This window comes from Notamacropus eugenii, chromosome 7 (assembly GCF_028372415.1).
Source record: "Notamacropus eugenii isolate mMacEug1 chromosome 7, mMacEug1.pri_v2, whole genome shotgun sequence".
NCBI classification, from domain to species: domain Eukaryota; kingdom Metazoa; phylum Chordata; class Mammalia; order Diprotodontia; family Macropodidae; genus Notamacropus; species Notamacropus eugenii.
Genome location: NC_092878.1, coordinates 168227117 through 168297972, shown reverse-complemented (window position 1 = coordinate 168297972; position 70856 = coordinate 168227117). Strand labels below are relative to the sequence as shown.

The following is a 70856-nucleotide window of genomic DNA, read 5'->3' as shown; positions in this document are numbered from 1 at the left end:
ATTGGGGTAGAAGCCCAATAACAGAATATCTAGTTCAAAGGATACAGACATTTTAATCTCCCTTTTTAGGTAATCTCAAATTCCTTTCCAAAATAGTTGTACCACGTCATAGCTCCACCAGTAATGTATTAGTGTGCCTATCTTTCACAACATCAACTGTTGCCATTTTGGGGGGGCCATTTTTGGCAATTTGCAGGTTGTAAAGTGAAAACAGGGTTGAATTGTTTGAGAACTGTTTATTCATATCCTTTGACCATTTAACTGTTGAGGATTGGCTATTAGTTTTATGTCTTTCTCTCTCTGTGTGTCTCTGTCTCTGTCTCTCTCTGTCATCTATACCTTGGATAGCAAACTCTTTTAAATTGATTCTTAAGCATCATATAATTTCTGCTATAGAGCAACATCTTCAAGGGACTTAGCCTTTCAAGTTTTTAAAATTCAGGTTACCACACATCCCCCACCACCATCACTACCTTGCGTTTAGATAGTACTTTTAAGATCCGTGAAGAACTTGACAATTATTATTTCATTTGATCCTCACAACAACACTGCTAGGGAGGTATTATTATTGTCCTCATTTTACAGACAAGAAAACTGAGGCAGTCAGGGGTGAAATGACTTGCCCAGGGTCACACAACAAGTATCCGACTTCAAGTCTCTCCTGATCAGACTGAATGTTGTATCCACTGCACCAGCAGCTGCCTGTAACACATCAGAACAGAGAAGCTGTAAAATAGTTACTGACTATAGTGGTTTCCTTGCTGCTTCCATGACTCTGTCTCCTAGTTTTGCCTCTTACTTTTTTAAACGTTCCTTCTGTATCCTTTGCTAGCTGCTTATCATACTTCCTACTTTTCAATGGGAGGATTTTCCAGAACATTCAGCCTTTGGTCATCTGTTCTCTCTCTCTCTCTCTCTCTCTCTCTCTCTCTCTCTCTCTCTCTCTCTCTCTCTCTCTCTCTCTCTGTCTCTTTCTGTCTCTGTCTCTCTCTCTGTCTCTCTCTCTCTCTGTCTTCCCCCCTCTGTCTTTCCTCCCTCTGTCTCTCCCTTTCTGTTTCTCCTCCCTCTTTCTGTGTCTCCCTCCTTTCTGTATCTCTCTCTTTGTCTCTGTTTCTCAATGGTGTTTCTTGGAGAGTCCATTCACCCTAATTATTTCAGCTACTCCCTCTAAGTGGCCATCACTTCTCTATGTCTAGCTCAGTTCTTTTACCTGTGATCTGATCATCCATTTCCAGGGGCCTCTGGGATTTTTATTTGGCTACCTCACCATCATCCCAGATCATCTCCTTCTTCAAACCTAGCTCCACCTTCAAAGCTCCCAGTCTTTGTCCACAGTCTCACAATGACCTCAGGCTGTCAGCTTCAAAAACTTCAAATCATCTTTGATTCATCCCTTTGTTTTATTACCAGAGTCACAGTCAGTTACCAAGTCCCATTGATTTTCGCTTTGAAAGCTCTCTGGGGCCCTTCCCTTCTGGTCCACACCCACTGCCACCACCCTAGTCTCAGTGGCGGCTCAGCCACATCTCCCCACCTCCAGTTTCCTCCTCATCACTGACAAAGCAACCCTTTAGTTATGTCACCTTTCTGCACCCCCTCCCAAAAAAAATCAGTGTCTTATTCTGTTGCTACCAAATCAAATGAAAGCTTCTCTGGCCAGTGTCAGGACAGGTGATAAGTCCACAGGCACTTTTAAAGCTCTTATTGTGCACCAGGAACTATGCTGAGCCCTCAGGATACAAATACAAGAACATTCCCTACTCTCAGGGAGCTCACCACCTAATTAGGGAGACACCATGGAAACAGTGGACAAATAAGATACACACGGGATAAACTGGAGATCATTTCAAAGGAAAGGCACCCAACTTAAGGAGGACTAGGAAAGTCTTCTTGCAGAAGGTGGCATTTTAGCTAAGACTTGGAGGAAGTCAGAAAAACAAGGGCATTGACTCCTGCAACAACATGAAATCTGTATAAAATGCTTCACTTTTATTTCTTGACACAATTGAATTAAATCTGTGAGGTATACAATGTGTCCAGATTGTAAGAAGACCACATTTTAAATGAGTACTCGTGGACCTGCCATTTGTTCTGACATCAAAATTGGTCTCCCTCACTGAAGAGTCCAGCAAAATCCTCCTATGTTGTATCACCTTTATTTTTTTTAAAAAAAATCATTGATTTTGTTGACACGGCATTGCTGTCAGTAGGTTTGCAAGGCAACAAATTTCCCCAACCTCACTTTCAACAGCATGTCTCACCTCTGTATCAAATGAGCATCTTTCACTACATCTGTTGCTTTATCCACTTGCAATGCGATATAGGACTAATTTTGTTTCTCAATTGACTGAGGAGGTCTTTGGACATATCAGCAGTTCTTCCCACCATATTACATGAAAGTGGAAGCATTTACAAGTGCTTTGCATATGATTCATCAAGCATTCTTTCCTCTATATTGATAGCTACAGGTAGCACTGATGTTTTGTCTGTTGAATGAGGCTCTTTTACACGTACTAATTCTGTAAGCAACCTCATAGGTGTAAGCCATTTTTTTGATGTCACAGACATCATTTTGGGGGAAAATTATTTTTGTTATTAAAACCATCTTGTTTTCCTTGGAAAAATTCTCTTGCCTTGCACTCTCTAGATGATGTTTCAATTGAATAGATTCCATGATACCTACAACTAAAGTGTATTCTACAAAGTAAACAAATCCTTCCCCCTCCATCATTAACAGGACTTGGGGATCCAGTTATAAAGTGGACTGTATTGGCTGTATCAGGACTTCATGTGCATTTCTGTATTTCCACTACTTTACGCAGTCTCTAGGCTCTTTACTCCATTTTAAGATCAGTTTTAGTGGTTTCAATGATGTTTGTCTTCTAACTAGTTGTGTATTTATCCATCATGAAGGAATACTGTTTATTTAACTTAAAACACTTATAGATAATAAAACATTTGAGACTATTATATTAAAATTTAATTGTTGAAACCTTAATGGTTACATATACCTTTATACGGTACTTTAAGGTTTGCAGAGGACTTCACGTTATCTCATTGGAGATATATTAAGTTGCAGAGTTTGGAGACATCAGCTTTTTCATTGTATTTGCCTAAATGAATGAATGAAGGTGAGAAATAGTGCACTTACCATGCATTCTTAACTTCCACTCAAAGACTGTTTACCTTTGAGATCTCAGCTCCCCGGTTCTGATGCAGGAAACTCTACCTCCCTCCAGTAGCAACAGTAAGAGATGTACCAGCCTCAGTGTCAGGTACCAACCCAAAGCTGATCTCATTTGCACACATTATTAAATAATTATGACATGCATTGTCATTTGGAGCAAATTTTCCTTGTTAGTTCTGCTTTTGTTGAGTTTGAACTGAACTTTTTTTTCACTGAAAAATGTAGATTTATTGGTGTAAGAGTTGTACTGGAGACAATCTAATGACTCTGGCCATTGTTTCATCAGCCACCCTTAGCACAGAACCTAGCACATAGTAGGTGCTTAATAATGCTTGTTGTTGACTACCCATGGCAAGTTCATTGCCACAGTTTTGAAAACTTGGACCTAAAAGAAGCTGCCTGTTCTCAGTATATTTGTGGCATGTACCTAAATTGGGGTAAAGGCAGTAATCATGGGCTTGAGGTTTCTGGGTGGGCTGAGATGCCTCAGGAAGGGAAAGTAAACAAGTGGCAAAGAATGTTGTCAGCAAAGGACTATCACCTGTACTTCTGGATTTGTTGGCAGGAATTTCAAAGTAAGGTTTGTGGCATGGAAACAACAGCTCACCCCAGATAACTGGTGGTAGAGTAGCCATTAGTAATACATGTGGGAGAAGAGTAATTAATTCCTTTTTCGAACAATAGATTCAATTTCCCACAAGATGAATACACAGTAATGACGGAAAATTATAATTTGGAAGATGAAATTGGCTCTACTTTTGAAAAGTAAATGGAATAGATATTGATGTGCCCAATTTACAGGTGCAACTAATTGAGGCTTAGTGAAATAGAGCAATTTGTCTAGGGTCTCACAGTTAGCAAACATCAGAGACAGTATTCAAACTTGGGCCCTTTGGGCTCCAGGTTCAGCATGTTAGTCCTATATCCCCTGACATATTTCTCTGTAATCATTGTAGGATCATAGGACTTAGTGCACGAAGGATACAGTCCAGATAAAGAATTATCCAGTCTACTCCTCTATGTCTGAGGGGAAGAACATCCCAAGAGAACAGAAGTTACAAAGAGGAAAATTTAGGCTTGAAGTGTGTGGAGCCAGACAGGTTCTATAAACACACCGTCTTCAGCTTCACTCTCACTGGCTCATTTCCTTAGTCAGTATCTTCCCAGATTCCAAGCAGTCTAGCAGGAGTGGATAGCTCAGAGATTATTAATGTTGCAGAAATTCTTTCTCTACTCAGTCTCTCCCTCCCTATTCCCCACCCCTCCACCCCTTTACCCCTCATTAGCCTGAACCCAAACTATAAAGCTACAGGCTTGGGCATAATGAATGACCATATGCTTTAATAACAATTTCAAAGAGCATGGGGGCATTGGAGGACTTATAGGCCTCTATAGCTGGTTCCAGGGATGAGGGAGTTTAATCTCTTCCTCAGCCCTTACATATTCACCCACTGGTCATAGGGGAACCAGGACATGAAGTTGTCAGATGGACAAAAAAGAACAGAATCCTCCTAGACCCAGCTTCAGGGAAATGCTGTGTCCTGGATTCTGGCTGTCTCACCAACCAAGGTAGCTGTTGATTTCCCACCAAGCTCCACTACTGTCCACTCTCCCTGGCACACCTGATCATGTCTCTGCCTACTACATTAGGGGCAGTGCCCAGTCCTCTTTCTCTTCTGACTTGGCCACATCAAAGTTCCTTCCAAAGCCACAAGCTTTGGAAACTTGGGCAATGCTAGATAATGCCTGCTCCTCTAAGTCACTGTGGCAATGTCCCTGGGGCAGAGTAACATTAGTAACATTTCTCAACCACTAGAGCTGTCCAGCTAAGAATGGGCTGCCTCCCCAGACCATAGGGCGCCCCCCTCACTGGAGGTCTGCAAACAAAGGCTGAGTGACCACTTAGTGGAGAGGGGAGAGGGGAGATCCTTTTTTTGGCTAGGGGTTAGACTATGGTCACTCTGAAATCCTGTGGTTTTGTCATCAGAATTGCAGGTGACTCCCAAAGCAGCAGAACCACAAATGGTGACGTGTTCTAGAAGGACTCTAAAGTAGGTCATTCAAGATGAGCATTATTGCAAGAGGAGGTATGGCAGCACCCTGATATGAATGGAATATTTAAAGACCCAGAAGAAGGCTTCCACCTTGTCGGGTGACCTCTATCTGGAATGTGAAGGATGTGGATGAGGATTTGGCTGGATAAGATGACAAGCATTAAATAAGCAAGGGCTTGCCCCTGCACTAGGAATGCCCTCACATGGGAGATCCTGAACCCTTCTCTCGGGGCTCGAGTGATATATTGTGAGCACCCGAGAGAGACGGGAAATTTGAAGACTTGAGAGACAAGTCACCAGAGGTTAGGGAGGGCTTTGTGGAAGAGAGAAAATTAGAGTGTGGCTTGAAAAGTTGTGTAGGAATTCAAAGGATGTGGTGATAGAAGGGAGGTATCTAAGGAAGCACAACTGATCTAGAGATCAGAAAGCATAGAGTGCTCCAGTTCAGCTATGGTATTCAGTGTATAGAGGGGAGTGATGTGAAAGGAGAGGGGACAAGTACCTCAAATAGCAAGAAAATGGGTTTTAAATTTATTCTGCAGGTGATAGGGAGCCACTGAAGATTTCTGAGTGGAAGAGCACTGCAGTGATGAGAAATCATTTGGGCAGCAATGTGCAGGGTAACTTGCAAGAAGGAGAGGGCAGTGATAGGAAGCTCTGTTAGGAGATGGTCTCAATAGGCAACAACCTGAGGGAATAGGGGAGCATATACTGGGGTGGTGGCAGCTGAACAGGTCAGGGACCATGGATGTAGAGATCTTGTATATGTCGACTTATTCTTGAGGTCAACGGCAGCACCTGGTGATCTTTCTCCCGTAGTTTTTTTGTGTATTCTTGCCACGTCTGAACTCTTCTGCTCCTGTTAAGTCTCCACCATTTTTGTCATGTATCATGGTCATTTTTGCATGAAACGTTCCCTTGATATCTCTAATTTTCTTGAACAGATCTCATCTTTCCCATCCTGTTGCTTTTTCTACATTGCTAATGTTAAAAACAAACAAGTCATCTCTCTTTGTTATTCTCTGGAATTCTGCTTTCACTTAGATATATCTTTCCCTTTCCCTTTTCTTCTTTCTTCCGCTTCATTAGACCGCTATTTTGCTTTTTTGCTCTTCTATTTCTTTGGGATTTTTTGTTGTTGTTGCTGCCTCCTACACATTATTATGAACCTCTGTCTGTAGTTCTTTAAGCACTCTATTTCCCAGATCTAATCCCTTAAATCTATTCATCACTTTCACTTCTTATTCACAAAGGAAGTTGTTTAGGTCATACCTATGCCACCTCACAGTTTTTCCTACTTTCTCCAATTGAAGTCTGAGTATTGCAATAAGAAAATCATGCTCTGAGCCACAGTCAGATCCAGTTCTTCTCTCAACTGGCTGTATAGTGCTTCTTCACCTTTGGCTGCAAAGTATATAATCAATCTGATTTCTGTATTGATCATCTGGTGATGGCCATGTATAGAATTGCCTTTTGGGTTGTTGTATAAGAGAGTGTTGGCTATGACCAAGGAATAATCTTGACAAAACTCTGTTAGTCTCTGCCCTGCTTCATTTTATGTTCCAAGGTCAAAGTTACCTGTTATTCCAATTATCTTTTGATTTCCTGCTTTAGCATTCCAATCCCCTACAATGAATGGAACATCTTTTTCGAAGTGTTGTAGGTCTTCATAGAACTGATCGACTTTGGCCTTTTCAGCATCAGTTGTTGGAGCACAGGCTTCTATCACTGTGATGTCGAATAATTTGCCTTGTATTCAAACAGGTATCATTCTGTCATTTTTGAGACTATACCCAATACTGCTTTTTTCACCCTTTTATTGACTATGAGGGCTACTCCATTTCTTCTAAGGGATTCTTGTCCATAATAGTATACATAGTGATCATCTGAATTAAATTCACCCATTTCCATCCATTTAAGTTAACTGACACCCAAGCTGTTGATGTTTAACCTTTCTACCTCCTGTTTGACCACATCTAGCTCACCTTGGTTCATAGATCTTACATTCTAGGTTCTTATGCAACATTGATCTTTACGGCATTGGACCTTTCCTTTCGACACCAGATGCATTTGCAGCTGAGTTTCCTTTGGATTTTGACCCAGGTGCTTCATTAGTACTGGAGCTCCTTGTAGTTGTCCTCCCTCAAGCTGTAATTAAAGTTCTTGAGAGAAATACCAGTGATCTCAGATATGCAGGTGATTCCACTTTGATGGCAGAAAATGAAGAATTAAGAAGCTTCTTGTTGAGAGTGAAAGAAAAGTGTGTCAAAGTTGGCTTGAAACTTAACATAAAAATTTTTAGAAACCTAAGATCCTGGCAACTGATTCCATCACTTCCTGGCAAATAGAGACAGAAGAAATGGAAGTAGTGTCAGATTTTATATTCTTGGGCTCCAAAATTACTGCAGATATTGACTGCAGCTTGAAATTAAAAGATGCTTGCTCCTTGGATGGAAAGCTATGGCAAATCTGGGCAGCACACTAAAAAGCAGACATGTTATCCTTGCCAACAAAAATCCATCTGGTCAAAGCTATGGCTTTTCTAGTAGCAATGTATGGCTCTCAGAGCTGGACTATAAGGAAAACTGAGCAGAGCAGAATCGACAATTTCAAATTGGGGAGCTGGAGAAGACTTTTGAGAGTCCCTAGGACAGCAAGGAAATCACATCAATCAATCAATAGTTAGAGACTTAAATATTAAGATACAAAGTATTTAATTATGTACATGGTTTTTACCTCCTCTGGATATCAGCTCCTGGAGAGCAAGGATTATTTGTTTGTTTCTTTTTTTGTCTTTTTGTCCTCAGCTCCTATCACAGTGCCTGGCACATAATAGGTGTTTAATAAAAGCTTACAGAATTGCTCTGAATTGAGAAACTGACCTCCAAAGTCCCTTCCAGCTCTAAGCTTGGGATTCTGTTATCCTGTGATCTGCTTGTTTTTGCTTTTCGCTTTGGGGACAGTGAACTGTCACCATTTTCCTACACCTCCATGGGAACTCTTATGCCATGGGTTTGATGTATGGAGTCCTTTTCATCTTCAAAGCATGTGGGAAAATTACACCATCTCAACATCCTTATGAGACAGACATGATTGACCCATTTTATAGGTGGGAAAACTGATGCACCAAGAAGATCAGTGAATGAGACACTGTCAGAACGAGGTTCAGACGCAAGGTTTCAGGTTTCTTGTCCTGAGAGGCCACATTTCTCTGTCTTCCTTGGGCTTGTGAAGCTTACTCACATTAGTGCTTTATGGCTCTGTGATGCTGCTACAGAGGACTTCCTCTCTCTAATGAGACAGATCTCACACCTCCTTTCCTTGGGAGACAATGGCACGAGCTTCTGTTCTTCAGTTCCTTCACAAGGGTCTTTCTTTGGGGCTTCACCACGATGGAGAAGAGAGGGTGGGTTCTCAGAGCCTATGCCTGGAAAGCCCAAACTCCAGGTGCCACTCATCTGGGCATGCTTTAAGTGCAAGGGACAGTGATGTTTCTGAGCACTAGTCTAGCTGGAAAGCAGGAGGTTCATTCTAAAAACACTGTCCATCAAGAGATGAACTCAAAGAATCAGAGATTTAGAGTTTCCATTACAGATGGGTAAACTGAGTCATCATAGAGGTTGAATGACTTGCTGAGGGTCACACGACTAGTAAGTATCAGAGGCAGGATCTGAACCCAGGTCTTTCTGACTCCAAGTCCAGCATTCTATCCACTATACCATAGTTGTTCTTGGTCGTTCCCCTTTTGCTGATGTGGCATCAATTCAGCGAGTATGCTCAAGGGTATGCTTATCAGTCATTGGCTTTGGCTTAAGTACACCCTATGGAGCATGAGTGCAGATGGACCCTTTCTAGTGACCCATTTCTCTTGGTCTTGTGGAATTTCTGGCAAGTAGCTCTCTCTCCCTGGGATTTCCTACAGAAATGGCTACTATGAGCATGTGGTATGGGGCACATGTCCTACCCAGGGGAGCCTGGGTCAGGACTTCATTGCCTCTTCTATTGGGGCTCTGTCATTGAGCACAGGTGACTGAACAGTTATCTTGAGATGGACATGTCCAGACTTGGAGGTAACCTGGTGAGTCTGAGAGTTCTGGAGCTTCTGGGTCCCTCAATGGCAGCTACACTATGGGAGGCAACCCTTACATCCCTTATAACATTTCTTGGCGAAAACAAACAGGAAGTGAATCTAACTTGGCTTGCCTAAGAACCAGTGCTGGAGGGCAGCCATGCAGAGTGCAGTCCAAGAGTGAGATCAGCACAGTGCCCACACAGTGTTTCAAGACTTGATGCTTAAAGTCTTAACCTCCCTGGAGAGCGTAACAGTGGTTAAAAGTTACCTTCACATTTAAGTTGTTTACTGGGAATCTTTTGTGACTTACATTTTTCTTTTGTGTGGGAGAAATAAATAGCTGTCCTATGTCTGATTTGCATTGCACCTTTAGGACTTTCTACTTCCCCTTTTGGGAACCATTCTAAACAGGAGCCAAAACTAAGATTTAAATGATTTCCCTGCAGCTCCAAGGGCTGTAAAGAACCAGAGAGTTAGGAAAAGGGTCCAATTCTCTAGATACCAGGGCTGAACCTGATCCATCAACATGAGTCCAGGGTTAGACACAAGGATGTGCTAGCTCTCGTTTAATGCAGCCCCAGAGAGATGACTGTTAAATTTTCAGTAGGAGTATTTACACCTCATAAGTCAGCAAATGCTACAAATCAGGGCTTGGATTTATTGCTTTGTGGATTGTATAGACTTAAGAAGGTGATGGAGAAAATGTCAATACTGGATTAAAGTTTGTCATGTGGACATTTGCTAGTTGTTAAATATTTATCAGCACACTCTGGTTAGAAATCTTGACCTGTACTCAGTCATATGTGTGTTGGATTAGCTTTTAGCCCAGCCCATTGGTCCATAGTGAATTTATGCACAGGTATTTGTCCTTGTGGATGTGGGTGTACGCCCTCAAGGGCCTCATTTCTCCATCTCCTTTGCTCTGGCGATTTAATCAGCAGCATTCTATTACAACAATTAACTCATTTTTTAGCCTCTGGAAATTGTCATGGACCTTAGGTCCCTCCCTTTCCTGTTGTCTCCGCTGCTTCATGGAGCTTACATTAAATGAGCCCCCAGTTTGGAAAATCTTCCACATTTAGGAAGAGATTTGTCTCTTTGCCTTAGTTTAAATATACGTTTATCTCTAGCTTACCGCTGAGTAAGCTTACAGGCACAGGGAGAGGACAAAGCTGGGTCCAGCCAGTGGCTTCAGCCCTAGTCCTCTGCTCTGAGATGTCTGCAGGGCCAATGGTTCTCACAGATCTCTCCATTTTCTGCTCCGGTTTGGTCCTCCTTTGGTTCCTCCCTTCTTTAAGTCCTGGAAATGGTTGGGAAGCATAACCCCAGGGCTGCCACTGCTGAGCTGTCGAGGTCCTCACCTCTCATTGGCCTCTTGCTCTCTAATTCTTTCCCTCTCCTGCTGACTCAGAAAGACTCTACCCTCCTTCTAGTTCTGGTCCCTCCATAGCATCCTGTCTTCATGAGCTGGGAGCAAATACAACTCCCAGTTTTTAGCAACTTAGACTCACCTCACAAGGTCTGGTCCAAGCCTTGCCAGAATGTCTGTTGCAGTGGGATGTTGGGAAGGCAAGAATGGGGTAGGCTGTGCACCTCCTGGGGCTGGGGCATCCACAGGGATGGGTTCATAGCTCCACTGGGGTGTTTTTTCTCTTATTTGATTGTCAGTGTCTCAGTTAAACTCCTCAGGTCTCTTACAAAAAGGAAAAAAGCCCCCTCTCTTTAGTTGCAGGGTTGCATTATCTGAAGGCATATCTTTGCTTTTGCTTACAGAAGCCATATTGGGAGAGTGGGTGGGAACAAAGTCTAACCTCATGGCCAGGTATGTCTGGAATTGACTGGTCATGGTACTTTCCTTGACTTTTCGTCTGCAAAAGTACAGGGGTGCCCAAGCTAATGGAAGGCTCTGGAAAAGTCCTGGGAAGAGAGTCCTGACAGGAGGCTGAGCCTCCTGGGAGGGTGGGAGTGATCTTCAGGGGACTCTCCTGCCAAATCATTTTCTTTTTTTTCTCTTGAATTTTCATTTGACTTTATTTTTTTAGTCTCATAGTATTTTATTTTTTACCCGGTTACATGTCAGGATAATTTTTAGCATTCGTTTTTACAAGACTTTGAGTTCCAATTTTTCTCCCTCCCTCTTCTCTTCTGAAAATGGTAGGTAGCTTGATGTAATTTATATACGTGCTACCATGTAAAAAACGTTTCTGCCGCCACAAAAAGGGCTGCTATAAATATTTTTGCACATGTAGGTCCTTTTCCCTTTTTTTTTTTTTAACGATTTCTTTGGGATACAGATCTAGTAGTGTTAGTGCTGGATCAAAGACTATGCACAGTTTTATAGCCCCTTGGCCATAGTTCCAAATTGCTCTCCAAAATGGTTGGATTAGTTTACAACTCCACCAAGAGTGCATCGGTGTCCCAATTTTCCCATATCTTCTCCAAGTTATCATTTTTTGTCATATTAGTCAATCTGATAGATATGAGGTGGTGATCTCACAGTTATTTTAATTTGCATTTTCTAATAAAAATTATTTAGAACACTTCTTCATATGCCCATAGATCACTTTGATTTCTTTATTTGAAAACTGTCTACTCGTATCATTTGATCATTTATCAACTGGGGAATCTGCCAAATCATTTTCAAACAAATTTCGGGATTGACCACCACTCCCTGTTGAGCCCACTTGGGTAAAGGGTTCATGCGTAGACAGCCAAGCATGAGTCCATTTTAGCTTCTTCCTCCTCTGCCTCCAGGATGCACTTGTTTCAGGAGGTTTACTAAGGGCCGTGTGCCAAGCACAACCAGTATATAATTACTACCTAAATCACACTTAAAATGAGTCCCAAACTCTTCATCAAACACTCTATACATCTGACTAACAATAGAAGGAGCCATAGAGGTTCATTACTGAAAGCCCTTAATGTTCCAGATGAGAAGACTGAAGCATGGATTAGGTGACTTGTTACGGGTCACACAGCAAGTCAGTGGCAGAAAGAGAACCTGAATTCAGACACACTTGCTGTGCTTACTCAAGGAGCTTATAATCTAATTTGAGAGAGAGAGAGAGAGAGAGAGAGAGAGAGAGAGAGAGAGAGAGAGAGAGAGAGAGAGAGAGACAGAGAGACAGAGAGACAGAGAGACAGAGAGACAGAGAGACAGAGAGAGACAGAGTGAGACAGAGAGAGACAGAGAGAGACAGAGAGACAGAGAGAAGAGAGAGAGAGAGAGGAGAGAGAGAGAGAGACAGAGAGAAGGGGAGAGAGAAGGGGAGAGAAGAAAGAGAGAGAGAAGAGGGAGAGAGAAAGAAAGAAAGAGAAGGGGAGCGAGACAGAGACAGAAAGTCATAGACAGAGGAGGGGGGGAGGGACTTCTGTCCTGGGTAGATAAACCAGTGGCTCCTGCTTAGTTGCTTGAAAACCACTTAGGGGTTCATGATGATGGTCCAAGGGGTTCAAGCTAAAACTTCTTTATGGCACTTTGTGCAGTAAATTAGTATAAAGAATATTTTTATTAGAATATTAAATCACCCTGGGAGTTCCCAACACTTGCTCTATTGTTGTCGAAAATGTTTCCCTGAACGAACAAACAGCAAGACTGGGAGCCATTGAGATAAGTCGATGTGTTTGTGGCTGGTTGTTGTGTACAATGAAGGAAAGTTTCAGCAGCACTTTTGGCTTTGCCATGACTTCATGCAAGGGAAGTCAGTATGTTTCCCTAGTTGACAGCATGTTGACCCACGGAACAGCATGCCCTGTCTGTACATCAAAGAGGATTGTGGGAAGGAGTGAGGCTTTCTCTCTGTCATCTCCACACAGCTCCTGTAGAGTTTTGAAGGGCAGGTTTTGGGAACATAGACTTCCTCTCAGGGGTTAAATGAAAGTTCCAAGAAATTTTCTAAGCCTAATTCCAATAGATGTCTGGGGCCATGGACCTTAGTCCTCACTATACAAAAGGGAGCTCAGAGAACAGACTTAATTTTAAACTGGCAACATTGTTTGCCACGTGTTGCCTGCCTGGCTAGGTGATGCAGCTCACATCTCCAGAGAAATGCCCGGAAAGAGCAGCCTTCCCTTATCCCGTGCAGACGTTTGAGTCACCAGCCCTTAGTACATGAGGGCTGAGCACTCAGCAGGACCCTGAGGAAGGGAAGCTCAGCAGATAATATCAGAGGGTAGCTTGGTGGTCATGACACCAAGAGAGATGCCCAGGCGAGACAGTGCCAACTGGGGTATGGTCCCCAGTGAAGAAGACAGGAGAGATGTATGCAGCTCTTAGATTTAGAGGTGGAGGGGATCCCTGACAGAGGAGCATGATGCCATTTGCAGCCCTGGAGTGTCATGAACCTGGGGTGTACCCCAAGTGTGTACTCTGACCTCCCTGTGTTCCCTGCCAAAGTGGGTTTCTGGTATGCATCTTCATATGTGTCCCTGATCATACATGTTCACTGTATGTTTGCCCTCAATGTATGTTCTCTGCTCATCTGTTTCTCTTATTCTCTGAGTTTACCTTTCTTTTTTGAAGCTATGCTGATCTGTAGGACAGTGTGCATGCTTGGATCTTGTCACTTTATTTGCTATGACGCTTGATTAAATGTCTTTTGTCTTGAGCCGTTGATGGAGGCTTTGGAGCTATGCTTTTGAGTGGATGGGAACACAAATTGCCTCTTGACCTTGGGGCAGCCTTTTTGGGGGGCAGGGGAAGCTATGAGGGCAGAGGGGACACAGGGTCTTTCTGTCATTGACTAGTTTCATTTGCTCCTGAAAGATTAGACCATCCTGGTCCTGAGAGTCTGAGGCCTTGCAGAATCAACAAGATAGTAACAGCTGCTTGTTACAATTAGAGGCATAAGGTGGACGTCCAGCCTTTGGTACATCTGGCCAATGGATAGTGCTGGTCCATGATGCAGATGCTGGGGTCAGAGAAGCCTTGGACTTTAATGCTGGAAGGGACCCAAGAAGCCATCTATCCATCTCCTTCTTACATCTCAGGCCACTAATACCCAGAGAAATCACTCAGGGTCACACAAGTTGTAAATGACTGCAGGACTCAAAATCTGACCCTAAAAACTGTTTTTGACTCTTTTCCAACCAATTGCTCTCAACTGGACTAAATTAGTGTAAAGCCTGCCCTAGAAAGGGACTTGAAGGGGATCCCACGAGGTCCTGGGGTGGGTTCTGGGCTCAGTCTTGCGATGGCAGTCCCATTCTGCCACCTGTGTGGTGGGGTGAGAGCTGAGCTCTCAAAAGTTGCCACCCCTTGTTAATAACTCCTGGGTTTTTGTGCTCACTTTCTTCTTTCTACCAGCTTGGCTTGTGGGCACTCAGCCTGCCTCAGTTCCCATGAGCTCACAAGGTGTCCGATGGTGCTGTCCTCCTTCCCTACCTCCTGCTCAGGCAGCCCCCAAAACCATCCCATCCCTGGGCCCACTGGGCTCCGTCGAGTTATTTCCCATAGAGGTGTGGCTTTGTCAGCATCTCTGAGGCAGTGGGTCAGGAAGGACTAGTCAGCCCCTTCATGGGGCTGCTCCTGATCTGCTTCTGGGAAAGGAGTCACTAACTTCTCTTTCCTTACATCCCACTCTCATCTAGAATGCTGGGGAAGCTGTGTTCCAGACTCCATCTGTAAAAAAACAAAAAAAACAAAACAAGATTCGACATGTTGGCTGCTCTGCTTTTTCTTGGTAGTGACAAGAGCTCCCTTGTCAGAGCTGCTGGTCCCTGTCTAGTGAATGCTGTTGGAAAACTGACATGATAACCTGTTCAACATTCATTCACTCATTCAGCAAACGCTGCCCTTGTTATTCTAGGTGCGGGGGAGGGGCAATCTGAAGGCCCCTTCACATCAATCCAGTTGAGAAGGGGCCTGCGGCACAAGCCAGGACACTCAGCAGTGTGTGACCGCAGCCTTGGAGGAACAGGAACAGCCATCCTGAGCCTGAGATGGAGCTGTGGCTGACTCAGCAAGAAGCCTAGCCTAAGTGTCTCGGTGTGGTCATCATCAAGACCTAGTCTTATCCTCAGCTTCTCTTGGGCCTCTGTAGACCCCCTCCACACACATACGTTTTGTGAGTGTGTTATACACATTTAAGTTGAATGGCAGGGAAAGCTTCTTGACAATGTCCCAAAATGACATATCAGGAGGGTTCCCCTTCTTTGGAGTTTCCTGGGTAGGGATGTTACTGTAACTGAAAATGTCCTTCAGAGTTCTTGTAATGACAGTCAATGAGTACAGGGCAACAAGCCCAGGGAGGGAACTCTCCAGGGAGGCAGCCCACAGACTCCCCAACATCGCTCCACTTGAGGCTGGCTCCCAATGACCCCCTCATGTGGGTTAGCTGCCTGTGCTCTTGTTTGGTTGGCCCAAGGGCTTGCCAACATTCTGTCTAAAGATATAGAGGTCATGGTACATGCTTATCTGCTCTTCTGTCTACTGGAATCTTGTGTTTGCCTAGAGGTGTGGTGACAGTATTGCTTTCTTGCTTATGGGAAATCCCAATAGTCAAGCCAACAAGCCTGCTCTGTGCCTACGAGGTGCCTACTAGGTGCCAGGCACTGTGTTAAGTGCTGGGGATACAAACAGAGGCAACACCAAGAACAGTAACCACAAAATCAACCCCTGCTCTCCAGGGGCACCACTGAAGATGAGGGAGGTGCATTGGCATAAACAAGGCTTAGGCAGGATGAGTCCGGAGGGAAGGAGCTAAAATTAAGGAAGACTAGCCAGGGCGTTCTGCAGAAGGTGGGACTTGAACTGAAATGTGAAAGTGACCAGGGAAGCCAGGAGGCAGACATGGGGTGGGAGGGCCTTCCAGGTGTGAGGGACGGCCAGCTCCAGAGAGAGAGAGCACCTTGTTGGAGGACCAGTCAGGAGGCTGGGCTCATTAACAGAAGAGTACATGGGGGGAGGGGGTAAGGTGGAAGAAGACTGGAAAGGGGATGGGGGGGCTGGGTTAGGAAGGGCTTGAAAACCAAACCAAGGGTTCTATGGAGGGATCCTGGAGGTAATGTGGAGCAGCTGGAGTTTACAGAAGGGAGAAGAGGAGAGGAGACCTGGTCAGACCTAAGCATTACCAAAACCAAGTTTAACGTTAAATAGAAGATGGTTTGGGGTGGAGAGAGACCTGAGGCAGGCAGACACCCCCACCCCCACCCCCCCAGCAGCTATTGCAATAATCCAGGCATGAGGTGGTGGGAACCTGCACCAGGAGGTGGCAGCATTGAAGGAGAGAAAGGGACATATTTGAGAGATGTTGCTAAAGGAGACTGGACAGGCATTGGTATTGGTTAGATATGGGGAGTGGTGAAAGCTAGGGAGCATACCGTGTATGTACAGAGCGATGGCATTCAACCTTCTGGGCCAGATGCCTTAGAGAGGAACAGGGCCCAAATTCCAGGTAAACCACTCCTGGTTAGCAGACAGGAAAGTCAGGCTTTGGCTTTTCCTTCTGCCTCTCTCTTTGTTAGCCATGAAGGAAATAGTGTGTGCAGGGGTAAGATCTAACTACCCATCAGCTTCAGTACCAGCATTCTGCAGCTGCAGGATGCTAGCACCAAGGAGGAAGGAAGCAAGGCAACAGGCATCCAGAAAGGACAGGCACCACCCAACCCTGCCACCACACTTCTCTGCATGGCACCAAGAACAGATGACACTTAGGGCTTCTTTCTCCTACAACTTTCCAAAACCAAGTTGAAAATGATATCACCACAGCTGCAAGCTCTGGAATAGCTTTGCTTCACCATTCCTAGAGTTTGTCATCTACATGGCGATTTTCTCTGAGCACCAATTGGAGAGCACAGGATTACATTTCAGGGAGTAATCCTTTAGGCTTGGCTTCCAACTACATGGCCACTGAGGTCCTTTCCAGCTCCAGAACTGACTAGTTTTATTTGGCTGCATCTCAGTATACAAAAGGAAAGTCCATTTCCAAAAAACCAAAGGGCATTTGCAATGATCTATAGGTTCAACCTATGGCAAATTTCCTGCATTCTGGATATTTTTTTTCTCACTTTTGACAATCAGATCTATAAGGCTATAAACACCTATGCTTCAAATAAAACTACAAGTTCTTTAACACAAAAGAAGAAAAAGCACCGTAAATCATACTTCATACAAAAGTTTCTTCTATTAGGAATTTCTCCAAATATAGGTTGTAGTTATAGTTACAGTACACAAACAAACAAAAAACCCAACAACAATGAAAATACTGGCTGCATGCATCACTCAGCCTGTGTTCCTCAGGCAGAGATTCTTACAGCCAAAGCATCTCAAATCATGAGGTGGGTCATAACCATCAATGCAAGGTTCTGGCTCAGGGAAAAAAACCACATTGGAATGAGGGGTAGGACAACAGGTGAAAATAGCATTGAGGATGAAGGACAAGAAGACCCCAGGGTCACTCTCCCAGGGTCTCCAAGGCCAGCTTGGAGCCAACTCACGCAGAGATCGCCCAATTCTCAATAGGGAGGCTGTGGGACAGAGACGACAGATGTGTGTCAGATGTGGGACTGTCTTTGACTGAATTGTTTCTCTTTGACTTTTTAAATTTTATATTATTATTTTTCCAATGAACAAACATTTACTTTCATGCCCCCATGAACAATGAAAATTCTCAGTGCACATATGCATATTCCCATATTGTCCACATCCAAACCCGTCCCCCCTCTAGCAAAAGTGGGTGGCAGGCTTGAAGGTTGTCGTCCTTTCCAGAGCTCTAGTCACCATGTGTAGGGTTCTCTTGGTTCTTTTTCCTTCACTCTGCATCAGTCCTTACAAGTCTTCCTATGTTTCTCTGGGCACCTCATCTTCATTGTGCCTTACAGGGCAGTAATATATTTTTAACATCAGAGGAGCATAGATTTGGAGCCAGAAGGGACCTCCAAGGCCATCTAATCTAATAGCCCCATTTCACAGACAAGAAAACTAAGGCTCAGAAAGTGTAGGTGATTTTTTAGGGTCACCCTAGTCTTAGAAGTGGACTTTGAACCGAAATCTTACTCAATCTAAGTACAACAATCTGTCCACTAAGTCACACTTCCTCTCTCAAAAATGCCTCTCCATAAAATATTTATTTATTCTTCTTCCTCCCATCCTTTTCTATTTTCCCTTCCTTCCTTCTTTCCTTCCTCCCCTCTCCCTTCCTTTTCTTCCTTCCATCTATCTCCCCTCTCTCTCCCTCTTTCTCTCTTTTCCTCTTTCCTTCCTTTTTATTTCTAACAAAACCCAAAAAACAAACTACAAACCCCAAACCAAGAAAATGTCACAGCCCCTTTCCAATTAAGGTTTCATTCTTATGACCTCATGCTATTATGACTCACCTCCTTCCCAAAAGGATTATCTGTTGTAACAAATCAGTATATTCAAGCAAAACAAATCCGAAGAAAGGTGCCATAATATTCTTTTACATTCATGGGCCACATTCCCCAATTGATGTACCTGTCAAATAATCTCCAAGTCTTTCTTACACTTTGTGTGTGCCTGGCACTGTGCTGGACAGTCTGGCCAGAAATACAAAAGTGAGAGGGTCCTTGCTCTCAAGAACTTGTCTCTCTATGGCGCCCCACTCCACTTTGGGACACCTCAGATGGTCAGGAAGTTTTCCTTGATATCAAGCCGACTAGGGGCTATGGAATGTCTACAGACGGATAACTGCAGGAGAAACACAGGCAAGGTTAATCAGATAAAGAAACAGATAACTGATAAATAAATTAAATGAAACTAAACTAAAAATAGAGGAAGACATCATATCTATCTATCTGGGAGCCAGCTTGAGTTGACTCGCAAGAGTTGATTGTTACATTTTGAGTATGAGCATCTAGGCTTAGGAATCTGGAAAATGCTAGAAATCAGGACTTGGTTTATTGTTTTGTTGATCGTCTAGGTGCTAGACTTAAAAAGGTGATGCAAACAATGTTACCAAGGTGCATGAATTTTAAAAGTGTGTCCTGTGTACAATTTTTCCTGAGAGCCAGTTGCTAATCACGTATCAGCACACCCCTATATCTACATGTGTACATGTGTTGTGCACACATAGGTCACACAAAGTGATTTTGGCGTGCTTAGGGTAGGAGGTGTTAAGTAACAGAGGGATCTCATAGGAGCAGGAGTAGTAGATCAGCCTGGCCCGCTGAGATGCTGTCAGGCTTGGGAGGTGGGAGCCAGTGGAACAGTGGGGTAGCTCAATTCAGTTAAGAGTGTCCACTTCCATAGACTTTATATTTATCGAAGAACTTTTACAGTTAGAATGTTCCTGAGACAGAAGGAGGGCACTGAAGTCACCCCTTCCAGGGTTGTGAGCTACCCTGGCTCATGCTTTGGGAATATCTGTTATCACCCACTCTCCCCATAGACCTGTGTGCACTGCTCTGGTTCAGTTTGATCAGGAAGAGGGTTACCTAAACACTATGTGATTGATTACTTTGCATTTTCAGTACATTTTGAACTAACATTGAGATTGTGGTTGATTTATCAATGGGACATACATTGGTGGGGGAATGTAAGTTACAGTGCTAGTAGAAATAGCTCACAAGAGCTACCTTAAGACCCTCAGAGAATTGATGTGGCAGCAGCCCTCTCTCTGGGGAAGACCCAACTTTCCATTATGGAGGGGGTGTGGTAGAATCAGTGCACAGAGAAGGATGAGTGTCCCTGATGGGGGGAGTCAGTCTGAGCTGCTATCTTCTACATGGTTCTTCACTGTCAATAACTTCGTTGGAGTGCAGTGAATGTGCCAGGTACTGTACTGAGCCCTGGGAATACAAAGAAAGCGAGACAGCCTCTGCCTTATATTATACAGATGTGGTGGCCAGGGAGAAGGCACAGGGATGGTGAAAGGAGTTTGAAAAGTCCTCTGCAGGAGTGGGAGTCTTGATTAGGTTACTGTTCCACAAAACACAGTAAAGGATCACTGGGTCAAAATGTCTGAAGAACGTTGTAACACTCACTGCACTGGTCCATCGTGGCTAAGCCCAACAGCTCATTCATGGACATTCCAGTCCAGACCCCTATTGTTCTTCATCCTTCCTTCTGAAAAGAACTGGTGACATCATGATGTTGGGATAAATTAATGGATGATGGAGATGTCTTGCGTGTGAATCTGATTTCAGTGAGGCAAAGTAGCATAAAATCATGTGCCTCACTTTCTCTTCCAAAGCCATCAAAGTCCAGTGGCAGGACAAGAGTCAGGATGACTGGCGATAGCCTGGGATGCTGTGGATTACTTTGGCATCTTCCAAGCTCTAAGTGCTCCACAGGACCTCCTTCAGCCACCTTCATGGCCGTTGGAACATCCGCCTATTCTGTGGGCCTGGAAATGTTTTCACATGCTTGGGGTAGGCACTCCCCTAACTCAGTAGCCTCCTGGCTCATTTGCCTTATCTCATCAGCTGACCAATTTCTAGTGCCAGAACAAACCTGAGGGGCATTAAAAATAACAGCAGGTTTGGGTCCCCAAACCCCTTCCTAGGTGGTGGAGATGCTGCTGCTTCAGGAAAACAGATGCCCAAAGGATCATCTTAATGGAGATGGAAGGGATCTTTGGGTCATTGAGGTTGCTCTGCCCTTCCTCATTTTATAGAAGAGGAAACTGTGGTTCTTTAGACCCCTTAAAAGCTATTTTAGAGTAAATAAAGAATTCTCTTTAAAAGAAAAAAACAAATGAGCAGAAGATTCTTGAAGGTTTTAAGAACCCCAATCTGTGAGTAAGAATTTTTAAATGAAAGATTTGTTGTAGAAAAAAGGTTGGCTTTGAAGACAAGCATCCCTGGTCTAAATTCTGTCTGCTGCATCCTAACTGTACGTTCTTTTGCGGTCCCTGTAGTGTACGATTTGGTGATCTCTAAGGCCCCCTTGCCTCTCTGGCTCGGCTGGTCTGGAATCCTATTTAGGATTGTGCTCAGACAGCTTCCCGAACCCGGGAGGGGCCCCACCTGAACTGATGCCAAGCTCTTCTGCCCTAGTTTACTTCTGCTTGGGTTCCTGTGACTGTGGCCTAGCTGAGCCTGGCTGTACCTGTCCTGGGTCTTGTCCAGCTGGGCCTAGGTCCCCTGGCCTAGAGCGGTGACCTGAGCAGGGATCATAGGGGACACCTTGCCTGATGTTTTCTCTGACAAAAATGACCATGGCTCCATTGTCATCTCTTCTTTGTGAGGCTAGCATGTCAGAAGGGTTCTCACCACTAGATTGTGAGCAGTAGCTACTTTATGATTACTTAAAAGAGAACCCCCCCCCCCAAATCCCAGGCTTTCACTCTACTATATTTTATTGTAAAGGGGAAACCTTAATTTTCCTAATATTTAAAGAAAATCCATCAGGATACTAGTCATGGAGATAGGGACTCCCCATTCTCCTTTGTGGTCCACACCTTTGTAACCCTCACAGCCTCTGGGAATCCTTTATCCCAACTCCTACTCATCCCCAGAAGGCGACTGCATCTCCCACTTAGGGTTCTAGGGCCATCCCAGAGGATCAGTGAGGTTCTCCTCGTTCTGATGTTTCCACCCAACATGTATTTGCTACTCCCTCCTTAGAATAGTGTTCATCCTTCATTTCTAAGAGAACCAGTGACATCATGAACAAAGTCCCTGGAAGTGAACTGGATTTAAGGGAGACAGAGTTGCAGAGTCATCAGCCTTACTCCCTTCCAGAGTCATCAAAGTCCAGTGCAAGACGAATGTCAGGATGAAAAGTGATGTCCCAGGATGCAGTGGGTGGCCTTGGGGTTTTCCATGTCCAGCCAAGCTCTATACCCTCCATAGGGTCTGCTTCAGTTGCCTTCATGGCTTTTGGAACATCTGCCCTTCCATAGAAGGAATGAGTTTTCAGTGGGTTTGAGGCCTGTCAGTTACTCTCAACCTGGGTTAGTCGATCTGCTGAGACTTTTATGGGGGTATGGCTGCTGCCCATGCTACAGCTTCTTGGAGCCACAGGTGAGAGTTGGAGGACAGGTGGAGACCCAAGGTGGGTGAGTAGCCCTCCCCATCCCCAGGTGCTGGTCCTCCCTGAACACAGCCTAACCCCATTAGAATGTAAGCCCCTTATGAGTGTCTGGCACACAGTAAGTACTTAATAAATGCTTGCTTGCTTGATTTGCCAGCATTTCACACTTCAAATTTTAAAACCACCAAAATATCCAAATTTTTTGCAGACCAACTGCTTTTAATCCAGCCCCAGGGGCTGATTTGCTGTACAGCAAACAGAACATTCAAGCTGTTGCTTTTTGGTTTCTTCAGTACCTAGCACAGAGCTCAGCACATAGTAGGTGCATAATAAACACTTTGCCCTTCATTCTCTTTTTCTGTAAAGCCCTTTGGAATACACTCCCAAGACAAATGCATTTTTAGCAGCCCTTTTCTGGTGCATTCCTTCCTGGACCAGGAGTCCCACATTCCAGCATTCTAAACTGTAATCCCCATATCCAAATTCTGCTCTCCGATGCCATCTGCTAGCCATCTGCTTACTTCCCAAATATACTTCTCTCCTTTGAAGCCCTTGTCTTTGAACAGCAGCAGTTTGGGAAATACCATCTGTGACCCTGAACACCTTCAGGTTTTTGACCAAGATTGTGTAATGAATGAACAAAAGAAAACGCAGTTATTAGGGATTTACTATGGCAGGTACCACGCAAAGTGCTGGGCACATGTATAAAAACAAGAACACACATTAATATCACTTTAAAGTTTGCAAAGTACCTTGCAAATACGATCTCATTTTATCCTTGTAACAACCCTGGGAAGTAGGTTTCACAGTTTAGGAAACTGAGGCAGACAAAGGTTGAGTGACTTGCCCAAGGTTGTACAGCTAGTAAGAGGCTGGATTTGAATTCAGGTCTTTCAGACTCTAGGTCCAGTGTTCTATCCACAGAACAACCTAGCTGTTGGTAAATAAAGACAGTCCCTGCCCTTAAGGAACCTTATAATCTGTTGTTCAGCCTTTGTTTTAGAAGAAGACCAGTGATATCACAGGATCATGTCTTGACTTTCCAGTGAATTACATTTAAGTGAGGCAGAACTGCACGAAGTCCTCAGGCTCACTCTCTTCCACAGTCATCAAAGGCCAGTGGTGGGATGTTAGTTAGGATGACTGGGAATGGCCTGGGATGCAGTGGATGACCTTGGTGTCGTCCATGTCTGTACCAAGCTCTGAGCACTCCACAGAGCCTGCTTCATCTGCCTTCATGGCTGTTGGAACGAATTGTTCCCATCCTCCCATTCTGCTGGGAGAAGTCTTCACATGCTTGGAGCAGATACTCCCTTAACTCATCAATGGGTTTGAAACCTGTCGGTTACCCTCAACCTAGTTTAGCCCTTCTGCCCAGATGATTTTTACCAGGGTGTGGCTGCTGTGAGTGTTGCAGCTTCTTGGAATCACAGGGGAGAGCTGGGTGTAGTGGACACTGAAGGTGGATTGGCAGCCCTCACACCAGAGGGCTGTTCCTCCCTGAAAGCCCCACACTCTGAGATGGAAACTTTGATCTGGAATGTTACAGGGATGGGTGAGTGCCACCCCCAGGGGAGAAGGCTGACACACCATGTTTGGGAACAATGGTGAAGCTGGTTTGATTATGACACTAGAATAGAGGGGGAGGAGGGCATGTTATTTGTGCAGAGGTAATTTCTAGCAATGCTTTCTCCATCCCTTCTGAGAGCGTATATATAATCTCTAGAAGTAGACAGTAGTCATCTGGTTTGTCAGGTCTTGGCTCCATGTCCCAGGAAAACAACACCTCTCTTTCTCTCTCTCCTCTCTATTTTTTCTCTCTGTCTCTCTTTGTCTCCTTTTCTCTCTATGTCTTTTTTCTTTTATTTCTCTCTAGGTAAGATAAGTCTTTCTCAGCAGAGAACTGACAATCTTTTCTTCCTTTGATTTTTACTGGCTGGTCTCTTATCTAACTCATATCATTCCGTAGAGGAAAAAGGCTCCCTCGTTTTCAAAGGATCCAAGTCTTTTTTTCTCGGGAATAGTCACAACTGGCCACTTAGACTCAGTTATTCAGTGGCCCTTCTTCTCTGTCTCCTTTTTGTCACAATCTTGTACCCTTCAGCTTCTGGGCACAGGTCATGATTCCCCTCTGTCCTTTAGATCCTTGTAAAAAATTTTGTCCACATGGAATCCCTGTTTTGTTTGTTTTATAGAATACTAGATTCTCCTTGCTACTCTGGAAAGTGGAGAGCTATTCTTTGGTCCTCTTTATCTTCATTCTAGGAGGGAAAATGGACCAAACTTTGAGAAGAGCTAGCAGTCCATGACCTCAGCAGAAATCTAAGCATTGATCACTCCACGCGTGTTCTTGGCCCATTCTTGACTTCTCCCCATACCTCCTGTAAGTGAGATCTTCAGTCTTTTGTCCACTTGCCAGTCGCTCCCCTGGAGACCCCAGTGGGGCAAAGGACTTAGAGAGTTCTCTGTCTCCTTATGTCATTGGCAGGCACCAGGACAGCCTCACTCACATTCTTTCCCTTTGCTTATTGCCCTATTAACATTGTCTTACCAAAGTGTTCGACCTTCTCTTTCTGACTGTCCTCTTCCTTTTGCTGTGGGTTTTTCTTCTTGAATTTTTCTCCATCTTTTTTTGCTTTTTTCTTTCTCCTTCTGTTCCTCCACCTCGGGAGCCTCCATGGACTCCTCTGCTCCATTCTTCTCCAATTCTTCTCTTCGTTTGGCTCTCCTCTTCCCAAATTCTCCCAAATTTGACCTCTGTCCTTCATAATCCCCATGTCCTCCAACACTTTCCCCATTCTTCTGTTTCTTCTTTAGCTCTTGGCCCTTCTCCCACACTTCTCAGAAGACTTTCTATATGGTGCGATGAATTTGGAACTGAATGAAATTCATATGGACATGAAAGTGGTTTGATTTTCCTTAAAAAGGAAAAAGCTTCTATTGTATCATCCAAGAACAAATCTTTCCTGTAACTCTCTTGCTTAACACTAGGATGTTGCAATACTTATTTAAAAGATGGTGGAGATGGATGCCAGCTGGGGTGACATATCAGAACACTCCCCATATCCCTTATTTCCTTTTTGCCCTGCTCAGCGTCCAACATATTCTTTCTCTCATGAACCCGTGACCTTGGGCAAGGTCTAGAAATAGGGAAACGCCCCACATTCACTTCTTGGATTTTACACCACATGATTTGCAGTCCCTCTTCCAAAGGCCTGTTCTGATACCTCATTATGTAGTGGAGTTCTCAAAAGTCATGTCAGTGGAATGCCATCTCCCCTAGACCTTAGCCAGTGAGCCAGGCTTTTAAAATGGGTCCAATTCAGATTGTGTATCTACCAGCCTAGCTAAGTTTGGAGCGTCTCAATATCAGAAGACTGGCTATCAGGTCATGAATTGCTTTGGATATAGCTTCACGACAGAGAAAACACAAAATCTACCAAAGTACCATGTCCTCATGGGCACATGGGGGCCAGGCAGAGGACTATAGCTTGCTGAGTCTCACCCTGACCCAGCAGCTTCTAGGGATTCTGGCCTCACTCACTAACAGGAAGACAAAGAGCCAAGGGGCTGAGGAAGGGAGCATCAGTCCTTTAGCATACAGACTCAGTTCTGGCTCAGCATCTCATGACTCCTCAGTTATGGCTCCATGGTCATCCAGAAGGCTCAGACCCTCAGTCACTCATGGCCATAGGATTTGAAGGAGAATGAGTCTCCATACTTGATTGGATTGGAAGAATCCAAGGAATAGTCAGGCAAGGGATTTCTATGCCTGCTTCAAGGACTGCTCCCTTCTCTTCCCTCCCTCATTAATGGATTCTCTATTACAAACGCAAATTGGAAAGGAGGCTAATGAATGGATTAGAGCACCCAATTCAAGCATATTTCAAGGATATGGGTCTTCATTTCACCAGTGCATACTACAGCTCCTTCATGATTAAGTAGATAAGTCTTCCCTGGATAATAATAGCACCTATCTCCTAGAGTCTTGGGGAGATCAAGTGACCTATCTGTGAAAAACTTAGTGTAAATGTTATGCTATTAATACATTATCATGGTTATAAACATAAACAAAAGCAATTGACCTAGTGACAGATCGAGAAGAGATAATTTAAGAATCATCTGACTCTAAAAACCATGAAAAAAACGGCCTTTAGACTTGATTTTAAGAAATAATAACTTGCCAGATTAGAACCAGAGGATAAAGCAGAAGTAGAAAGAACCCACCGACCATCTCATGAAAGAAACCACAACAGGAAAAGTATCCAGTTGGCATGTCCCAAAGCCAGAGCTTCCACACCAAAGACAAAATGTCCAAGCACCTGGAAACGAGCCACTTATGGGAAAGCCGTGAAGGACTGCACATCTCCCACCACAAATGAGAGAGCTCTGGGTGGAATGTCTGCTGCCCAGGAAGAGCAAGCTCACATGAGGGGATGGCTGTAAAGAGATGGGCAAACTTTTAAGCGCTATCTAGATGGGAGTTGTCATTAAAAAAGAGGGCTTCAGGATGGTGATGAGGCATGTAAATGGACGTGTCATCTAAGTCTGTTCAGAAAAAGAGAAAGACAGAGAATGGTGAATGTTAAATAATGGTCATAAGTGCAAATTCCAATAAGCTCAAGCTGACTGTAGTTCAGGAACAACCACTCTGCAGAATTCTGTCTCTGACCCCATCCCCTTTCTCTTTCTCTTTCTGTCTCCCGTCTCTGCCTCTCTGTTTGGTTTTCTCGTGGTCACCCTGGCTGTTGTCATTGAGTGGTATTGGTGCTCACACATGTATGTGAGAGAGCACTGGCAGCCCACTGACACTTCTGCTCACTGGTGCACAGAGTGTAGACTCTCAGTTCAAATGCAGCCTCTGATTCTTACTAGCTTTGTGACCCTGGACAAGTCAGTCCCTCAACCTCTTCCTTCTTCAACTATAAAATAGGGATAATAATAGCACCTCCTTCCCAGGGTTGTTGTGAGGGTCAAATGAGCTATTTGTAAAGTACTAAGCATGGGAGTAGGCATTTAATAAATACATGTTTCCTTCCTTCCTCCCTTCTTCCCTCCTCCCCTTATTTCCCTCCTTTTTCCTCTCTTCCTTCTTTCCTCCCTCCCTCACTTTCTCCTGCCTTCATTTCTTCCCTCCCTCCTTCCTTCCTTCTTTCCTTCCTTCCTTCCTTCTTTCCTTTCCTTCCTTTCACATTTGAGAGCTGCTGAATCTAAATACCTTGGGTTTAAGTATCCAGGTCCTAACAAGCTTTGGGTACCCATTCACATTGGCAGAACTGAATTACTTCTTTGTTTTCTGTGCAGAGATGAGTGCCAGGGATTGATCACATGCTAGGTCAAGATCACACACCCTCCCCTGGAAAAGCTAGTGTCTTAGTGACAATCAAGAGTATCTCCCTCCATACTAATCTCGTGAATGACCATATCTAAAGTTTCTCTTCTGTGTCCTCACTGGGGGGAAAATAGATGCAAAGGACAGTGGCCAGATTGTGACCTGCAGCTGTGAGTACCTCCTTGGGCCAGTCTGTCAGAACATCTGTCGTGGACAACTCCATAGCTGGGCAGTGAATGAGAAGATGAGAGTGGGCTTGTTTGTGCTTGGCAAACAGTACAGGCTTCCACTGTTCTCTGCCACCCAAGACCATCTTTTTATGCGAAAGTCCTCTTCATGAGGTTCTATGACTGACCAACACCAGGAGGAACATGCCAAAGTAACTTCATTTCTTTTTAAGTGGGTTGTTCAACGAGACTGAAGACAGGAAAACTGGTCCCTGGGCCCAATCTGGCCCGTGTCACCTATTTTGTATAACCTATAAGCTAAAAATGTTTTTTGCATTCTTATACTGGACATTTTTATACAGGTGGCACTGGGCAGGATGAGGACCCTAGGCCATACTCTGCTGACTCCTGAATTAGTCACTCAGAGGAAGACTTCAGTCAGTTTTTCCAGATTTTGGTGAAGCTTTTGATAAGGTATCCTTGTGGAGAAGATGGAGAGATGTGGATTAGAAGACAGTGCATTCGATGAATCTGGAATGACGGGCTAAGTAGTTGCTGTTGGTTCAATGTCAATCTGACATTGGTCTCTGATGGGGGGGGCCCCAGGCATCTGCGTATGCTAGACCAGATAAAGGCATAGATGACCTGCCCATCAAATGTACAGATAAGGCCACTGATGGTGCAGTGGTTAGGGCACTGGGCCTGGGGTTGGGCAGACCTGAGTTCAAATCCAGCCTCAGACATCTCCTAGCTGTGTGACTCTGGACAAACCACTTAACTGCTCTCTGCCTCAGTTTCCTCAACTGTAAAATGAGGACAATAAGAACCCCTACCTCTTAGGGACATTGGCAGGATCAAATGAGTTGATATTTGTAAAGTGCTTAAAGACCAAGCTGGATAGGGCTCAAACAATCAGCTGAACAAGCGGAGGCTGGGGACTGTACGTTAACCTGCAAAGTTGAGTCAGCAGTAACATAGAGACGCCAATGGGCTGTGTGGAAAGGGCAAAGCTTCTAGGAAAAAGGAACTGATAGCCCTTTGCTTCGTACTTTATTCTGGGCAGACTCTTCTGAGGTATCGTGTCCACTTCTGGGCTCCAGAATTCAAGGATGTTCATAATCTGGAGCTGTGGAGATGGTGAAGGGTCTGAAGTCCATGAGACATGGGGAGAGGGTGTGGAGGAACTAGGAGAAACATGGACTCAGGAGGAACATATATTCATGTATCTGCATGGCCACCACATGGAGGAAGATTTAGCTTTGCTCTGCTTGGCCTCAGAAGGAGGGAAGTCACAAAGGGGTCAATTCAGGGAAAACTTCTATCCCTGAGAGCTATCCCAAAGTGGACAGCTCCTCCAGAGAGATGGGTTTTCCCTCCCTGAGAAATGGGTACTTGTCAGGTAGATAATACTGGCTATTCCTTTGGTGTGAGGATTGGACTAGGTGGTCACTGAGGTCCATTCCAACCCTCAAATTCTGTGATTCCATAAATCATGTACCATCATGGTCTAGGGAGAATCAAAATTCCAGTTGACCTAAGGCAAAACAGAGAGAAGTGTGGTAGGTGTGATCAGAGCAGATGGAGCCAGTTACCAGCAATTTGTGCATGAAGCAGGGTGAGATCCCCATTTGCAAAGGTAGGCAGGGGAAGGAGAGAGTGCAACGAGCTTCCTGTTCCACTCCCCAAGGGAGAGCATGGGAAGCCTCCTCCTGGGAGGTTTGGTTGCTGATGGTTTGGAAATTTGTTTAAAGCAAAGTATTGAACTCAAAACTCCGGAGTTTTGTCCCCTTAAATGTTATCAGGAGTGGTTTAACAAAGTAAAAAAAAAAAATACAATACAACATAGATAATGTGACTTTGTGGTTTTCTAAGTCACTGAACTGCTCGCAGGGATGATTTTCTATGCTTGACACCAACTGCAGATTCCCTGCCCTGCCCCCTGCCCCAGGCTTTTTCCAAGCTTAGTCTGTGACTTTCCTACATAGAAGAATCACTTAAAAATACTATTTCATCACCACCCCCAGTTTGACTCATGATTCTGCCCCTCCCTGTAGCTCACTCATGGTCAGTGCCCATATATGGTTGGTCTGGCTTGTGACTCACCCTCTTTTCCTACTTTGGGTAGCAACACCCACCCCCTCCAGGAAGCACACCACAGTATTATTGCAGCAAGGAGGGCCTGGTGGATGGATCGCCACTTCAGAACCTGCAGGATCTGGGTTCAAATGTTGACTCATGGTGCTTCTTTCCCAGCTGTGAGACTCTGGGGCCACACAGAACATCTGTGGCCCAGGCAGCTATTATTCCAACACCTATTAAAAGAAGGCATTTTTTATCTGAGAGCTCCCCCCCTCCCCACCAAAGACATTCCAGCTCCTGTCTGGGAGCCCAAACTCCCAGGCGAGGAAAGATCATGGAAAGGAAACAGGGACTCAATGGGAGGGGTCAGGGTGTGGCCAGTCCACAGGTGGCTCAGTTCTCAAACTGACTCTTACCCAGGGGAGGCTCCTAAAGGCCCAGGGGTCAGTCAGCCCTTCTCCTAAAAAGCAATGAAGATGGCAAAGCATGCCATTTGCCCTTCCCTGGAAGTGCTAGCCACGGTCCACGCCTGGTCAGGGCTGGCCTGAAGGGTGTCTGCCACCCAAGCCTGAATGATCAGGTCCTCCTTTCACCTCCCAGGGGTTAGTGCCTCTTATGGGTTGTTCCATTTGGGTGTGGGATTTTTCAGGTTGTGTAACGATTTTCTCTAAAGACCCATACTGGGCTCCTCCAAAGTCATCCTTCCCCACCCTGCTCATACCATGTCCCAGTGACTGCCCTAGGAGACAGCAGCACCATCTCCCTGCCTGTTCTATGAATGGGAATGTGAGGTTTGGTCAGTAAATCAGTGCATTTTGGGGTTGGGGGATCTCTGAGACAGACCTCTACTTCAGTTTCCTCATCTGTAAAATGGGGATAATAGCACCTGCTTCCCTTGTGGGGATCAAATGAAATACTAATGATAAACTTTAAAGCACCATATACATGCTGGCCACTGTTGTGACATAGAGTATTGTGTTGGCCTACAGTTGCCCCAAGCATCCCCAAAGAACGAAGGAAACACGCTTCTATGAAGTGCCTACTATGTGCCAGGAATGGTGCTAAGGACTTGACAAATATCTCATCTGATCTTCACAAAAACACAGGGAGGGACTGAGGCAAGCAGAGGTGAAGTGACTTGCCCAGGGTCACCCAGCCAGTAAGTGTCTGAGACTGGATTTGAATCCAGGTCTTCCTGACTCCAGGCCCTGTGCCCTAGAAGAAGCCATGTGGAGCCTGATGTCTTTTCCTGGGATTCTGGAAAAGTCTGCCTCTTAGGAATCTGCTTCCCTTTTTGTTTTTAAATACTTTCTCTCTTAAGCCAGCAAAAATGTGATCAAGCTGATAACCACAGGCAGGGTCCCCAAATTCACAATTATCTTAAAAGGCCATAGAAATCAAGAGCTGGAGATGGCCAGGAAGAGAGAGGGTTGGATTGAAACCAGTGGCATACTGTTTTGAAGGTGGGGGCTTCAAAGCTACAAGGGAAAGTCAATGATTTACTTTACAACTTCCCAGGGAAGAAGGAAGGGCTGTCCTTCCAGAGTCTAGACCTTGCCTTAGTGTACTTAGTAGTAAGTACCAGGACTGAGTAGTGCTGGTAAGGAGACTGAGCTTCTTCTATTTGTTCCCTGGGCTTGGCTTGAGAGGAGGGGAAGGACAGAGGGTCTGGGGGGAGAGAAAGTCACAAGCCAAGGGAGGGCAGTGGGCAGGGCCCGTTATCCCTGCTGGCATTCTCTGTTACCATTATTATACATACACACTCTATATACATGTTCAAGTATATGTATACATACACATACACACACATCCCTGTACATATGCACAAACACCCTACTCCTCATCCCATCATGCTCCTGAATTTGGCCTGGCTATGGAAAGCCTAAAAATACACACCTCCTTCCTTGGAGGATTAACCCTTGTTTATAGATTGCATGAATTGTTTCCATTCTTTGAGGTCTGAAGTTGGTAAGATCCAAGTCTGGGCTTTGCTTCTTATCTCCCTGAGACTGTGTCCATTGACCTTAGCTTCTGCTACAGCCCAATGGATGAGAGACTCCCCCTCCCCCATCCGCATACGGCAAGAAGCAGGGGAGATATCATGCCCAGCAATCCAAAACTGGGAGACTTTCCCTTTGCAAGGTGGAGAGGATTGGGGGAGGGCATGCTGAAGGAGCAGAGCTTCAAGAAGAAAGAAAGGAAGTATGCCTGGATGAGTGGAGGGACTGATGGATAGATAGGATGTTAGGAGCTCTGAACTGGCCGGTGGCTCTTGTCTTCTAGCACAGAGAGGCGCCCCAGAGTGGATCCATCTAAGAGAGGAACAAAGGGGCTCCACCTCCTCATTTTTAGATAGAACCCTTACCCCTAGAATCACAGGCTCTGAGTTAGAGGGGATCCCACAGACTTTTCTGGATAGAGAATCCCTTTTATAACAACCTGGGCAGAAAGGGATCACCAGACTCCACTTGAAGACCTCCAGGGACAGGGAACTGAGGCAGAGGTCCAGTGACCCTTGGCTGGGGACAGTACAGATATGGGAATTCTTCAGGTTGCAGAGGCTTCACGCCCAAGATGAAATGCATGGCTGCAGAGGGAGGGATGCCAGATGATTGAAGCCCTCTCAGCCTGGATGGCCTCAAGCAGCTGTTTCTCCAAAAGACATGCCCAATGTGTGTTACACGTGGCCCTGGGCCACAATCTGTCCAAACTCATGTGAGTCAGAGGGTCACGGGAACGCAATGGCATCCTCCTCTTCTCTGGGAACTTTATTATTTTTAGCTGCCTTTGGTTTTTTATGTTGCTTTGTCTCAACAGGCAAGAGAATCTGGGGAGAGCTGAAGACCTTGCTCGGGTTCCAGAAGAAGAGATAAATGTAGTCCAAATGAGAACACCTTTGCTCAGTCACATTTCCTGTTAAATACGATGGGCAGTTTCCCTGGAGAGTCCCTCACTGCTTCCCAGCTAAAGCAGAAAACGGAGACGGAGCTCTCAGAAGAGTGAGCTGGCCAGGCTGATGGGGCTCAGGACCCAGCGCCCTCTGGTGGCATGTGGAGAAGTGCATTTAGGAAGGGGTGGATGTCCTGGCCAGCACGCTTTTGGATGGGGCTCCTGATGTTGGGAGCTGGGCCACCTGCATCATTATATCAGAGCAGAAACTAGCCTGGGAAGATCTCCAGGAATCTGACACGGAAACCTAAAATAAGGTTTCAGGAATTTTTAAAGACATATTCTGCAGATCAAACTTGTGTCCCATGTCCCTCTCAATCTGAATTTGTTGAATTGGAGCAGATTTTTTGGTCAAGTGGAGTGGAAATGATTTGTGGCAGTCATTCCCTCAATCAACAAACCCTTATTGTCTTCACGATTAAAGCGGCGTTCTTTTTTTTTTTTTCTTTTAAAAATTATTTTATTTGTTTTCATTTTTCTACAATCACTTTTATATATCTTAGATTTTTCCCCTCCCTTTCCCTTATGCCCTGCTCCCTTCCCAAATCCTTCCTGAGATGGTGTCCGATCTTATACAGGTTCTACACATACATTCTTATTAAATATATTTTCACCTTAGTCATGTTGCATAGAAGAATTAAAATGAATGGGAGAAACCATAAAACAAGACAAAAACAAAACATAACACAAGAGAAAATGGTCTGCTTCATTCTGCAATCCAATTCCATAGTTTAAAGCAGGCGTTCTTAATCTCACTTAATGTGGCCTGGTGTATTTGTTTGTTTAAAGACTGCATCTCAATACAATTGCCTTGTAATCCTCTGGGTTCTATTTTCAGCATTTAAAAACACAATTCTGAGAAGAAAGTCCTCAGGCTTTCCTGGACTTTCCCTAAAGGAGGCCAGGGCCCCAAAAAGGTTAAGAACACTCATAATACTGTTGGGGGTGTAAGCTCAGTTCCATGTGGACAGTCTCGGGCAGGTAAAGGTGAGGACTTCTAAACCTTAGAGTTCTCATGAGGCCCCCCAGGGAACAGCTGGGAATTGAGGTGTGAGACTGGGCTATCTCGTGCATTTCCGCCTCTTCCCGTGGGAAACGTGCTGGGAGAGAGCATCCCCACCCTCGAGATTGGTCCGGGGTCTGAGCACACCTATTGTTGTCTAACAGGCACGGTATTCAGGTGCAAACTATGCGGCAGGACAGCTTAAGTAGGGTCAGGAAAGCCTGAAGGCGCTCTTAGTGCTGAGGGGCCCTTAGAGGACAGAAGGCCCCTCTTCCCTCTCTCCTCTCTTCTCTCTTCCCTCTCCCCTCTCTTCCACTTCCACTTCCATTTCCAATCTCTTACTGTAAGATCTTTGCCTCCTTGGGAGATTTCTCTCTCCTCAGGAAGAGTTCCCCCTGCACATGTAACCAAGACCCTGAATAAAGCCTAACCCTTGTTCGACTCTGGAAAGTCTCTTCTCTCATACGTTTATCCGGTTTGGCCAGCTGAAGACCTGCGATAGGTAAGGTAAGACTCGGGTAGCCCTTAGGCCTCTAGGCCTGACATAATACAAAAACGATTTTTTTTTCATGTGCCTTCTACATTTTGGTCAAATTCTGCTCCTCAAAAGAAATCTACTGTTTTAAATGCACAAGTTTAAGTCTTCACATTGTGACCAGATCTGTGGGTAACTCCCAGTGAGGAAACTCCCTCCCTCAATGCAGATGGGCGCCTGTTCTGCCACTCAGAATGGCGCCCGTGAGCACTCTCAGACCCAGCTCTTCTGGCTTCTTCTATGCTGGCTAGATAATCATGCTCACATGAAAATAAATATTAAAAGTGTGTACCCCCAATCTAGGTTCTTCATGACAAAACTGTCTTCACTACGGGCTTAATGCTTTCCTCAGGGTCAGCGTGAATGTTTAGCCATAAATAGACCAATGTGGCTTGAGCCCCCCTTCCAGGAAATGCTCTAGTATAGGTCAGGCAGGACTTGTAGAGCAAATGCAGCCAAAACATCTCATTGAGATAGAACCACCCAGAAAAGAACAGTGGGGAATCACGCACTGGGATCATTTTGAGAACCTGTTCTCAGTGAGGTCCTCCCTCTAGGGATTAGAAAGTGATCTATCTGCTTTGAGAGATTTGTCCTTCGTCTGCTGCCAGCCCGGAGACCTGCCCACTGTCTGCTTTCTGTCTCCAGAGCCCTGGGGCTTTCACGGGAAGTCCTGGCTTCATTGACACCAGTGGAGATGCAGGCCACCTCTCTCATCTCTGACAAGCATGGTGGGCTCTGTCCTAGGCTGACCCCTGTATTTTGGCCCCCAGCTTTTTAAACCTTTCACTTCCTATTAGATTTTCTACCAACAGGGACCTTCACTTGTGACGCCACTGCTCTGTGAGCACACCTACGAACTCCTTGGAATTGGAGTTCTGGAAGTTTCTTCTCACAAGTACACCGGTACCTAAGTGTCAGCTAGAGGGCTGCTTGAGTGGAGAGAGCACTAGTTCTTCAGGCAAGGAGATCTGAGTTCAGATGTGACCTCGGATGCCGAGATCCTGGAAAGTCACTTCACCTCCGTCTGTCTCCATTTCCTCAGCTGTAAAATGAGGACAACACTAGCACCAGCCTCCTCCAGGCGTGAAGATCAGATGAAGTCCTGTTTGTAAAGTGCTTTGCACAGTGTGTGGCACACAACGGGCTCTCCAGAAAGGCTTGTTTCCTCCCTTCTCTGCTCCTCTCAGCGTCGTCTGGGAGGTCCTTGGGGCAGAATTGTTGTGTTTGCGTCTCCTGTGCCCATAATGAGTATCTAATAACACCGTCCTGGCCATCACCAAGCGAGGAAGAAGGGCACAGTCTACTAGGCAGCTCCTACGCTTTACTAAATGTTTCACGAAAACTCTCACTTGATCACATTGTATCAAGGGCTTATGTACACGCAGGTGTGTACTTTGCATGGCGCATCACGGACGTTACCTCACTGAATCTGCACCACAGCCTGGGTGTCATCGCCGTCCACGCTCTACAGCGAGGACACTGAGGCAGGCAGCGGGGAAGCTCCTGGGTCAGGCCTCGCCGGGAGGCATCTGAGGAAGGATCCACGCGTGGGTTCACACTAAGAACCAGGGCTCCGCCGAGGCCCCGGGGAGCTCCGGCTCATCTTCCCCTTTGGAGCCTCCCGGACATACTCGTTACATTGTAGCAGCGAAGCAGGACAGCGCAGGACTCGGGAGCGCCCGGACCCCGGGCCTGGGCAGCGCTGGCTCGGCTCAGGACCAGGCCCCCACGGAGGGCATCCTCCGGGTCAGGCACCCGCGGGAGCGGCCCCGCGGGCTCCACGTGGGGTGCCTGGAGAGAGCACAGCCCGGGGCTTCTGGGAGCCCCAAGGCGCGCTCTGGCCTCGGGGTCCTGGCCGTCTCCGGGCTGACTCTCCAAGTCTGGGTCTGCCGGTGGCGTTCCCTGCCCAAGCAATGAGGGGGCGCCAGGCGGTGGACACCGGGCTGGGAGTCCAAGCCGGCTTCGGACCCGGGGCGGGTCCTCCCCTCCCGATCGGCCCCAGCTCCGCCCCTCCGGGAGCTCCCTGCCTGACACCGACCCCCGGGGCTGGCAGCCCGCCCCAGCGCCCCCCGAGCGTGGGGCGCACAGTAGAGGCCTAAGCAATGCGCCCTGAGCCCCCTAGGGAAGGCTGAAGTCAGGGGGCGGGGCTGCACTTTCCGTCCGCGGCTCTCCGCCAGCCGCACCCGCGGGCGCCCGCCCTCCGAGGCCGGGCCTATCACGGATCAGGACTCGCCAGCAGCGAGAACCGCAACCTGGTCCTTAGCCAATGGAGAGCCCCAGAAGGTTCTTGGACCCGAGGCACGGGAGAGGCCCGGGGCGGGAGGAAGACCGCTCTGACCGTCGATTGGAGGCTGGCGTCTAAAGGGGCGGGACTAGAGGCGGGCAGGCCAATCGCGAAGCGGCTACGGTTCAAAGGCGCGCGAGGGGCGGGACTCCATTTGTTACTGCCGCTCCTACGTCACGTGACCCCCTACTATGCCCTCGGCCCCTCCCTTTTCCTTCCCGCTTGTGCGCGCGGCCCGACAGGAAGGGCGGAGCAGAGCGAGGCCAGCCGCGACAGCGCATGCGTATGCGTGTGCGTGCGCGCGCCCCGCTCACTGCGTGCCCACGCCAGCCCGCGCCCGACTCCCGGAGGCGGGAGTTTGTGCTCGCGACTGTGCGGCGTGGGGGCGGGGTGCCGGAGAGCACGGCTTGTGAGGCAGGGCCGAGAGCGCTCAGGGTGGACGGGTCCAGCGGAGATGGAGGCGTGCAGCGGCTGGCCGGCCGCTGAGGAGGGTCAGGAGAGCCAGCCTCGCGGGGGCAGCGACGGGCCCGTCCCCCGGGAGGAGCTCACGCCGGCGGGAATGAGTCAGGTTTGCCGCGCATGCGCCTCCTCCGCCTCCCCCCAGCCCCTCTTTAGGCCCGAGCCCCTTTTTGCGCAGGCGCCTCCTCTCGCTTGCTCGCTCCTTCCCTGGGCCTGTCCTGATTGCGCAGGCGCCTCCCCCGGCGGGGTCGTTCTCCCATCCCTTCCCCGGGCCATCTTTGCCTGCGCAGGCGCGTTGGACGCCTCCACGTGCTTCCCGCGCTTCTCGTGGCGGGCGGGGCTCTGACACCTCCCCCCACCCCCCCAGGGCGCGATCCGCCCTTTGATTGATAAAAGCTTTGGAAGGGAGAAGGGTCTGAATTCCGAGGTCTGGGGATCCTCTCGGACAAAGATTAGGGCCCTTTGACACTCCGAAAGGGAGTGGTGCAGATCCAGACCCGGGTTCGAATCCGGCCTTCTCGGACCCACCCTGAAGGGCAAGCCACCCTGGGAACCTCCCTGCGCTGGGGAAGCTTCGGTGCCTTGAGGAGCCTGGGCTGCCCAGCCTGACCGCGTGTGTGTGTGCGTGTCTGTGTGTTGGCCTGGCCTAGGGACAGCAGGGCTGCCTTGTGGGCTGCAATGTATTCACCTCCAGCCACGGCCTGCAACATTGTATCCATGCTCGGAGGGAGCGAGGGGCGGGGCGGCCCCTGCCGTCAGGGATGCGGTGATGGGCTAACAGCCTGACCGTGTGTGTCTGTGTGTCTGTGTGTCTGTGTGTGTGTGGTCCCACACACCCTTTGTAAGGGACTGGCCTGGCCTAGGGATAGCAGGGCTGCCTTGTGGGCTGCAATGTATCCACCTCCAGCCACGGCCTGCAACATTGTATCCGTGCTCGGAGGGAGCGAGGGGCGGGGCGGCCCCTGCCGTCAGGGATGCAGTGATGGGCGAACAGCCTGACTGCGCTAGGGCAGTCCCCCAGGGGCGGAGGGCACTGGCATCTCAGAAACACTTCTCCTCCTCATTAGAAAATCTCTGGTCTTTTTCAGGATCAGCAGCGATGCCAACTTGGTAGCCGAGAAAGAAATGGAAAGAAATCTACCGTCTCCAGCTCCAGTGATTTCAGCGACCCGGTTTACAAAGAGATCGCAGTTACCAATGGTCACATTAACCGAATGAGTAAGGAAGAGCTCCGAGCCAAGCTTTCAGAGTTCAAGCTGGAAACCAGGTGAGTTTTTTCCTTAGAGTTTGGGCTTTAGTTTAGCTTTGACTTGAAAAGTAACGCTGAATGAGTGGGCTGGATCTAGAGAGAAGTGGAGAACAGGCGCCGGTTACTCTCTCTCACATTGGGCAGCCGGTGCTGTGGGGGGAGCCCTGGATTTGGAGGAGGCCAGCTCTGCCACTTCCTGTGCTGTGACTAGGGCAGGTCACTTCTCGGTTTCCTTTAAAGAGTGGCTTGTGCTCTATGGCCTCTGAGGACTGTGCCCTGGGGGCGGATGCCCTCCGCCTCCCTTCAGCTCCTTGATTTGGAGTGTCTGTTACAGGTCTGAATCTTTCAAGGAATGTTGTGTCTGAATAACCCCTCCACCCTCCTTTTGGTGGGAATTTTGGGGCATCCACCAGTGTGTGGAGAGGGCAGCCTGGGCATCTGTTTGTTGTCCCCTGCAATGGATGGGAGCCTCATGGTCTGGGGTCATGAAATCCACCCTCTGGTCCCCAGTTGTCATCCTTACTCAGGACCTCGCCTTCATGTCATCTTAGAGGAGAAGGAATGCCTTGTCTTTGAAGAAAGGGGGCTGTTTGCTGAGCAAGAGTTTAGGATGGTCAGCGTTCCATCCTTCTTGTACGGGCAGGTGACGCTGGCAGGAGAGGGAGAGGAAGGAAGAAGACAAACTACAAAAACAAAGGAGCCCATGGTTCCTGCACTGCAGGGGCTTCTGTTTTCACAGGGGAAGATAACAGCATGTCAGGACTTGGGGATGTAGAGGGGGCAACCTGGCTTGGGAGTGGAGATGAGGGCCAAGTTCTGGTGGGAGTGGACTGAAGGGCAGGGATGTGGGATGGGCCTTGGACCATGGGAGGCCAGGCCTCGAGGCAGTTCAGTGAAGGCCCAGTGGGTAGCACTGTGGGCCTGGAGTTAGGAAGACCTGAGTTCAAATCTGGCCTTACTTACCTAGTTGAGTGATACTGTCACTGTTCCTCAATCTCTCCATCTGTTAAAGGAGATAAAATAACCCCTGCCTCAGGACACTGTAATTGTACAATACTTGCCGTAGTGGTTGGCACATAGTGGGCACTCTAAATATTAGCAACAATTATCAATGGGGAGAGGCCCCTTCCACCCTAGATCTGTGACCCCAGAGTTGGATCATTCACAGCCAGGGAGTGGCTAGTTTGGTGCCAATGCTCTGTGGCTGGGATTTCTTTTCTTTGCTCCAGTGGATCATTCAGTGCCAAATTTCAGGGTATGTCTTTTTCTTTAGCCAGGAGTTGGGGGGGTGGGCCCCCCCACTCACCTTGACCTTTCCTAAAATTGTCCTACCCAGGTTATTTCCTGAGTGTTTTTCACTAAGCCCTGACCAAACACCCTGCAGGAAATCAAGGCCGAATTGACAGAAAGGATTCGAACTCAGGGCTCCATCACCCCCATTCAGAAGGAATATTTGGTCTGGGGTAAAGGCTTTGGTGACAAGGGATAATGAGCATATCAGGAGGGAGAGAAGGGGTCCTGGCTTGTGTCTAGCTTTGGTTCATTGGGTGGAGTCAGTAAACATTTGTTACCTACTCCGTGCCAGAAGCACCAGACAGGCCCTGCCCTCAGGGAACTTATACAGTCTGTGGTGGGAGAGACAGCTTACAAACACCTCTGTGCAGACAAGCTGTATATGGCATAATGGGAGACAATTGGCAGGGGAAGGCTCTGGGATGAGGAGGAGGGAGCAAGATGGAGTTTTAGTCAGACTTGAGGGAAGCTGAGGTCAGGAGTCACAGTGGAGGAGGAGATTATCCCAGGCTTGGGGGCATTCTGAGTGAGCATTCAGGGCTGAGCTATGGGAGGAACTGCCAGGAGGTTGGAGTCACCAGGCGGGTAATGGAGGCCTTGCAGTGAAGAACCTTGAAGGCCAGACAGAGCGTTTTTTATTGGGTCCCAGAAGCAACAGAGAACCACTAGAGGTTGATGAGTAAGGGGGATGATACAGTCAGACAGAAAGTCACCATGGTGGCTGATGGAGGATGGACTTGGAGTGGGGGCAGGCCCCCCCAGCAGCCACTGCAGTGTCCAGGTGGGAGGCAGTGAAAGTCCACACCAAGCTGGGGCAGGGTCAGAGGAGAGACTGGAGGTAACTGACAAGAGATATACCACAAAGGGAAAATGGATGGGCCTTGGTGCCATATTGGATGGGGGAGCGAGAGAGTGAGGCACACAGAGTGATTCCTAGGCTGAGAGCCAAGGCACTGGCAGGGTGGGGCTTGCCCTCTGCCCTAATAAGGAAGGTACAAGGGAGCAAGGAGGCTTTGGGGGAAGGTTCTGAGTGTTGGGGAACAGGGTGAGCTTGTGCCAGGGCCCAGAGAGGAGTATTCCTGTCTGCTCCTTAGGAAGAGAACATCCTGCATTTCAGATGAGAAGCATTTGGTTATTTCCATGTGTTCACGTTGTAACCTGCGTCAGGCCTGTCAGACACACCACCTCCCTCACCACTCCGGATTAAAAGGCTATTGGGAAATTTTTTTTAAAGATTTAAATTTATTTATTTTTAGTTTTCAACATTCGTTTCCATAAGATTTTGAGTTCCAAATTTTCTCCCCATCTTTCCCCTCCCCCTAACCCTGAGATGGCATGCCTTCTGATTACGCCTTCCCCCCTTTTATCATCCCCTTTACTTTTACTTCTTTTTTATTCAAATTTACTTACTTGTTTTTCAGTTTTCAGCAATCACTTCCGTAAGTTTTAAATTTTCTCCCTCTCTCTCCCCCCTCCCTCCCCAAGACAGCATGCCATCTTATATGGGCTCTACACAAACATTCTTTTTAAACACATTTTCACATTAGTCATGCTGCATAGAAGAATTAAAACGAATGGGAGAAATGATGAGAAAAACCAAACAAAACCAAACATAACAAAAGAGAAAATAGTCTGTTTCATTTTGCGTTCTGACTCCATAGTTATTTCTCTGATGTGGGTGGCATTTTGCATCATGAATCCTTTGGAAATGTTTTAGGTCCTTACCTTGCTGTGGTGGACTAAGTCTGTCAACAACATTCCTTGCACACTGTGGCTGTTACTTTGTGCAATGTTCTGGTTCTGCTCGCTCCACTCAGCATCAGTTCATTTAAGTCTGTACAGGTATTGCTGAAGTCTTCCTGTTCATCATTTCTTGTAGCACGATAGTATTCCATCACATTCATAGACCACAACTTGTTCAGCCGTTCCCCAGTTCTTGGCCACCACAGAAAGCGCTGCTATAAATATTTTTGTACACGTGGGTCCTTTTTGCATTTTTACGGTCTCTGAGATACAGCCCTAGAAGCAATATTGCTGAGTCAGAGGGTATGCCCATTTTTGTAGCCCTTTGGGCATAGTTCCAGATTGCTCTCCAGAATGGTTGGATCAGCTCATAGCTCCACCAACAATGAATTAGTGTTCCACATCTTCTTCAACATTTATCATTTTCCTCTTGTCATGTTAGCCAATCTGATAGGTGTGATGTGGTACCTCAGAGTTGTTTTGATTTGAGTCTCTAATCATTAATGATTTAGAGTATTTTTTCATATGACTATAGATAGCTTTCTCCTTTACTTTCTTGAAGGGCAAGATAGATTTCTATGCCCCATTGCCTGTATATCTTATTTCCAAGTTGCATGTAAAAACAATTTTTTAACATTTGTTTTTAGAACTTGGAGTTCCAACTCCTGTCCTTTCCTCCCTACCCACCCATCTCCACTGAGAAGGCAAAGCACTTCAATATAGGTTATACATGTGTAGTCTGCCTTTCTCTCTCTGTCTCTGTCTCTCTCTCTCTCTTTCTTCCTCTTCTTTCCCAAAACCTTAAACCCTGTGCACTCTGAAGCCCACACAATAGCTATGACATAGGTAAGACAATAATAGGTCCCTGCCCAAACTCCACTTAATGGCTGTTTTAAGGACCCTCCTGGCTTCAGAATGATTATCAATAGTAACTCTTGTACAGCCAAAAGTCAAGTGCACGTCATGTCATCATTTCTCTGATGTCATGGTCTTCTTCAAAAACAAACGATGAACCCAATACATGTGTGCTCATGCAGAACACCTCCATAATAGTCATGTTGTAAGACTGTTTCTCTCCATTGTGTCCTGCCCCCCCAGTTAGTCTAGTTTCTTCTTTGACCCTGTCCCTTTTCTAAAGTGTTTGCTTCTGAATACCCCCTTCCCCAATCTGCCCTTCCTTCTATCATCTCTCCCCCTCTCCATCCCCTTCCCTCCTGCTTTCCTTTTGGGTGAGGTACCCAAATGAGTGTGTATGTTATTCCCTCCTTAAGCCAAATCTGATGAGAGTAAGGTTCATTCATTTTTTCTCCCCTCCCCTCCTCCTCCTCCATTGTGAAGCCTTTTTCTTGCCTCTTTTATATAAAATAATTTACCCCATTCTGTCTCTCCCTTTCTTCTCCCAATATATTTAACTCTTACCCTTTAATTTTATTTTTTAGATGTCATCCCCTCATATTCAACTCACCCTGTGCCCTCTGTCTATCTGCCTATCTTTCTGTCTGTTTCCTCCAACTCCCCTAATATTGATAAAGGTCTCATGTGTTACAGATATTATCTTTGCATGTAGGAGTGTAAACAGTTCAACTTGAATAAGTCTCTTAGGATTTCTCTTTCCTCTTTACCTTTTCATGCTTCTCTTGCTTCTTGTATTTGAAAGTCAGATTTTGTATTCAGCTCTGGTCTTTTCATCAAGAATGCTTCAAAGTCCTCAGTTTCATTGAATATCCCTGAAGGATTATACTCAGTTTGGCTGGGTAGGTGATTCTTGGTTTCAATCCCAGTTCCTTTGACCTCTGGAATATCCCATTCCAAGCCCTTCGATCCCTTAATGTTGAAGCTGCCAGATCCTGTGTTATCCTGATTGTATTTCCACAATATTCAAATTGTTTCTTTCTAGCTGTTTGCAGTATGTTCTCCTTGATCTGGGAATTCTGAAATTTGGCCACAACATTCCTAGGAGTTTCTCTTTTTGGGTCTCTTTCAGGAGGTGATCAGTGGATTCTTTCAATATTTATTTTGCCCTCGGGTTCTAGAATATCAGGGCAGTTTTCCTTGATAATTTCATGGAAGATGATGTCTAGGCTCTTTTTTTGGTCCTGGCTTTCAGGTAGGCCCATAATTTTTAAATTGTCTTTCCGGGATCTATTTTCCAGGTCAGTTGTTTTTCCAGTCAGATGTTTCACATTGTCTTCTATTTTTTCAAACTTTTGGTTTTGTTTACTAACTGCTTGGTTTATCTCATAGTCATTCATTTCCCTGAACTCAATTCTCTCTTTCAACAAATTATTTTGTTCAATGAGCTTTTGAACTTTCTCCTCCATTTGGCTAATTTTGCTTTTTAAAACCTCCTTCTCCTCATTGACTTTTTGGACCTCTTTTTCCAACTGAGTTAGCCTCTTTTTAAAGCTGCTATTTTCCTCAGCATTTTTTGGGTTCTCCTTCAGTAAGCTAACTTGTTTTTTAAGATCTTCTATTGCCTGAGCCCAGTTTGAGTTCCCTTTGGAGTCCCTGGAGGCCGAGGCCTTGACTTCCTCTGATAGTAAGCCTTGTTCTTCCTCATCCAAAAGGATGAGGGGAGATACTTGTTCCCCAAGAAAGTAACCTTCTATGGTCTTCTTTTTTTCCCCTTTTTTGGGCATTTTCCCAGCCAGGTACTTGACTTCTGAGTTTCCTCTCCACTACCACCTTGCCTCCAGTTCTGCCAAGCCAGCACTGGGGGCTGAGATTCAGATGAGCTGCTCCAAAGCCTCAGGGGCTTTGGGGCGGGGCAGGGCAGGGCTGCTGTTCAGTGTGAGAGTAAGATCAGCTGCTCAGGAGAGGGCAGGGCTGCCAAACAGGGCTCAATTCAGGGGGTTTACAATGAGACCTTCAAAAATGGATGTGAGCTACTGCCTGCTTTGGGAGCCTGCTGCTGCCTCTACTGCTGCCACCTGAGGAGGCCCGAGTTATGGAGACACCCTGCTCCCTTCTCGTCCAGCCAAAAAGACCCTCTCACTGACCTTTGACTCCTGTGGATTGAGGGATCTGCACTGCCACTGGAGATTCTGTCTCTGAAACCTGCTCAGATCTGCTCCTTTCGGTGCCTTGTGGCCAAGGCTGGACTGGGCTCTGTGCAACAGACCTTTCCCATAGGTCTTTCAGGTCACTCTGGGCTAGAAATCTCCTCCACTCCGTTTTTGTGTGGCTTCTGCTGCTCTAGAGTTCTTTACAGGTATTTTATGGGCTCTGGGGTAAGAAGGACGTATGTTCGTCTTTCTACTCCTCCGTCTTGGCTCTGCCCCTGAGTGGCCACAGTATTCTTTGGAGTTTTCCTTTTGGGATCTCTTTCAGGGGGTGATCAATGGATTCTTTCCATTTCTATTTTACCCTCTGGTTCTGGAATATTGGGGCAGTTTCCCTTGATAATTTCTTGCAAGGTGATGGTCTAAGCCCTTGTTTTGATCATGGCTTTCAGTAGTCCAGTAATTTTTAGATGACCTCTTCTGGATCTGTTTTCCAGGTGAGTGCTTTTCCTGGAGATATTTCAGGTTGATATTTTTTCATTTTTTTGGTTCTGTTTTATAATTTCTTGATTTCTCAAAAAGTCATTAGCTTCTATTTGCTCCATTCTAATTTTGAAGGAATGACTTTTCTTCAGTGAGCTTTTGGACCTCTTTTTCCATTCGGCTGATTCTGTTTTTCTTCTCCCATTTGGGTTAGTCTATTTTTTTAAGGTGTATTTTCTTCAGGTTTTTTTGGGTCTCCTTCACCAAGCTGTTAACTCGATTTTCATGATTTTCTTGCATCACCCTCATTTCTGTTCCCAATTTTTCCTCTGCTTCTCTTACTTGGTTTTCAGAATCCTTTTTAAGCCCCTCCATGGCCTGCAACCAATTGGTATTCCTCTTGGAGGCTGTTGGTGTAGGAGCTCTGACTGCTGTCCTCTGGTCATATGTCCTGATCTTGTCACCAAAGTCAGGTTCTCCAGCCTGAGTTCTTTTTTGATGTCCACTCATCTTGCCAGACAGACATTTGTCCAGTGGGGGTGGGGGTGTTGTCCCAGGCTTCAGGAATTTTGTATCAGCTGCTCCATCCCCACCGTCTGTGGACCCAGAGCTCTGGAAGCAGCCTATGCTGCTGCTGCTACTGCCAACACTCCCACCACCCTGGGGTAGAGCCTGATTCGGTGCTCCTCTTTCACCAAGGTCCCACAGTTTTCCCCCTAATCTTTTTGGTGTTTGTGGGTTGAGAAGTCTGGAAATTGCCACAGCTGCCAATGATTTGGTCCCCTGACACCTGCTCTGGCCCATCTGTGTCAGTGTAGTTCACGCCAGACTGCACTCTGTTCCCTGCCCAGTGTGAAAGACCCTTCCTGTTGACTTGACTTTCTGGGTTGTCTTGGGCTGGGGATTTGTTTCACTGTGTCATTTTTGCGGGCTCTGTAACTAGAATTTGTGTAGTCATTTTTTACTGGTATTTGGAGGGCTTTGGGGGAGAGCTCAGGAAGTCCCTGCTTTTGTACTCCACCATCTTGGCTCTGCACCCCTGATTGGGAAATCTTTAGCAAAATAAAAAATAAAGCAGACATTGTTGCTTTTAAACCTAACTGATATGCAGCTGGCCTGGAAGGGACCTGCAGACAAGGTGGCCCAGGAATTTTTAACCTGCCTCAGGTAGATTTCAAGGGGCTTAGGGCTTGGATGGGGGAAAAAACCACATCTTTATTTCAGTGTAGTTAATTGATTTCCTTTGTAATTCCATGTATTTATCTTATGCATTTAAAAAAGTGATTCTGGTCAGAAGTTCCTGGGTGACACCAGCCTGCCAAAGGAGGCCATATTAAGGACCCCTGTGCCAGTTCAGTGCCCTCACTTTACAGAAGCCTCCAAATGCATCGTTCTTGTCCCTGACCGGTGATGCCCATGTTGGCAGCCTGTGTACCTGGGCTAATCTTCTGGCTGTGCTGGCTATGCCTGCTGCTGGGGAGGCTGAAGCAGTCTGGGGGCCTGAGCCCCCCAGGACCGACGTCACTGGGCTGACTAGGTCTGTCCCCAGTGGAGTGAGCGTTGGAGAGTAGGAGGCACCAGACTGCCCATGGAGGGACTGACCAAGAATGATGGAGCATATGCTTCCATGTGACTTGGTGTCCTGCCAGCCTTGGAGAGAGGAAGGCCCTGTCCTACAGAAACAGAATAAAACATTCACTTTGTTGCTTGCCACCTTTTTGGCATTAGGCTGGTTGCTTGATGTCTCTCCTCAGTTTCCTCCCCCGTCACACGAGGGGATCGTACCAACTGTTCTCTAACGCAGCCCCTTCTAACTCTTGAGCTAAAGTGATGGTATCAGCAGAACTAGTGGCCTCATGAAGACCTTGCAAGCACTTTGTGCCCAACTTTGGAAGAACAGAGTGTTGTTCAGGGGTCTTCCAACCCTCAGTTTGTGATCTGACGATCTCTAAATGAGACCTTGGTGTGCTCTGCTCAGGAGACAGAAGAAGGGGAAGAGACCCACCGTCTGGGGCACTCAGATTTTTATATCTAAATTTGTTTGTTCTCAAGCCTACACTTTGTGTTTTGGTACAAATCCCACTTTTTGTCTCCTAACTCCTGCCCAGCCCAGGATGAAATATGGGCACCTGTGTGATCATGCACGAGGTTTAGACTGGGGAGTGCAGGGGTGGGTCGGCACCCCTGTGGACACTGGAGAAATAGGCTTTTACAGTGAAAAAGCAGGTGTCCCTGGCATGCCATTTTCACTGGACGCTGACTCGTAGAGGGCATTATAATAATATTCCTGTTAAACATTTGGTTTCATTAGGCCTTGCTAAGTGTTTTAAGTTTATTTCCTTCTACATAGTTTTTGTCTGTCTTTTTTATTTTATAATCTTTATTATTCAGGAATTTTGTGCGTGTGTGTGGTAAATTAATATGCCTCTCTCACACTATTCCCTTCCTCCGTTGGGCAAATTGAAAACCAACAGGTGAACCCCCAAACCAGGTCTTTCACCACATATCTCCACAGCTAAGTAGGACAGGTTCCCACCTGAGCCATGTCTGAAAACAGACATCTCTTTCTGCCTCTTAAGTCTGTTATCTCCGACGGACTCAGTCTCATTGCATTAGGTTGTTCTCATGCCTTTCTCCACAGTGTTGTTCTCTTCCTTTGGCTTCCTTCACTCAGCATTGGTTCATAAGGATCATCTCACTTTCCTCCCACATTGTCCTTTTCATCATCTTGTAGGACACCATACTTTACTACAGTTTGCTTAACCATTCCCCAAAGGAGAAGAGCTGCTTTTCCTCCTGCTTTCTTTGACAGGGTTTGTGGGGATTTCTTTGTGGGGAGGGGCTGTCCCCTCAGACTGTGCCCCTGCCACCCTTTGGAGCCTCAGGAGCTTTACAGTCTCCCCAGTTCTCAGTGATCCGTAGCATCACATTTTTCTCCCCTTCCCTGGTCACTGCCTGTCTGTGCTCCGGCCGAGATGCCCGAGCTGAGCCGTCTTCTCCTCTCTCCTCAGAGGCGTGAAGGACGTTCTCAAGAAGCGGCTCAAGAACTACTACAAGAAGGAGAAGCTGACCCAGCAGCGGGAGGATGGGGGCACCAATAGCTACTTTGACTACATCTGCATCATTGACTTTGAAGCCACCTGCGAGGAGGGCAACCCCCCTGACTTCACTCACGAGATCATCGAGTTTCCAGTTGTCTTGCTGAACACGCACACGCTGGAGATTGTAAGTGAGCCAGGCACTCCGCGGCATCTGTCTGTGTTGGGGCAGTGGGCCCACGTCTGGGATGAGCCCTGCTGTGTTGTCCTTCCTGTGACCTTCAGTGGCCTGCCCCAGCCCAGCCCTTCTGTGTTGGGTCTCTGGCGTGGTGGGCCAAGGCTCTTGGCCTCTGGTCACGGAGCCAGGACCAGCCTGTGGGGCGGTCGCAGGGTCACTTGTGATCTCTAGTGGGGGGCGCCCCTCGGCAGAGGTGTTTCTTGGCTGTGAGACTCTTGCTTAGGGCAGACCACTGTGATCTTGATGGCTTTTCTGGGGACCCAGGCTTGAGGGAAGACTCAGGGAGGAGGGGACAGGCCCATTTCATCTGGTGGTTTTGTTAGGGGAAGCTCTTAGTGGTGACAGCTCTTAGCCTTATCCTGAGGTTGGGGCTGCCTCTGCCTTTGGCAGTGCAGAGGGATCTGCGCAGGAGTTGGATGATCATGTGTTGGGTGCGGCAGCATGGATCCGTTGCATCTCTCAGGTTCTGTGAGTCTGACTGCTGACCTAATGAAGATTCCTCTAGAAAGCACAGGTAAATCACTTATTTGGTACCTGGTGAGCAGGCCAGGACCCTGGAGAATAGCACAGCTGGCAATGGTCTGAGCCATTTGCTGGGAACCCCAGGGAGCGCTCAGAGCAAGTACAGAATTCAAGACTGTCAAGCATCTCTGAGCTATCCAGGCATGAGCTGCGGGCCAGAACAGTCCTATCCTCAGGGAGCCCACCAAGCCCACTAGCTACTAATGTGGGAGAAGACCTTGCAAACAGCTCAGGCTAGACTGGAAGTAATCAGTGAGGGCAGCCCTGCCTTGGGGGAAGGAGGAGAGGCTTCCTGTGGATAGCAGAGTTTGAGCTGAGTCCTGAAGGAAGCCAGGAGGCAGAGATGAGGAGGTGGGCTGGGGATGGGGCTCAGCCTGTACAAAGACTTGGGTTGGAAGATGGCTTGTCTTGTTTAGGGTCAGAGAGCGCGTAGGAAAAAGTAAAATGTTAGGGAGGTGGGAGGGGTCCACTTGATCCTGGGCGCAATAGGGAGCCACTGGAAGTTCTGGAACAGGAGGGGATCCTGGGCTTTAGGAGTTGCATTGGGGGCTGAATGGAGGATGAACTGGGGTAGGGAGAGCCTGAGGCAGGCAGCCCCCCAGTAGCCATTGCAGCAGTCCAGCCTCGAGGAAGCAGCAGAGGAGAGAAGGGGGTGTATCCGCAAGATGCAGCTGATGTGTGGGGGGTGAGAGGTCCAGAATGACCCCTGGGTCATGAACCCCATAGCACTGGAAGGGTTTGGGGGTAAAGGTCATGCTCTCTAGTGTGAGGCTTCCCGAGGGCAGCTGAGGATGTGACTATGGGAAGTCAAGGCTGGATAGTTTTGAGACTCATTAGCTTAGAGATGATCATTAGGTCCCTGGGAGCCGCTCCTGGGGCAGAGCCCCCAAGAGCCCAGGCCACAACTTCATACCCTGTGCCTCCCCGCTGTGCCACCTGGTGAGATCTTCTGCTTTGAGACCACTCTTCTGAGATGCTCTGATTTTCTTGGTGTGGGCTGAGCGAGCTTCTTGGGACTGACCTCAGAATTCATCTTTTTTGCCCAGCATTTTCCTAGACTATTTGAGAACTTTTTCTGTGACCTCTGGTAGGGTGACCATGGAGCTTCATCTCCAGGCTTTTGCTGTGTGGTTCTTCATGACTCTGATCCCGCTTCTTAAACTTTCAAAGTTGTTTTCTCTCTGAAGTTGTGGTAATTCACTCAGCGTGACGTGACCAAGGTCTTCCCGGATGCCGCTGAAGTTGTCCGTTTTATGGTGTCCTGTGGCATGGTGATGGTTCCATGTCTACACCGCTCTTTGTTTAGCCAGTCCCCAAAGGAGCATGCTCCATGCTCTCTGCTTTGGGGCCAGCACAGAAAGAGGTGCCCTCATTATTGTTGAACGTGAAGGTCCTTTCCCTCCCTCCATTTGTGGTCTGGCTAAGCCTGAGCATTTGCACAGTTTGATGCCTCTAGGGCACAGTTCCAGAAAGGCTGGACCAGTTGTCAGCTCTGCCTGCCAGCCGTGGCATCTCAGAGCCTGTGAGGCAGTTAGAGGTGTCCCCTATGCTACACAGCCACAATGTAGCAGGGAGGGACAGCCAGCCGCACCAGCCCATCTCTGATTTAAGTTGAAATGCTCTGTTTAAGAAAGCAGAATGTTTGGACAGATCAGCATCCCCAGTCTTTGGGTGGGTTCAGTTATTGGAAAACTCAAGGAGGTAGACTTACCCCCTTCTCCTTTCTGTGCCAACCCATTGAGATATTCATTGCATATTGAAGTGTTGAGGGGTGAAAAGTGTGGTGTGATTTCCAGTGAGGATTGTGGGCACAGCAGGCTGCTTTCAGGGCATCCATGGAGGGGACCAGGGAGGTGACAGCTGCAACCACAGGGGAGCACCAGATTCCTTTGGAACACTGCCCTGTAAGAGGTCTTGCCAAGCCTAGGTGCACGGGGCAGCTGCGTGCCAACACTTGACTGTTATTGTGTGGGAAACAGATGCCTTCAGTTTGCCTTCCCAGGGGTTGTTACCAGAAAGCACAGTTTGGTCCAGGATAAGGAAAAGCTTCCTGATGCTTAGTGCTGTCCCAGAGTAGAACAGACTTCCTTAAGAAGTTGTCAGTTCCCTGTCACGGAAAGTATCCAAGAGCTTGGTTCACCCATGGGCCCCAGGCAGCTCTTTGACCTTGGCAGTGGAAGGTCTCCAGAGGACATTGGCTGTGACTGTGATATCCCACAGGCTCTGCGGAGAACAACAGGCTGAAGTGGGGCGCGTGAGGAGCTGAGGAAGGACTGGCTCCACCTGGTATCCCAGAGAGCGGCTCCCTGGGGCAGCTTCCTGTTTGTGGGTCATTCTGTCATGGCAGAAATCAGCAGTGCCCGGGCTGGCTTGGGAACGCTTGGTGACTGAGCAGTTTGCGATTTGCTGTCGTGGAATCTAGACTGATAATTGGGTGTTGTACCTACTTATTGCTTCCTCACTACCTTTTATCAACTACACGCTTGGCTTTGTGCATGAAATTCTAAAAAGTGGATTATCTCAAGGGCTCTATTGGAATTCTCCAGATCCTCCAACCCAGCTAACTAATTCTTTGTAACCTCCCTCAGTTGTAAAGATAAGTGCATGTCTGTGCCACCTCTGCTCTGCAGAGTCAGCCTGGGTGGCTGACTGAGTTCTTGCCTGACTCTCGCCTGCTGACTAACCCGTGTCTCTTTGTCTTGTAGGAAGACACCTTCCAGCAGTATGTGAAGCCAGAGATCAACGCTCAGCTTTCTGACTTCTGCATCAACCTCACAGGAATTACACAGGTGATTATGCTCTGGGCTTGGGACTGAAAATCCAGGCTTTATTCTAGAAAGGGAAGGGCTTGTTTGTTCCTTGACAGCATAGTTAAAGTCCAAATGATGGTGTTCCTCATCACTAGGCAGTCTTCAAAGCGATTTCTTCCAAATTTGGTCTTCCTCAAAGAGCAGGAGAACATGTAGATCAGCTTGTCAGGAAGGTCTGGGACTTCCTGCTGGCTGGAGTTGACCACTTGTACAATTTTTCTTGGCCCATCATGGCAGTGATGCATCTGATGGTCCATCACATGAGTGTCAGCTCCCTAAGGAGGGATGCCATCCTAATATTGGGTGTCCTGTTTTGATACACCCTGTTCACAGATTATCTCCTGCTAAATCACCCCTAACAATTTAGCTCTCTGGCCTTTCGGTGAAGTTCAAAATTCAAAGGCTCCTTCAGTTAAATGTGGCGTTGGATAAAGTCACTGCCCTTCCCAGCTGTGCTGGCTTGGTGACAGTTACCCCTGATCCTGAGCACCCCTCAGTGCAGACACTCGAAATAAACATTGCCCTATATATGACAGGGTGCCGGTGCCCCTTTTCCCAGAATGGCCAGGCTAGCTTAGATCCAGGAACTGGGCACTAAAAGACTAACAAAGACTTGAGAGTTACAATGTCTTCTCTGCAACCCCCTTTTTCTCCCTCTTATTTGCTGACCCCTGCTTTTACATCTTCAGGACATGGTGGACAGAGCTGACACTTTTCCTCAGGTGCTTCAGAACGTCGTGGACTGGATGAGGCAGAAAGAGCTAGGAACTAAGTACAAGTACTCCATCCTGACGGACGGGTGAGTAGACGCCTGGAGACATAGCAGCCCATGTGGCCCTCTGTGGACGGACGGATGGACCGACTGACGAGGAGTCATGACAGGTGCTTGCACGTTAGACGTGCATGCCAGGGGAGCATCCAGCATGAGCTAGCCTTTTCCTCTGCCACGTTCCTGTTTGTGATTCATAGAGGAGTGTGGGCTGGAAGAAGGGGAGATCGTAATCACAGAAGGCCGTCCGAGGGCACAGCAGCTGGCAGAAGGTACAGATGCCTCTGGAGCAAGCTAACCCTCTCCCCCCACCGCCTCCACCTCCTTGTCAGTCAGCATTTTAAAGCTTCCTGAGGCCTTCCCCTGTTGTCATCCCCACTGCTTATAAATGGCTAACCTGAGGCTCCCCCCATTAGTTCGGGGTGGTGTTGGCAGAGATGCTGCTTCCTCGCTGCTCTCCCTTAGCTTGTCTCCCACCCCACACTTTTCTCTCCTAAGCTCATTGCTCCTTGAAAGTTCAGTGTCTGCTTGTTGGGGCTCCCCTGTGTACCTCTGCCTCCTTCCCTCCATGCAGCCTCTCCACAATGACCTTTGTCCTGTGACCTTCCCCAGCACTTACTCAGGTTGATGCTTCTTCATGTCCTATGTGCTTGTCTGGTGGTTTAGAGGTCAGGGAAGTCCTGACTCTGCTAGAAGGCTGGAATGTGGAAGGAGGTGAAGAAGGCCCTGGGAGGGGCATTAAAGGCCAGCTGTGCAGGGACCCGAGGTCTTGAGGTTGGAGTCGTCACTTGTCGATATCCCCAGGTACTGCCAGACGGGGGCATCCAGGAGATGCCGGAGCCAGCAGAGAGGAGTGGCATGGCTTGGGGCATCCCTTTCAAAGGGCAGCCGCAGAGGTCTACTGTATTCTTAGATCACGTGGCACGGATGTGGCAGAGAAACTTTCCAGATTTGTCAGGTCAGATTGTAGTTGTCTACCTTTGGTGACTTCACATGGACGCAAATGATTCTTCCTGGAGGAGTCTAGGAAATAACATTAGAGATTATGGATTGTTGGCTAAGAGACTGAGGTGACCAGGGGAGCCCAGGTGGGTCTTAAGGACTGCTGCTGAAGAGAGGCAGGTCTGAGGACTGATGCCGGAGAATGGGGCTTGGTGTCTGGACCCCCGCTTACCACTGTCGGCTGGATGGCTCCTGCCACAGGGAGAGAATCATCTCACCAGGGCTGATGAGACGGTATTTGCCTGCAGTCTTGCCTGTCTCATCCTATGGTGGGGGGACAAGGCAGGAAGAACCGAGGTGTGCTTCTGTCCTCCAGCCTAGCTCCCAGCGAATGATAAGGGAGGAACCAGCCCTAAAACCCCCACCTCAAATGAAGGTGTTCCCCAGGTGCCCAGAGTGTGGGCACCAGGCAGGAGGGCATGGTGACCATGATGGACTCCCAGTGTCCCTGAGTCTCATGATGAGGATGTGACCAGGGATGTCAGAGAGGGGAACATCTGGCTGAAGATCGGAGAGGGCTGAAACAAGGAATGAGGCCCTCAGAGTGGACAGCTGTGCAGACTGCCTGGACAGGACCAGGAATAGCCAGGTTTGGGAAGGATGTGGCAAGGTCTGGTCCGGAGGAGTGATGGTGGCTTTAATTGTTCAAGTGTTTGCCAAGAAAAGCAGAACTTCTGTGATAGCCTTGGTGGTGATTTCATCTTTGAAAGACAGTTGATCCCGGATGGGACCTGATACGCATCGGTTACCAAGGTGGAAGTGAGGGCATCCTTGGGGGAAATGGACATCGCCCCTTAGCCTTGGCAGTGGAGGAGAGACAACCCAGGGATGGTCGGCTGGGGCAGATTCCAGGTGCTCAGCTCTGTAGCACTGGAAGATAGACATCTAAGAAATGACGTCCTGAGAACCCAGAGGAAACTAAGGACATAGAGATGATGGGACACAGGCAGGTAGTGGGGAGTGCCCCAGAAGCATGGCAGGGGCACAGATGTGGGGCCAGTGAGGAGCAGGCTGGGAAAGGGGGTTGGGGGAGATCATTTATGGTGGAAGGAGCAGCTGGACCCCTGCTGGGCCATGGAGAGGAGAGGGGCAAGGCAGCCTGGGGCTGGTGGTAGGGCCCGTTGAGGCTGGTTTGGCTGGAGCAGGATGGAGTCGTGGGAAGACACTGACCTTGGGTCCCAGAAGCTGAGGTAGGCCTGTCCTTTCATTTGTGTCTCTCGGCCTCAGGAGAGAGTCCCTAGCTGTAGGAGAAAGGCGCTGGTCTGAGCCCAGGTGTCTGAGGTCCCAAGTGCCAGGTCCCAAGTGCACTGTCTTTTAGGCACTGGAGGGCCAGCGATGGGTTTTGGAGCAGGCTGATGTCGAGAGAGCTGAAGCTCGGAGGGGACTGAGCGAGGTGAGGGTGGGGGAAGAGAATCAGAGGAGGGAGGGGACTGGAGCTTCGAGTCAAGGCTTCCTTCTTCTTTGACGTCTTCCTCAGTAGTCTGTGGCCTGGCAGGGATAGCAGTCCTGGCTGGTGGCAGCTGGTCCCCAAGATGATGTCAGAGAATGGCTGACTGACTTGAGACCCAGAGGAACTGCCCAACAGGGCGGCTAAGCCAGGGTTCAGGTTCTTTGGCACAGCAAGACAGCACTGTGGAAATGAGGGAAAGGGATGAGAGCAGCTGCACTGAGTCTTACTGTGCTCATTCCATTCTGGAGTGAGGACCAGGAAACAGGTGCCAGCATGGATGGCGTCAGTACCAACAGGCTGTATGGCACTGGCCTTCCTCTTTGCTTTGATGGTATGAAGACTGCTAGGCCAGTGGAGGGTGTTTGCCAGTCTCTCCTGCTGTTGTTGTGGATGAGATTGGAGTATGTGGAATTGTCTTTGGGCCCAAAGAGCGGTAGTCAATTGTTCTGTGTTGTTCTGGCAAGAGGGTTTGGGGCTCTGCTGGGCCTCTGGTGTTGAACATCTTGACTAGTGGGGTGGGTGACAGGCCCATCCAGGGTGGCCTAAAGGTGGGAACCAATGTGGCTAACTCCGTGGGTTAGATCCCAAGACCCCAGAAGGCCTTGACCAACTAGAGCATCAGAATGAGTCCAAGGAGACCAGATTAATAGGGAATGGTGTCAGTTCTTGTTCCAGGGTCCAGTCGCTGTCCCAGACACAAAGTGGTTTCCTAGGCAGCAGCTTGGAAAGGATTTGGGGATTTTTGAACCAGCAGAGTGAGATGGCCGTGCTTGTCGGCTGCATTAAGAGCTAGTGGTGTTGAGAGGGAAGCCCTCCTCCCCTGAGGTGCCCATCAGCAGGCATGGAGGGAGGTCCCTTATACAAGGGAGTAGCACTGGAGAATGGTGCCCAGCTGTTGTTGGGCTCTTCTCCGTGCTGCCCTGCTCAGCAGGATCAGTTCTGGGGGCCCCATTTAGGAAGAGAACTGTGAATTCTGGGGAGCCTGTTCGGGGTGGCCCTGTGAGGTCTGACAGCTGTGAGGCTGTTTGTCTTCTTGAAATCAGGGGCAGTGGGAGCCATTGCCCCCAAGCCCGTGCAAAATTGGAGAACAAGAGAGTGGGGATAGGATTTGTGACAGCCGAGTCCCAATGGCCCTTCTTTGTGTCCGGATTGGAGAGGAAGAAAGGGGGCCCAGGAGGGCTTCTCAGCACCACTTGGCCCAGGTGTGGTGGGTCCAGTTAGAGCTGGTCGGGAGCTGAGAGAAGGCCTGAGGAGTGAAGCAGGGAGAACTTTCTTAAACTGCCTTTGAAGTACTTCGTTTCCAATTCTGGCTGCTTTTGTCTCTTTCTTTTTTTCCGATTGAAAAATATTAAGTAGTTTTTACTTGGTTTCTTTCTTTTTTTTTTTTTAAACAATAATGGCAGAAATGCTACTCGTTTTATCATCATGGTACAAATGATGGGTGTCCCTTTTGTGTTAAAGCTAACGTATAACAGCCATGAAAGCCATGTTCTGTCCAGTGCTTAATGAAAGCAGGATCAGCCTCAGGAAGGTGACATAGGTCCACAGTGCACCTTAGGACTGTTCAGGGGCAGATGTTCTTCATGTATGTGTGGACCGGGTGACTGCTGGTTGGGTACATGAGACTGGAGGTTCAGGCTGGGCCAGGTGGGTGGCCCTGCCCCCCTTGACTGGCCACCTTTAGCTTGGTTCTCGTGGGAGCTGGTATTTATGGGGGGGAGAGGGAGGAAACGGGAGGGAAGGAATGAAACACTGTTTTAGCTGTAGAGGTGCTGATTTGTAAGATTAGAGATAACGAGGAGCTGTCGGGGGGGAAGTTACGATGACTGAAGACAGCGAGCAGATCCGTGCAGCTCAGGATGATGTGAAAGAACTAGTTGTGATTCTAGTGTAGCATTTACCTTCTCCTTTTTTTCCCCTTCCCCTCCCAGTTCATGGGATATGAGTAAGTTCCTGAATATTCAGTGTCAGATCAGCAGGCTCAGATACCCTTCTTTTGCCAAAAAGTGGATCAATATTCGAAAGTCATATGGAAACTTTTACAAGGTAATATTTGTTCATTTTGTTAAACAGTGATGATATTCATGTTAACAGGCTTGTTATGCATCGTACTTATGTCGAGGAAGTGTTTTGCTGATTCATTCTGCAGAAACGGCTTCTGGTTTATTTGCCTAATTTTGTTTTCAGCGTTACTTTCATTTCCCAAACTTGGAAGTATGTGAGCGGCCGCACTGTCACAGCCACACCTTCTGTGCCGTGGCCCCATGCGTGGAATGGTAGCTGCAAGATAGAAGGATTGAAGAATCGAGGGGCACAGGGTACAGATCATTGTTTCCCCAGAGCCTGCAGTAGGGACTCAGCTACTCCATGAGCTGCGTCGGAGTCATCCAAGTTACTGCCCTGGAAACAAAAGGGGCTGGCAGTGGGATGTCAGATCTACTCTGATTTCCTTGTCAACTGGCTGCTTAAGTTCCCAGCTAGCCAGCTGACCTGTTCCCATAATACCCTGGCAGAAAAGCAAGACTTGATTCATCAGGCTCTCCAGGAAAAGACATTCAGAGACTGGACATTGAGAACCTTTGGTACTTGACTGGACTGGCTTGGGGGAACAGTATTGTCTGCTGTTCTGATGGATGTCTGGTTTTAGTCCCGTCCACCTGCCCTTGACTCAGCCCATTTAGATAGAAGGAAATAACTGTTCTTAACTGTTGCTAAGCTTTCTAGCAGCCTCACCAATCTGGTTTGTGGCTTTCTGTTTTCTGCAGCTTTATTAGAGGGAAGGGAGGAGAGAGAGAGAGCGAGAGAGAGAGAGAGTGAGTGTGTGCTTGTGTGTGTGTGTTGCGTTTGTCCTTCATGTTTGAGGAAGGTCATAACCTCAGAGAAATGACAACATGACTTGCACTTGACTTTGTTTTGAGTGAGGGAGGGCTGTACAGGTCTCCAGCCTCACTTTCTCCTCCTGAGCCATCTGGGTCCAGTGACTACATATTCATCAGGATGACTGTAGAAGGTCCAGGATGCAGTGGGAGACCTCGGCCTTTTAGCCTAAAGCCTTTTCAAGTACTCACTTCAAGAGTGAGATAATGCCCATTCAGTGAATGTGCATGTGTACATGTACATAGAAGCACACCTGTTTCCTGGTCATGAATTCAAGTCAATCCCATTCATTTTTTTTGAGTGTCTTCTCTCCCTGGGCTCTGCTGTTAGGGGGTTGTAAGGTACATCCCTTCCCTGTGACCTCCCTGAGCCCTAAGGGCAGAGTCTTTGCTGCTGCTGCTGCTGCTGCTGCTGCTGCTGGTAGTGAGGAGAGCTCACCTCACTTTGGCTTTCTCTCCTGCTGCTTTTGACTGGCCAGGAGCTTGTCCCTCAGGCTGGGGCTGGCCTCGAGGGTCTGGGGGCTCAGACCCTTCAGGGGTCTTTGAGTCTCCTCCTACTCTACAAGTGCCCCCTGAGCACATGAGGCCATGGGAGCCCATACAGACGCCTCTCTCCTATCCTTCCTTCCAGTTGCTTTCCTTCGGTATTGATTTTGACCCTTGATTCCAACCAGTTGATATCCTCCACTTCAGATGATTTCCTGTGGAGCTTTGCCCCCTTTTCCTCTCATGCTAGGACTAATGCTTCGGGAGGCCCTTCTCCACGGTCCATCTGGGAGATGTTCTTGTGTACTCAGAGCCTGTGCCTTGCTCTTCGCTTTCCTCCTGGTTATTATTCTGTAGAACATCATAATGTTCTATAAACTTGATGTCCCGCAGTTGTACTACTGGTTACTTCTCATTTCCTTTGTGTTGCTCTTAGACATGTAAATATTTTCATAAAATACATTTTAACATTTTTTAAAGTTCTTTTGAGGTATATTCCCAAGAGTGAGATTATTGGGTCAAACAGGTGGGAATGGATAGGATTTCTTTTTGTAGAATTACTGTCAGATTTCCTTCTGCAAAGATTCTACCACCTTCCAATACCGTCATTAATGTATGAGTATACGTTAATTTGATCACTCCCCCCCCCCCCCCCCCCCCCAGCACTGAGTTTTGCTGGGGGGGCGGGGTGACTCTTTTTTTTTCTTTTTGCCAGTTTGGTGAATGTGAGGTGCTGCTGTGCTTCTATATACCTGGTGCATTTTAGGAGAATTTCCATTCAACGTACCCGGTTTTGGTTTTGGTTACCCCTTTTCCTTTGGTGTGATTCTTGTCCGTGGTTTTCTGCAAATCCTTAAGAGGACTTGTCCAACATGTTACTGTTTTTAGCCATAGGTGTTTTAGGGTCCCTGTGAAGCATGTGGCTCCTGTTGCCACGGTGGCAGCTCATTATTCTCTGTAATCGCTGTTGGACTAGCCAAGGCTTGGATGTGCTCCGGTCACATTTCCTTGTTCCCATTTGTTCCTCATGTAAGGAGCCAGCTCTGCAGGCCAAGGAGGTTCTCGGCTCAGCCTCTGGGGCATGCCGGCCTTGCATGTGTGAATCAGGATGATGTTTTATTGTTTTAAATCATTCCACGTGTTGTTACGGAGATGACCACTCTGCTTTGTTCCCAGGTTCCTCGAAACCAGACCAAGCTGACTATCATGCTTGAAAAGCTGGGCATGAGCTATGACGGGCGGCCCCACAGCGGCCTGGATGACTCCCAGAACATTGCGCGCATCGCAGTGCGAATGCTCCGGGATGGCTGCGAACTGCGGGTCAATGAGAAGATGCACGGGGGCCAGCTCACGAGTGTGTCCTCATCTTCACCTGTAGAGGGCGCCCCTGCCCCACAGATGCCACCTTTCCGAAATTAGCGGTGAAAGGCTAATGCCTCCTGGGTGGTACCTCAGCTGGACTTGCCACCAGAAGTTAGCAGATGGTCAGGCATTTGTTGAACTAATTCTCTGATGCAAAATTCAAGCACCTTAGACATGGAAAAGTTTTGCTACAGATATATAGTGTGTATTTTGTTGAACAAATATATATGTATGTGTGTGTGTGTGTGTACGTGTGTTGAACAAACAGCAGGAGGAAGGGTTTGAATTCAATGCCACCAGCACTTTTCGTTCTTGAAGTATTGTTAAACAGATCTCATGTATGTGTTTGTGTGTGCGTGTGTAGACATTGGCACATGCACACAAACATATATGTGTGTGTGTTTATATATGTATCTATATGTTCCTTTTTGGAAGTGAGGTTGATCATTTGAGGATACAAGGTACCCAGTCTGCATTCAGGTGGGCTTGTCCTTAGCCAGAGTGCACTCCCTCCCCCAGCAAGCGCCTCGTCTCTCTGCGTTCCTGTCTCTGTATCCAGCTCAGATGTCTTGGACCAGAGGAAGGAAGGAAGGCCGAGAGGCCACCTTCTGACTGGTGCACGCGGCACAGTCACCCACCAGTCTCTAGAAGAAGAGGGTCAGTCTCTCTGGGGGTTGTTGGGCAAAATCAGGTTAGGTCACAGGATCTGATGAAAAATTTACTAATTAATGCAAATTACTGACAAATGGAAAGAAAGTGGAGTTTGGGGAAAAATGACAGAAAATACAACATTGAACTCACTCCACAGTTTTCATGAGGATTGGGTTTTTAGGCCTTTTTTCCCCTGCCACACAGGGATAACCTGAAAGTTTGCGAAATCAAGTAAATAGTAAGGGGGTATGAGGCCTGCTTCTCTGAAATTAGTCATAAAAATCAAGCATCACTGGTTGTATTCAGCACAGCCAAGAAGGAGAATAAAGTCAAGGAGTGCATTCCACCCCATTTTATGCTTTTAGGTGACTCAGGACTCTTGGCATTAGGAGGACCTTGGAGATCCTTCAGCACATGCCTTCCGTTGCAGGGGAGCCAGCCTGGCCTGGACCACTTCTCAGTCCCTGCCAGGGTGACCTTCCTGGTCCGATTTCAGTTGTATACGAGTCACTGGGTTGGCAAACACACGTTAGAAACAGCGATTGTTGCTCCCGAGCCAGGAAGAGAGCATTCCTCATATACAGGAGGATGTTTTACCTAGAGGCAGAAACCTTGTTTGGGCGTATTGGGAGACTGCTGCTCCTGGAGCCCACCTTCTCTAGTGGTCTTTATCTGAACATCCCGACACCGCCGGAAGGGGCAGAGATGACCCCGGGCATCTGGCAGCCCCAGCACCTGCAGAGCAGTGATAGGAGGAGGAGAGGCTTGGGCTGTTTACAGGGTGGGCACCTTTGCTTTAGTATTTGATTGGCAGGTGTCAAGGACTGTGCCATGACAGCATTCTTTAATCTGCATTGTATCATGTCTTTGTTTTTATTTTAACTTGAAATAAGTGCTTTATTTAAAGACCTCTGAGTACGTTTGCAGGGGAGCACTTGATGGAATGGTTAATCTTTTTGCCTTTTGGGCGGTAGCATGCAATTTCAGCAAAAGGTGGACTGATGGGGCTGTGTTCCAGAGCGCAGAGCAGTGTACACCACATTGCTTTAGAAAGCCCAGTGTGGTTGGTTGTTGCCCTTCGTCTTCGAAGAGGACCAAAGTGACATCACCATTGTGTGTCCGACTGGCTGATCAGACCAATACGAGCTCAGAATGGTCTACCACAGGTTGGGCACAGATAGTCCGTGTGAATATTTGGGGTGGATACTCCAAATCTGCATATCTTATGTTTACTTGTGCTGTCTCAATTCTGCTTTGCTCAAAGAACACAGCACCCTTTCTGATGTGGGCACACCATGCTGAGCGGTCCTCTGCCAGTGTCTCTCCCATGTTGCACAACCAAATCCACAGTTCTTGAGAGAGACCTTCCTCTGGCCACCATGTGATTGCCTGCTCCATGCGAGTTCTTCATAAAATAGTCTTTTTGGCAAGCATACATTTTGCATTCGAACATCATGGCCAGCCCATCGGAGTTGCGCTCTCTGAAGCAAAGTTTGAATGCTTGGCAGTTCAGCTTGAGCAAGGACTTCAGTGTCTGGTACCTTATCCTGCCAGGTGATCCTCAGAACCTTCCTAAGACAGGAAACCCCAGTGTGGATCAGCTCTGAAAGCAGGCAGCTCCCAGTGTTGAGGGTTTGTTTCCTTGTCCTTTCCAAGGTCCTTTGAAGAACACCACCCTCATTTTTAGGAGTCCTTTGTATTTGTCTTGTTCAGAATGCTGACCCCATGAAAATCACTGTGCTGTTATCGCATGCACCTCTCAGGCTTCAGAAGGTCATGCTCTGTCTCTGCTTGGCTGGCCAAACCAAATATTGATTTACTTTGGACACCGTGTACCCTCCCAGCCTTATCTTGGAGCTACTGTCCTTTTATCTTTGCAAACCAGTATGACTTCCTCTGTTGAATGAAAGAGCCCTTGCCAGCCCTTCCCTGCCACCAGGCAGGACTGTCTTTAGTTGAACAGTCTGGAAGGCTGGTGCTAAAGCAGAGTCCTTGAGTTCATTCCGTTTTGTGATATGGTGGCGGCATCCCTTTTTTCTCACTGGTAACTAGCAGACAAATGCCTTCCTAGCATCCAGGCATGCACCTTAGAAGCAATGCTGGAAAATGTTTTAATTTCATTACGTTTTTATAAGTGGCCTTTTGCCTTGGTTTTCCTTTGAGTCATCTCTAGTTGACTATGTTTGAAATTCCTGTTAATTCTTGTATCTGGTAGACCCATGGATTTATGAATTTCCTGTTTGGTTCATGCCAGAAACCGCTGCAGGCACCAAGCAGCCCATCAGTGTAGCTGCCTCTTGTGCCCTAAGGTATTTAGATTGTTTGTTGTATGGCTGTCTAGGCCAAAGGCCCCATGCCAGTTATGTTAAGGACTTCCTCTTCTGTTACTTTCTCCGTGACCAAAGTGCCTAAAGGGAGCCTCGAGGGAAGGGTCTGCCTGAAGGGGGCCTGCAGGAGCCACAGGAATCCCTAACAGGTCGAGGCTGGGGTAGAAGCACATGGTATCTGATGGATCATGCCCTCAGAGTCCCGAGGAGCTGGCCAGACTTCCAAGGATGTGATCGTTAAGTGGAGGAAGGGGCTTAGTGTGAGGAGAGCAGTATAACCAAAGAGCTTACTTACCACCACTTTATACTGTCTGCCTTGGACAACTACCTGCTCTCTCGGGTTTGTTTGTCTTCAGTTTGTTCAAGTATTGCTATTCTCTTTTTGAGGGGGGTGGGGAGAGGGCGGGAAAGGAAGACGTGATGGATGGAATTCATACATTGTGTGCGCTTTGTTCTGAAATAAAGTCCTACAGGCCTGTGCTCCTTTCTCTTCTCACCAGCATTCATTGGGCACTCTGTCCCTTAGAAGGTGAGCAGAGCCTGTAAACCCTTGGTTCTTGTAGACTAACCACTAACTCTGAGAGGGAGGGTGAGAGCTTATTGGGGGAAGAAGGGGCCCCATGCTAGGCTCCCCTGAATGGAGAGAAAAAGCTTTTCGACCGCTAATGCCTCGAGTTGAGACTGCAGACGTTTGCTGTCATACCTTCTCTGGGTTTGTCTCTTTTGGGAAACTCTGACCATGGGAAATGGAGGGTGCTGATCCGCAGCCTCATTCTATTGTCTCATCAAAGTTATGATGTCTACTGCACAGGTAGGGAAGTGGGGGTGAGGAATGGGGAATGACTTCCATTTTGAATATGTTGAGTGGGAGATGCTTCAAGGACATGCCAGTGCAGATGACCAGGAAGCAGTTAGTGATGGACCACTGAAGCTCTGGATAGGGGAAGGGTCAGCTACCGGTTTGAGGATCATCTGCATAGAGAGCATGTTAAGGCTGTGGGGAGTTGTCCCCCCCCCCCCCAGAAGAAAATGCAGAACAGGATCTAAGGTAGACCTAGCCCCAAGGGGGCAGAGAATGTGCACAGACACAGAGTGGATGGAGGGAGATGTGGAGAATAGCCCCAGAGAACTGACCAGAACGATGGCCATGATCATCCAGCGTCACTTGGATGTCAGCCTTGGAGTCCTCTTTGACTCTCCCTCTTCCCCCCCTTCCCCCAGCCAATCTAATCATTGGCCAAGTCGTGTAGAGTCCACCTCCAGACGAACTCCTGGCTGTTTCCTTCTTCACCCCACCTGAGTTCTGACTCCCATCACCCTCAGTTGGTCTCTGTCTCCTCTCCATCCGCTGTGCAGACCCCAAGTGAGTACGCTATGCCCAAGGCTGGCTCTTGCTCAGGAAGTGCCAGTGGCTCCCTACTATCTAAGATAAAGGGGGTTTATCTCCTGGCAGATTTCTCCATGAAGGTGCCTGACCCCTTGTGTACCAATCAGTTAACAAAAGGAGCTTGACTTGGATGTAACAGGGAGGAGGCTGAACAAAGATGTTGCTTGAGCTGAGCGTTGCTTCCTTGTATTGGTCAGTTCAGCAAGCATTGATTAAAAGCCTGCTGTGTGCCAGGCACAATTCCTGCCCTTCCAGGAGCTCACTGTCCAGCAGGGGAGCAATGTGCCAACCACTATGAACAAACAATAGGATAGACTGAAGATCTTGTTGGGGAAGGCACATGCTTTACTGGAGCTGAGACGAGCCTCAGACAGCATATGGAGGGTCTTGTGAGGACCAATCAGGAGACTGAGGTCACAGGGTGCTCAAGTATAGGATGGGAGTGAGGTCTGGGAAGACTGGGAAGGTAGGAAGGGGCCTTCATTTTAGACATGTTAAGTTTGAGATGTCTACTGGGCATCCACTAAGCAGGCACAAGACCGATGATTGGGAGAGGTCTGACAGTTGTCAGCATAGAGATTGCCAGACTTTCATCAGCCATCAGAAGCCTCTTGTCCTCAGGGAGGTAACCAGACTTGCAGACAATGAAACCTGGAGAGTATCAAGTGTTATTTCCCTCTTAGGAAAAGGACTAGTCCAACAGAGTAAGGCGGAGCCCTAGGCAAGCCTACCCCAGCTTTCAGAGTGGGCTCTAGCTGAGGAAATGGGGCATGTGTCACCTGCTGCTTTTCACACGTGGCCTTCTGTCTGCCATTTTAGTGCCTTGGCACACTCTTCTCAGGCCCAAAAATGTCTTCTCTGCTTCAAAGGAGCTCAGCCCCGAAGCAGGTGGGTTTTCCCAGTCCACCCAGTATGTGTCTCACATATCTGTGTGCAGGCCAATTATGGTTCAGTAACTTGCCCTGGTAGTGTCATAAGCTGGCGACCTTCCTAGGCTTCTAGGGGTGGGAAAGAGCATTGGGACTGGGAGGCAGCAGGAGAGAGCAGAGAGCCCAGCATGCAGATACCTGGGGAAAGTATTCAACACCTACTGTTGTGCCAGGCACTGGGCAAAATGCTATGGGATATCCATCCCCCTGGGGCCTGTAGCCAGTGAACCGAGGTAATGTTTGGAGGGCTTCATGGCCCCAGTGAGTCCTTGGAGCGAGCACCAGCAGGAAAGGTGATGTTACCTCACTGTCTCCAGCCCCAGTGGAGTTGGTGCCCCGTGCCAGCCCTTTCTCGCTCTTTGCTCCTGACTTGCTTTTATATTCTGCCATCTTAACCTTGGAGCTGCTCAGCTCTGATGGCCAGCCCCATGGCATGTGGGCACTGAAGAGAGACCAGATGTGTCCCCTGGAAGAAGGGTGCACCACCCAGCCAGGTCTGTTTGGACACACCTCTTGCTTCCTATATCCATTTGTCTACTTATCACTACAAACTTTGTGAAAAATGCCTCCACAAGTATGGCTATCTTTTAACAGAAATGCAGTAGGGAAACTGAGGCTCAGAAAGGATGATGAGGTGGAAAAAAGAGAGCTGTTTGAGGCAGATGGAGCAAGTAGGACTTAAGATAGGAGATAAGACCAGGATGTGACCAGCCAGTGATCAAGGAAGACAGTCACCTTTGCCCCTTCCCCCCAAGATTTCTCCTGCCTAGTGGTTGAGTGGGGAGATAGTGAGTGAGTTTTCTGGTACTTTGTGAAGCCCCTAGTTTATTCTGTAACCTGAAGGCTCTCTCAAATTCTTCCCCCCTCATCTTGAGCCTGTTTTTGTGTCCCTTAGGTCCTTTAATTTTTAACCTGTGTCCTCCTGCCCTGTCCTTAAATCCTTAAACTATAAAAAAATTCCATTTGTCTCCCTCAGCCTGTCATCCTGTCCTGTCTGAATCTTTGACCCCCATAAAACCTCTAAAACAACCTCACCATTCTGAGACATCTATATAAGCATACCCCCCAAATATCAGGGTCTCCTTTAGCTTTCTTTCTAGGAGACCCATGCCGCGCTTGCTACAGAGAAGGTCTATGGGAATTCTTTCACACCTGAACCAGCTCTACCAACTCTCCACCTCATCCAGGGGACATCATTAGCTAAGGGATCAACCTATAAAATGGCAGCCTGTCCCTGGAGATGGACCAAACAGATAGGCAGGCTTGGCATGAAGAGTTAGTTAGGCCAGCAGTTCCCTGGCTGAGTCTTCTCTGAAGAAGAAGAAGAGAGCTTCCTCTTTGGGAGAGAAGAGGTACTCCCCTTCTACTTTATTTTGAAGGTTTAATTGGTTCCTTTTACATCACATGTGCTGACTTCCACCTCTCCTGCAGCCCCACTGAGCCTTCCCTTGTCAAAATGGCAGAGCCAAGCCAACCGACCATGGGGCAACATTGGACAGCATGGGACATCGTGGGGAGCAGTCCGTCCCTGCAGCCCCCTGCCTCCCTGAGGAGAGGGAGAGCGTACATTTATTTCCTCATGCTTTCTCCCTCCTGGGCAGGGCGGATCATTACAACTTTATGGCATTTGACCTCTTCCCTGTAGCTGACACTCCCACACCCCTGCTCTGACTGATAGAGGTGGTGGGGGAGGTCCTACTGCAGGGAAGAGCCATTGGGTGCTTTTGTTGGCAAGTCATATGGCCCCATTGGGGGAGTCACTGGCAAAGATACTGGAGTGGTCTGCCATTTCCTTCTCCAGCTCATGTAAGGAAACTGAGGAAAACAGGGCAAAGTGACTGCCCAGGGTCTCCCAGCTAGGAGGCTGGATTTGAACCCATGAAGATGAGTCTTCCTGACTCCAGGCCCAGTGCTCTGTGCACTATGGCACTCCCTAGTGGTCCAACAACAGCAATGGCCACAGTCATTCTGCCATCTTTCCTTCCCTGGGAAGACAGAAACTCAATTTAATGGGCCTCCCCAGGGACCTCAGGCTCAAAAATCTGGACTCAGTGACCTGAGAGGTTATCTAGAGGAAGGGGCTGAGGACCAAAGGAGGCGACTGCCCCGATAAGGACCAGGGCCAGGTCCTCAATTCCACGTTGAGCCGTCTGTGCTCACAGCTGGGGCAGGCAGCAAGGGCACCAAGTCCCCTTTGGGAAATTCCAGTCCAAATTCCCTACTTGGACCTGAGTGTAACTGGCCCCAGAGTTGGTTTCTACATGCTCCTTCCACTAACATGCTCTTTCTTCCCAATACCTGGAGAGGGAGTGTGTGTGTGTGTGTGTGTGTGTGTGTGTGTGTGTGTGTGTGTGTGTGTGTGTGTGTGTGTGTGTGTGTGTGTGTGTGTGTAGGGGAGGAATGGGGACTTCAGCAAAGTAGAAATAATCCTTATCCCCCTATCCTCGCAGCCACCAGCCTACTGCTGGCCTCGGTGCCGATGCTGGGGCAACTTGGTCCAAAGACTTGCTCCATTTTGGTTCCTTTGAGCTGGACTTGCGATCCAGTGGCGTAGGGAGTGGCCTGAGGAGGACCTTCTTCTGCAGCTCAGTTTCAGGCAGCCGTCAAAGGCTCAAAGCCTTCCTGACTTCATCTGCTGAACCATGTCACTCTCACACCCTGCCCAACACTGTTAATAGGTTCAAGAAAGCTTTGCCCCTGCTTGCGCCTGGTACATACTGTATGTAGGAGGCACCTACCATGTGCCATTGATCCCTTGGGTCAGTGATGGTTTTGTGCGATGATGTTGGGTGAGGCAACTATCTAGACTCATAGGACTTGGGGTGGGGGGACCTGGGGTCAAGACCAATGTCCTCACTTAGACAGGGGGAAGCTGAGACCCCAAGAGAAGGGTGTTTTACCCAGGACTGTCATTCCAGATTTTCTAAGTTGCTCAGCCAAGTTTTCACATCCGTTGCACTGATGCCTTTTATATCTCATCAGTGTCTGAGTACACAGCCCTGCTTCAGCCCAACAAAACCTCTTTTGTAGAAGAGAAAAACTGTAAAGTAGAACCAACCATGACCATCCCGTTTATCCCCACAGTCCCACATCCCTCCACCATGAAGGACGGAGAGGAGCAGGACTTCCTCATCTCTTGTGGGGCCAAGAGTGATCATGAGAATCACTCAGCATCTGACTTCCTTTTCATGTTATTCTCATGACCTAATTGAAGGCACTTTCTAGCAGGGGTGTGGAGCCTGTGATCCTGGAGTCCTTCTAGGCCCTGGGGTGCCTTGACTGAGTCCAGGTTTGGCAGAACAAAATCTGTGATGAAGGAAGGGGATTTGTTTTGTGAAGTTTGGATCTAGTCAAAGGGCCACACCTGAGGACCTAGAGGGCTGCATGTGGCCTCAAGGCCGCAGGTTTCCCATCCTGGCCAACAGTGTCCCCTGATTTTATTGACTTCACTCTGTTATCAGTTCTTACAAATTTTCTCTGAATTCCTCATGCTGATCATTTCTTACTGCATAGTAATATCCTGTTACCTTCACAGCAGCTAACGCTGATGGAGCATTTGAAGGTTTTCAAAGTGCTTTACAGACATCCTATTTGATGCCCATACAACCCCATTTGACAGTTGAGGAAACTGAGAAGGGGGAGTGACTTGCCCAGGGTCACACACGACTGGCTAGTTGGTGTCTGAGGCTGGATTTGAACTCAGGTTTCCCTGACCCCAGGCTCAGCCCTCTCTCTGCTGTAGCACCTAGATCCATGTACCACAGTTTGTTCAGGCATCCATCGATGAATGGGCATCCACTTTTCCTCCCACAAAAGCTCTGCTATGACAAGCTTTCCCAACCCTGTTAAAGCACTAATGATGACACCAATGAATGATGTGACTAGTGCTGAGCCTCAGTTTCCCCCTCTGTAAAAACAGGATAAGGAAGCCTGCCCTGTTTATCCCCCAGGTGATTGTGAGACAAGAGCTTTAGGGCTAGCAAGGAGCTCTTCTTCCCAGCTTGTGTTTCTTAGGCTTCCTTTCTCTCCTGAACTTTCCCTCGAACAGGAGTCCCGATGGCTTATTTTTAATTATGACTCTTCTATCCTGACCACAGCTTCCCTTTTGTCAGGACCAGTCTGGCTCCTAAAACCAGGGCTGTGGCCAGGGAGCTGGATGGCTCACAGCTAATGCAGGCAGAGGAAGGATGGTTGTGTCTGAGCCTCTCCTGGGTCACCAAAAACCTGTGTCCTCACAGCCATCTTTGGGTGGGGTCACATCCTCTGCCCCCTTTTCTGCACTGTCTTTCTCTTTCAGAGATTGAATTTGTATCTCCAGGGCTTACCACAGTGCCTCGCACACAGTAGGCACTTCGTAAATGCTTGATTCCCATCCACCTACTCAGCAGCTGCTCAGGACACACGGTGTGGGGAAGAGCTTGGAGTGTAGACCTTGGGGCTGATGTGGAAAGACTTGGATGAACCAATGTAGAATGAAATGGGAAAAATGGAAGAATGCTTGGTATAGTGACCTCAAGAACTTAGAGACCAACAATAGCGAAAGACTAGAATTCTGCTTATTGCAGCAAGCAGTTGGAATTTGGTGAACAGAAGGAGGGCAGCCTACCCCCTGCCTCTTGGCAGAGACGTGGTGGACTATGGGTATGTAATAAGGAGCAAATTGGTAGACGCAGCCAATGTGTGGGGGAGTTTGCTCAACTCTACTTTGTCACGTAGAAGATTATTTTGGGGGAAGGTGAGGGTGCCAAAAAGTGATGATAATGTGGGAAAAAAGAATCAAGCAAAGATTTATGAACTAAACAAACAAGCAAACAAAAAAGGGGTTTGAATCCAAACTGTGTGATGCAAAAGCTGTATGACTGTGGACAAATCCTTTTCCCTCTTGCCCTCTCCAATTTTCTTCTCTTTAGAGTGATGAAGCTAGAGCAGATGATCTCACCACCAGCTCCGCCATATTGGGATGTTTCATCGTCTACTGGAGCAGTGATCTCCAAACACTTTTTGGGGGCTCCTGGACCCCAATATGTGTATTTGCTTATTTGTAGATTACATACACACACTACTATGTTAATAGTCATGTGCAACATAAAAGACATAAAATATAAATTAAAAATTAAGATCAAAGTTAAATAATATTTGATACTTGAAGTCATAGGGAGTCACGAGTTTATAGAGTAGGAGAGTGAGAAGCCCTTTAGGAAGATCATGTAGCAGCTGTGTAGAGAGGAGAGCGTTGAACCTTCCCGATTTGGACGATTTTACGAATAGAAAGGAGCAGGAATGAGAACAATTGTGAGAGACACTGAAAAAACAGAGGAAAAGGACTTAGTATAAAGATGGCTTAAGTGCTCTGTTCCCAACATCCAATTTGTATACCAACGGCAAGAGGAATTTGAGGTTGCTAACTGGGAAACCCTTATAGCAAAACTATTAGATTATTATGGGACAACTGGATATTGCCTGGTTGTGACCTGGCTAGCAGAAATATGGATTGTTGGTTTCTTACCATGAGATGGAAGTGAGTTATTTCACATACTAAAACATGATTGGAAGCAGCATGGCTGATTAAGATGAGACTTTTGATTCGGTCAGAATAGAAAGGATTCCCATAACCTATGTAGATTATTTTATTAGAATAAAAACTCCTTTAGGTCAGAAACTTTTAAAAATAATTATATCCCCAGTGTTCTGCACATTGCCTGGAATGTAGTAAGAACTCCCTTCCTTCCTTCCTTCCTTCCTTCCTTCCTTCCTACTGACTTGTTAAATGGTAACCACATTAGTGAGGGCTCAAAAGCTATCATTTGAGTAATAGGAGTGTGTTCTTCTCACCATGGTTGCCCCTAGGACCACAAGAGTGAGAGCAGCATGGCCACCTCTTCTGCCAACTCCCTACCTGCTAGATTGAGTGAGCAAGCCAGCTCGAAGAGAAGATAGAGAAGAGTGGAAGCTCGTCCTCAACCATTGTGCTACAGGGATGCAGGACTGTATAGTGGAGAGGCTTCAATCAGGGAGACAAACTAGGAGGTTAAAGAGTGATAAGGCAATAGTTATGGTGCCCATACAACTGGAGAGAATGGATTAGATGCGGATATGTGGGTAGAGATCACAAAATTTAGCAACTGGATTAACGGTACGGGATGAATTCAAGTAAGAAGCGAAGGGTCATACAGAGATCTCA

The 70856-nt window shown here is 47.6% G+C and overlaps 1 protein-coding gene across 4 annotated transcripts; it reads left to right on the top strand.

The window, feature by feature from the left end:
• The first annotated feature begins 36908 nt into the window (after positions 1 to 36908).
• ERI1 (exoribonuclease 1) lies at positions 36909 to 59619 on the top strand. Of its 4 annotated transcripts, none has more exons than XM_072625577.1 (7): positions 36909 to 37167; positions 38147 to 38325; positions 47840 to 48053; positions 51332 to 51415; positions 52126 to 52235; positions 56589 to 56703; positions 59196 to 59619. In XM_072625577.1, the coding sequence occupies exons 1-7, from the start codon at positions 37054 to 37056 to the stop codon at positions 59436 to 59438; spliced, it is 1059 nt and encodes a 352-aa protein (XP_072481678.1). In that variant the 5' UTR covers positions 36909 to 37053; the 3' UTR covers positions 59439 to 59619. The 4 variants fall into 4 exon arrangements, with proteins under 4 accessions (XP_072481678.1, XP_072481680.1, XP_072481682.1 ...); XM_072625581.1 differs by lacking the exon at positions 36909 to 37167 and adding an exon at positions 37364 to 37635; XM_072625580.1 differs by lacking the exon at positions 36909 to 37167 and adding an exon at positions 37386 to 37679.
• The last annotated feature ends 11237 nt before the right edge of the window (positions 59620 to 70856 follow it).

What these genes read in the sequence shown, in the direction of transcription:
- ERI1 (XM_072625577.1), top strand. Translation starts at nt 37,054, where the DNA reads ATGGAGGCGTGCAGCGGCTGGCCGGCCGCTGAGGAGGGTCAGGAGAGC. An exon ending in CGCCGGCGGGAATGAGTCAG is followed by an intron (nt 37,168 to 38,146) that starts GTTTGCCGCGCA and finishes GGTCTTTTTCAG; the next exon opens with GATCAGCAGCGATGCCAACT. An exon ending in ACCTCACAGGAATTACACAG is followed by an intron (nt 51,416 to 52,125) that starts GTGATTATGCTC and finishes TTACATCTTCAG; the next exon opens with GACATGGTGGACAGAGCTGA.